This window comes from Podarcis erhardii (genome assembly GCF_964252035.2).
Source record: "Podarcis erhardii genome assembly, chromosome: 16".
Lineage (NCBI taxonomy): Eukaryota > Metazoa > Chordata > Lepidosauria > Squamata > Lacertidae > Podarcis > Podarcis erhardii.
This window is the reverse complement of record NC_138514.1, coordinates 17,795,043-17,855,990: the sequence shown is the minus strand read 5'-3', so window position 1 is coordinate 17,855,990 and position 60,948 is coordinate 17,795,043. Positions and strand designations below refer to the sequence as shown.

Sequence of the window (60,948 nt, the reverse complement as noted above, 5' to 3'; positions counted from 1 at the left end):
TCAGAGCAGCAGCGAAGGGAAAGCCAGCCCTAGAACGGTGCTTGATGAGGGAAATAATAATAATAATAATAATGATGATGATGATGATGTATTATTTATACCCCACCTATCTGGCTGGGCTTCCCCAGCCACTCTGGGCGGCTTCCAACAAAATATTAAAATACAGTAATGCATCAAACATTAGAAGCTTCCCTAATCAGGGCTGCCTTCAGATGTCTTCTAAAAGTCTGGTAGTTGTTGTTCTCTTTGACATCTGGTGGGAGGGTGTTCCACAGGGCGGGTGCCACTACCAAGAAGGCCCTCTGTCTGGTTCCCTGTAACTTGGCTTCTGGCAGTGAGGGAACCGCCAGAAGGCCCTCAGCACTGGACCTCAGTGTCCGGGTAGAACAATGGGGGTGGAGACGCTCCTTCCGATATACTGGACCGAGGCCGTTTAGGGCTTTAAAGGTCAGCACCAACACTCTGAATCTAGAAAACTTGCCCATTTTCGAAACACCCTTGGCCCCGTTCACTGCCACAAGGCAATTTCCATCCTAGCTTGAATGCGCCCTCTTGTGGCAAGAGCAGAGATTTAACAAGCTACAGGTACTGGCAATCTGGAACTCACTGCGGCTGTCTCCAGACTGCCTCTTATTTTGCAGGGGAAATTCAGTCACATAACAGAACCGTGAGGTTTCTGCAGTACAAACAGATTGAAAGCACTCTGTCGCCCCGGTGCAACGAAGTCACTTTTTTAAAAAAGGAACCAGACTTTTTTGCAGTTGAAAAGTGTGAGATAAACCATTTATTTACCGGAAAATGTAGAACCTTCCTGCAAACAAATCAGGATGAATACAGGCTGAATGCGCGATAACGACTGGACATCATCTAACCTCCACCTAAGGTGCACCTGGTGGGACGTGGGTGGCGCTGTGGGTTAAGCCACAGAGCCTAGGACTTGCCGATCAGAAGGTCAGCGGTTCGAATCCCCGCAATGGGGTGAGCTCCCGTTGCTCGGTCCCTGTTCCTGCCAACCTAGCAGTTCGAAAGCACATCAAAGTGCAAGTAGATAAATAGGTACCGCTCCAGCGGGAAGGTAAACGGCGTTTCCGTGTGCTGCTCTGGTTTGCCAGAAGCTGCTTAGTCATGCTGGCCACATGACCTGGAAGCTGTACGCCAGCTCCCTCGGCCAATAAAGCAAGATGAGCGCCGCAACCTCAGAGTCGGCCACGACTGGACCTAATGGTCAGGGGTCCCTTTATCTTTACCTTTAAGGTGCACCTGCAAACAAATCAGGATGCATGTTCCAGAAATAGGTCACCTGCAGGAGCCTGTAGATGCATGTTTACAAATCTAACCCTGTTGGCCTTGTGCTCCCCATGCCCTCTTTCTGGCCAGCACTGTTTCGGATGCAATTCAGTACAGTACGTATGTCTTTAACATGCGGCAACTGTACAAAGTGGGGCAGGATGTGGACAAGTTCCTTCTGGGGTCTTATAGGGGTATTTGAAAAGGTGACCCCTGCCCCATGGCAGCATTAGCATTAGACATGCTTTTGCAGCGGTAGCATACAAGCATAGTTTCATTCCTCCCCCCCCCCCACTTCATATCTTCTTCGCTTCCCTCCACTCTGTTCCATTTGGTTATATCCCCCCATAGAGGCAGGAACACTGTTTCCTCTTCCTGTTCAAAAGCCAGCACAAAATCCTCCCAGGAATCTTCATGAAAACTCCCCCTTCGGGAGCCAAGCTGCTCCTGGAGTAAGCATTGAATGTCCAAGAGAGAGAGAGAGAGAGAGAGAGAGAGAGAGAGAGAGAGAGAGAGAGAAGCCATGGGGAGTTTGCTTATTGCCAGCTTTGTCCCTGGTGGTTTATTCACAGGGGAGAATCCAGTGGGTAATTAATACTGCTTCTTGCGTGAAAACAAAGTACAGTACAGTGGTACCTCTGGTTACATACGCTTCAGGTTACAGACTCCATTAACCCAGAAATATTACCTCATGTTAAGAACTTTGCTTCAGGATGAGAACAGAAATAGTGCTCCAGCGGCGCGGTGGCAGCAGGAGGCCCCATTAGCTAAAGTGGTGCTTCAGGTTAAGAACATTTTCAGGTTAAGAACGGACCTCCGGAACAAATTAAGTACTTAACCCGAGGTACCACTGTAGTTCAAATGTAAGCTTTTTCCCCCCTTCACTTTCCCCATTACTCTTCCTAAGTTTAACCACAAAAACAGAGGAAGGAGGTGGGTGACTTGCTTATTTTGTTATTATTATTTATTGTTATCATTTGGAGGTACCGCTCAGCTTTGGAATCTGCGCTGCATACACCTTTACTGCACATTCGAAGCACATACTCTCCTTTGGGGAATTCTGGGCACTGTAGTTTACCCCTCACAGAGCTAAAATCCCCAGCAAGCTTGAGGAAACTACAGGGCCCAGAATTCTTTGAGGTGGGGAATGTGCTTTAAAGGTATAGCGTTGACATAGCCCCAATGTGAGGCCTGCCCTTCATGGGCAACTTTCTGGGGGATGTGCATCAATGGTGGATGAGGCCAAAGATATTTGTTTAAGCTCTCTGAATTTTTTAGTAGGGGCAGCAGATCTGGCCGCCAAGGAATGCATCCCCTGCTGCCGCCGCCACTGCCACAGTAGCAGCAAGAGTTATGGTCCACTCCTTGGAGGCTGGATCTGCCATATCTTTTCACATCCGGCCCCCAGTGGTGCCTCTACAGCTTCCTCTAGGTCTCCTCTCCCACCCTTGTTCCTTGACACCACCCTTCTGTATTCTACATAGGACAGACAGGCTGTCTCTCTCTACAGGCACAAACACACACACAGAGGTGGATTAAATGGACACAAATCTGGCATCTGAAATGGGAATTTCAAAAATCCATTGGGAGATTTCAGCTTCTCCAGATACTCTTGTCACTGACTTTACATACCCTCCAACAGATTCTTGCGTTAGGTTACTTTTTAGGGGCATTTTATTGCTGTTATTTATATTAAATTTATTTGTATCTTTATTTTTAGATCCTATTGTGATTTATGTGGCAATTATTCCATTTGGCTGTGTACTTTTTGATGCGTTTCATTTATTGTTTGTGACTACTTTTGTTATATTTGTAATTATGGTTTTTTTCATGTTGTAAGCCGCCTGGAGTGTTTTGTTAACTATGCAAAGGTGGCCTACAAATAAAATGATATACCACATTTTTCGTCCCATAGGGTGCACCGGCCCATAGGAGGCACCTAGTTTTTTGGGGGGAAATAAGGGGAAAAAAATTATTTCCCACCCAGGTGCGGGGCTGGGGCGGGAGAAGCCCGAGCTTCCCCCGACCCCAGCCCCCAGAACAGGCAGCTCTCCGCAAGCGGTGGGAGAGCTGCACGAAGCACGAAGCCTGGGGGGCGCTGAGTTCAGTGCCCCCCAGGCTTCTGGGTCCTGGCAGCTCTCCGCAAAGTGGTGGGAGAGCTGCGCGACTTTGCGCAGCTCTCCCACGGCTTGCGGATAGCTTCCTGAAACCTGGAGAGCGAGAGGGGTGGGTGCGCACCAACCCCTCTCGCTCTCCAGGCTTCAGCGAAAGCCTACATTCGCCCCATAGGACGCACACACATTTCCCCTTCATTTTTGGAGTGGGAAAAGTGTGTCCTATAGGACGAAAAATACAGTATTTATATATGTAATCAAAACCAGCTGCCTACTTTTAGGACCTGGGCAGGGGCATTGCTGGGTAAGTTTAAAAGATTCAAATCTGCATATATCAATTTCTATGGATAGATGCAAAATTTAGAATTTAAGTGTCAAAAGCCACAAGCCTACTAATTTCTCATCCAGATCATCCCAGATAAATTCTTCAGTTAATTTTCACTCCTCCTGAATCACTCCAAATCGGTTCCTCTTTGATTCATTAACCCCTAATTAATTTCCCAGTGGATCCCATTCCAAATCAATTAAATCCCCCTTCAATTACTGCCCGTTCATTAACACACACATCCCGGGCCTAAAGAAAATCTTAACATTAAATTCTTCTCCAAAATTGAAATGCTACCCAGTGGCATAGATCTCCCCACTCAATCTGATTTCTGCCAAATCCATTAGCCACCCAGAAAGACCTGGGGGGCACTTTGGGAAATGTAGAAGGATGGGCAGAGATAACCCTGGAGTGGGATAACATCAGTAACAATAGCAACAATATTTTTGTTGTAATAATAAAAAAAGGACAGTGGTACCTCGGGTTAAGAACTTAATTCGTTCCGGAGGTCCGTACTTAACCTGAAACTGTTCTTAACCTGAAGCACCACTTTAGCTAATGGGGCCTCCTGCTGCTGCCGTGCCACTGGAGCACGATTTCTGTTCTCATCCTGAAGCAAAGTTCTTAACCTGAAGCACTATTTCTGGGTTAGTGGAGTTTGTAACCTGAAGCGTATGTAACCCGAGGTACCATTGTAGTAGCATCCAGTGGAGGATTGCCAGGTTATAGGGCTGTGTTTTTTTGGCAGGGTTAAGGTCCTCCAACTTGAGGTGTCCACCTGCCCCTTAAATGCTCCACAAAATTCCTCACCCACCTAAGAGGCCCTTTGCCTTGAGGTCAGTCAGCAGCACATCCCACCAAGAAGTCTGCTTAGGCAAGGAAGACATGTCTGCAGCATTGGGGGCGAGTAGAGAGGTGAAGAGAAAATGCAGTTTGAGGAAGCTGCCTGGCTTTGCATTCTCAGCCTGTCCTTGGTGCGTCTCTCTGGGCCTCCGCTCTCTCCTGGAGGGAAGGGAACATTTGCATTGAAAACCCAGCGTTTTCCCCCTCTTTCATCCTCTGCTTTTATCCTCTCTCTCTCTCCCGGTTAACCTTGGAAGGAGGATCTTGTCCCATCCTCCCCAGATCCCTCTTGTCACCAGCCAGACTGCAGGCAGCTGGCGGCAGGGAGAAAAGGCATCATTATACAATGCAGAACACATAGAAGGAGGAGAAAGATTTTTCCACATTGCAGGATTTTGTTTTGTTTTTTCCAGGGACACTTTGAGATGCTAAAGCAAGCTGAGAAGTTTATCAAGTCTTTTTAATGAAGAAGGTGAGACCTATGCACTCAACTGCGATTAAGGCAGCTTCTCAAATTTGGGGATACTAAATTACTGTCAGAGGCTGTCAGAGGTGAATGCACAAACTTTTAAGGTAGGAAAGTCTGAGGTGCAAGGTTTGAGGAAAATACAAGGGAGAGGAAGATTGGAACGCCAAGACAATGAAGGCCTTTAGGGCAAAAAGGAACACTAATCCACCAACCTCAGTCTGTCCTCCTCCAGGAGTCCCTCCCCCTAAAAACCCATCTGCTTTCCTATTTACAACTAATCCAGGAAATGGCATTTCTGGTCAACTTTGTTGTGTGGCGAGTTCCCGCCCCCCACCAGGATAAATAAAGACACGAGAAACCATAATTTAAGGTTAAATGGGCGAATTAGGCCACAACTTTATTGAATTCAGGAATGAGAGGCATTGGCTTAGGCACTGGTCCTATCGACTATCCGGCTCCAGCCCATTTGCTGGAGACACGGGAAGGGTTAACACCATAGAGGGGGAGTCTCCTGCTGAGGCACGTCAACTAGGAGCTCCCCTGGGTCACCGCTCTGGGGCGTGCCTTTGGCCCACACCTCCATAGGCTTCGGACAGGGCCACGCCCCCCGGAGTCCTTTATCGGACCACCCTTCGTTCACTGGGGGGAGGTGATGGCGTTCCTCCCCCACACACATCCTCTTACCCCTTCTTACTAATGCCAAATCACTAATGCCAAGGAGTTGTAACGAGTTGCAACGAGGTAGGCGAAAAACCAAATGGCTGTAAATTGCCAATTGGGAAAAATTCCCACCATGCCCCTTGCGGCGACAGACCGAAGTCCATAGCAAAGTCAGAGACCTACCTAAAGCCTACCCAAAGGGAGGGAGGGTGGGAAAACATGGGGGCTAGCCGGCGAAAAGAGGGCGAGCCCCGGCCGCGCTGGCCCTAAATAGGGCAGGCCACGCCCCCCTAGCCAGCCGATTGGCTGGCTGGGGGGGGGGGGAAGACGTGCCGGGATTCCCCTGTTCTCGCGGGGGCTGAAACCAGCCCCCGCTCATGTGGGGGTGGGGATGAAGCCCGCAACCCCACCTCCTGGGCAGGCCGGAAGTGGCTTTCTCCTCAGCGTTGCCCTTGTAGAACTCTCCAGAGAGGAGGAAGATGGGGGACAAAACTAGACTTACTTAGCTACCCCAGTCAATGACTCTCTGGTTCTACCTAGTGTTGGCCTCTATGCATATCCTTCAATATGTCCCAGCAGAAAACTGGGATGCGTGTTGTTAACCCAAAAATGGAAAATGAGCGAGGTCCCAACCAAAGAAGAATGGCAACTTAGGTTGACAGAATATGTGCAGCTTGCAGACTTAACATATAGAATAAGAGAAAAAGAAGAACATACGTTTAAAGGAGATTGGAAAACGTTTATTGAATACAGTGTACCTTGGTTTGCAACCGCTTTGGATTACAACCCTATTGGATTACAACCACGACAAACCCGGAAGTGCGTATCCCTTTTTGGGGGGGGGGATTACAACCAATTTTGGGGGGAGGCCCCATTGGCGAAAGTGCGCCTTGGGTTACAACATGTTTTGGTTTACAACTGGACCTCCGGAACGGATTATGGTTGTAAACCAAGGTACATGGGTATATGGGAAATAATTGTGTGAAAACGCTGGCGGAAAACTGGGATGCGCGTTGTTAACCCAAAAATGGAAAACGAGCGAGATCTCAACCAAAGAAAAATGGCAACTTAAGTTGACAGAATATGTGCAGCTTGCAGACTTAACATATAGAACAAGAGAACAAGAAGAACATACATTTAAAGGAGATTGGAAAACGTTTATTGAATACAGTGTACCTTGGTTTGCAACCACTTTGGATTACAACCCTATTGGATTACAACCATGTCAAACCCGGAAGTGTGTGTCCCTTTTTTGGATTACAACCTATTTTTTTGGGGAGGCCCTACTGGCAAAAGCGCGTCTTGGGTTACAACCTGTTTTGGTTTACAACCGGACCTCCGGAATGGATTATGGTTGTAAACCAAGGTACATGGGTATATGGGAAATAATTGTGTGAAAACTTGTTTTTTGTTGTTGCTTGTAAGCTGCTCTGAGCCCGGCCTTGGCTGGGGAGGGCGGGGTATAAATAAAAATTATTATTATTATTATTATGCTGACAGCATTAAGATAAATTAATCAGTGTAAATAAGTTTTGATGGGTGCAATAATGGAATACTGATTGGTATAGTTTTTGGAAAATATGCAGGCATTTAAGGTATGTAAAATGAATCATGGAAAGAGAAGAAGGGAGGTCATTGATGTCTTAAGGATGTAAAATGGGTACTTGAAATTGTAAAACAGATACACACACACACACACACACACACACACACACACACACAGGGAAACATCTTCTGGGGCCAAGCTCGCATGTGCTTTTGGGTGCCGTGCTCTCTTGTGAGATTGCGGCCCTGAAAAAAAGTGCGACTTTCAGGGCTGCGCTCTTGCACATTTGGGGGCACTGTGCTCTTGCACGAGAGCACAGCCCCCCCTCCCATGGGATGTCCCATTTTAATCAGGACATTTGAGGGCTATGTCCCTGCCTTCCACTCCACCAGTCTCAAAGAACACCACTTGCCAGGTTCTCTCTCAGCACTGCTACCAGGTGGTATTGAACCGGCCTTGCCATGGATCAATTCTGGAGACTTCTGCATGTCAAGCAGGTGTCCTGCCACCAACCTGTGTGTCTTGACAACTAAGGATTCCAGTCCTCTGGGAACCTCCCCACCCTAAAAGAACATGGCTGCTTACAGGGAGAGTCAGAACGCATGCGTTCTTTGCAGCAGGTTTATTTGCACACAATTAAAAAATTTCCAGTCGCCATTCCAGAAACTGGTTAGGAAGAGGAGATGAATCCAGCGGGGATTATTTCATCATTGAGCCACATCCCTGAGAAAACAAGGGTTGCTTGAGACCTGCTGAAATCAATAGGAAAGATTCCATTGGCGTATGAAGGAAACCTTAGCTAATTAGACAACAGAACATGAATGCATTCATCAGTCATATAAATCTGCATACAAATGAATTAGTCATTTTGAATAAATAAGAGATTTTCAATGGTGCTTGTGTAGCAGGGATGGGGAATCTGGGTAAACCCGTGTCCTGATTTACAGAGGACAGCCTTTTATGTGGAGACATCCTCTGTTTCAGGAGTGGGGAACCTGTAGCCCCCAAGATATTGCTGGACTACAGCCGCCATCAACCCTAGCAAGCTGTTAGTTTCTGTTTTGCCACTGAGCAGCTGCTTAGAGTCACAAGGCTCTGTTTACATTCCAGAGACAGTCCAGGCTGTTGGAAGTCTCACGGGAGAAGGGAGACGGATGTGACGTTACTGGTTTCTTGTTCCTTTGTTCAGTTGCTCTCTGCTTTCATAGAGAGAGGATGTTTCTTTGCTGTCTGCGTAGTAAGAAATAAAGCATAGCATGTAGCCATAAATATCATCACTTCTGCGTGCTGTTTTGGATTCTCTGCTGAATGGAATGTGCCTGAGGCCTCATCAAAGGTTCAGGTCGTTAATTATTCGTCGGGAGGGCGATTCCGGAAGATGAGCTTTATCAGCTTGGCCGAACGCAGATTCCAGCACAAGCCTGGTCTATGGTGGGTGATGCTGGGAGTTGTAGTTCAGCAACCTCTGGGAGGCCACAGGTTCCCCCTACCTGATCTGTTTGAAGGGCTCTCTGGTCCAAGTTGGGGTTAAAAGACAAAGTTGGGAAATAGACCAGGCAGGGGCCCATCAATAGTTGCACTGAACAAGCACACAGGTCGCCTCACTGCAATCTCTTTCATCATAGTGGGGAAGACTGTATCTCTTACTTCAGATTATAATAACTTTTTTCAACGTTTCGATTTTTTTTTTTTTTTACATATAAATAAGCACGTACACATTTTATTTATTTCTTTGTTGCATTTATATCCCACCTTTCCCCCCATGGAACTCATAGTTCTCCCATTCCTCATTTAATCCCCACAACAACCCGTGACGCAGTTGGGCTGAGAGGTAGTGACTGGCCCAAGATCACCCAGTGAGCTTCATGGCTGAGTGGGAAGTTGAACCCTGGTCTCCCAGGTCCTAGTCCAACACCCTAACCACTGCACCACCATTGGCTCTCTATTTGACAGGGTGTGCAAGGAGCCACCATATGGGGAACCTGTGGCCCTGCAAATGTCGCTGGACTCCAGCTCCCATCATTCCCCACCATTGGTCACGCCAGTTGCAAGGCCTGATGGGAGTTTGAGTCCAACAACACAGAGAGGGCCAAGGGCATCTCACCCCTCCCCCCACCTTGCAGCAGGCACCGTCTTGGATGAGGTCTTCCCTCCTGTGTGAGGCGAATGACTTGCTAAGGCAAGTTAAATAGATTAAATAAGTTAAATAGATTAAATGTCACAGCTCTAGGTGTGAAGGGTGCCTGAAACTTACATAAAAGTCAGGTGTTGCAGAGCGCAGAACAGCCCCTCCACAGGGGGTTGGGTTTTTTATCCTGAGGAAGCTGTGGAAGAGAAGAAATTGGGTGGCAGCCTTCGGGTTCTCACCAGTACAACTACTGGGGACCCCCTGTGGTGAATACCAGGGCCCCCATCTACTCCACAAGCTCATATCAGCTTTGTACCACTTTCCCCCCAAAGGATGCTAGGAAAGCATACTTTGCTGAGGAGACTCTTCTGAGAGAGATTCCTATTGCCCTCCTAGAACTTCAGTTCCCGGGATTCCTTGGAAAGCCTGTGTGATGGTTAAGAACATCTGGGGCTAGCCCAAGATATTTGGCAGCCTGAGGTTAAAAAAAAAGGACAAGATGGCAGCCCTTGGACTCCGTGCTACAAAGCCAACTAGACTGATAGCTGAATCTTACTGCAGCACTGGTCAGTATTTTTCACCTCACCTTGAGGAAACAAGGCTGTCTTAAGGGGCACAGAACAGGCCACATACCAGAGACAGCTGTTCCCTATCCTTATCCCCCACCTGAGGGAGCTGCTTGACTCTGTCTAATGGTAAGACCAGAAACTGAGAGTATCCTAAGTAAAGGTAAAGGACCCCTGGATGGTTAAGTCCAGTCAAAGGCGACTATGGGGTTGCAGCGCTCATCTCGTGTCAGGATGAGGGAGCCGGCGTTTATCCACAGACAGCTTTCCGAGTCATGTGGCCAGCATGACTAAACCGTTTCTGGCGCAACAGAACACCGTGACAGAAGCCAGAGCGCACAGAAACGCCATTTACCTTCCCGTCACAGTGGTACCTATTTATCTACCTACACTGGCGTGCTTTCAAACTGCTAGGTTGGCAGGAGCTGGGGCAGAGCAACGGGAGCTCACTCCGTTGTGGAGATTCGAACCGTTGACCTTGGGCAAGCCCAAGAGGCTCAGTGGTTCAGACCACAGCGCCACCTGCGTTTTACCTGTAATATCCTAAGTACCCTGGCAGGATCAGAGCAAAGTTCCATCTAACACAGCATCCTGCTTTCCACACCAGCCAATCAGATGCCCTCATCCCCTCCAAAATTCCTCCAATAAAAATGGGACATCCTAAGGAAAAGCGAGACATTCTGGGATGAAATCAGAAACTGGGACGGCTTCTGTAAATCCAGGAGTGTCCCTCGAAAATAGGGGCACTCAGAGGGAGTGTACTCACCGCAGGGGACGTAGCAATCGCACTCACAAAAGTCACAGCGAGAGAACCATCGGGTCCAGCCAGATTGCTTAGTGACGCAGGAGGAGATCTTGATGCAGCCATGATTGAGAAAGGCCCCTGGGTACACCTTATGGGGACAGGTGGAGGAGCAGCTCCCATCGATGTCTCGCTCGTTTATCTCAATCCGACCCCGGAGGCAGATCCCTTCGCAGAAAGACAGAAAGCAATAAAAGCAGGCATGACGCCAGAATGACTCGTTCAAGAACATGCAGAAATGGCGAAACTTACCGGAAAAATAAGAAATCAAGATAATGACCTTTTAAATAAAAGAATGGAAATGGTTTATTGAATATTTACAAATAAACTGTAAACAGATAAGAACATCGGCAGGATTATCGTAATAACCTCCAGTATATATTTACAGTGTATATCTATTAAAAATAAATTTAAGGAACAGCAAAAAGGGGGGAAGGAAGTCAAATTTTGAAATGTTATATTGATTGTAAAACTAATGAAATATATAAACATGAAAAGTATAAATAAAAATTTTTTTAAAAAAGAAAAAGATTGGCAATGGTGCCTACCTGAGAGGTGCCAGAACTGAGCTGCAGCAAGTTCGCACTGGAAAAAAAAAGCTCTGGATACATGCATGAAAGGCACACAATTATACTTACTGAGGCAAGTAGGTTTGGGGGTCCAGCGGCCACTCGACTGGCAGGCACTAGCAGGATCCCCCACCAGCAGGTACCCAGGCCGGCAGCTGTAGCGCACCACAGACCCGACCCACCAGTCATTCCCATAGACCACCGAATTGAACTCTGTTTCTGGTCGTCCGCAGTTCACTGTGAAAGAAAAAAGACACACACAGGGACCCTCCAGGTGGTTGCTTTGTGGCAACTGTGTTCCGCAACATGCCGTTGACACAAGAATTGTGCTTTAGCAGTGGGTTTATAACGGACCATCTGCATGCCATTCTGCTCGACTGCCCATTCAGCTATGTTTCCTCCTTTCGCCTTTGAGAGGGACACTTTTGCACAGCAGTGTAATGCTGGCAGGACGGTTGGAGGATGGCGGCTAACAGATTGAGGTTGAATCCTGACAAGACAGAAGTACTGTTTTGGGGGGACAGGGGGCAGGCTGGTGTGGAGGACTCCCTGGTCCTGAATGGGGTAACTGTGCCCCTGAGGGACCAGATACACAGCCTGGGGGTCATTTTGGATTCATAGCTGTCCATGGAGGCATAGCTCAAATCCGTGTCCAGGGCAGCGGTCTATCAGCTCCATCTGGAATGCAGGCTGAGACCCTATCTGCTCACAGACTGTCTCGCCAGAGTGGTGCATGCTCTAGTTATCTCTCGCTTGGACTACTGCAATGAACTCTACATGGGGCTACCTTTGAAGGTGACCCGGAAACTACAACTAATCCAGAATGCGGCAGCTAGACTGGTGACTGGGAGCGGCTGCCGAGACCATATAACACTGGTCTTGAAAGACCTACACTGGCTCCCAGTACGTTTCCGAGCACAATTCAAAGTGTTGGTGCTGACTCTTAAAGCCCTAAACGGCCTCGGTCCAGTATACCTGAAGGAGCATCTCCACCACCATCGTTCTGCCCGGACGCTGAGGTCCAGCGCCGAGGGCCTTCTGGCGGTTCCCTTGCTGCGAGAAACCAAGTTACAGGGAACCAGGCAGTGGCACCCACCCTGTGGAATGGGCCTCCCACCAGATGTCAAAGAGAAATAGAACTACCAAACTTTTAGAAGACATCTGAAGTCAGCCCTGTTTAGGGTAGCTTTTAACGTTTAATAGGTTATTGTATTTTAGTGTTTTGTTGGAAGCCGCCCAGAGTGGCTGGGGAAACCCAGCCAGATGGGCGGGGTATAAATAATAAATTTATTATATTTATTATTATTATTATTATTATTATTATTATTATTATTCGACAAAATGAAAACAAACGCAAAACGTCTGCGGTCGAAAAAGTTGCAGGATTTAGCAGGAAGTTATGGGACATGCACTGGTTGGAAATGAGGTGGTATGCCTGCCCCAAAACTTTTGCAGGCATATCCAGTACTGAAGATTAAGTGTAACTCCCCAGATGCCATCATGAGAACAAATCATACTGCAGAAAATATGTGATTTTGCTGGTTTCTGGTGCTGAAACTCTTACACAATCCTCAGAGTCTGAATTTCAGATGGCCTCATTCCATTTTCAGTTCATGTTCCCCCCAAAGCATCCCTCCACCCCAAACATTGGGCCCTGCTTCCAATCCCAGGCCAGCATGCTGTTGAAGTATTGTCCCACTGGATCAGAGCAAAGGCCCACCTGGTCTAGCATTCTGCTCCCTACCAAGGCTAACCAGGCGTCTCTGGGAGCTTCATCCACCAGGTGGGACAAACACTTTCCCTTGAGTTTGTCCCACCTGTATATTAAGGTAGACTATCTAGTCACACGGAAGTTCTGTTTAACTAGGATGACAGCCTGCCTTATCAGCCTCTCCTCCACCGTGAACCTGAGTAATCCTTTTTAAAAAAGAGAAGTTTAATCCTCTTTAAATCCTCCACGTCGCCCCTTTCCCCTCCCAGTTACTACTATACGATTAGCTAAACGCTTTACAATCTCCATTCTGTTTTGCCCTCATTAACAACACAATCGTTTCCAAGAGCGGGAATGACATGTGATTGCAGGAGGTGCGTGTGCTAAATTATTAATGATTTTTTTCCTAAAATAAAAATCCTAAAAAACCCACAACCCCATATTCTGCATCAGCTACAAATTATATTGCTACATTTTTTATCTTGGGGTGGGGTGGGGGAGGGTTAGTTGCATCCAGTAATGCCATGGCAAATTCAGAAGTACAGGGTCCCTTCATGACCCACACGCTCTCCAAAACTATTGTATGATCTTAGAAGGTTGTATAATCTTATAATTATACAATAATCTTAGACTTATACAACAACTAGGAATGCAATGCAACAATCAGTTCAGATATCCGATGTGTTGCCTTTCAGCTAGATTTCTATGCACCTACGTGGGCAAATGAATTTGAGTTATTTCTGAGTAATATTAATGAAATAATAGATTGTGCCGGAAAGGAAATAATTGGCTTTAGCAGAAAGACTTGAAGGCATTAAGTATAAATATAAATTTAAATTCTAAACTTTAAAGTTTATGGTTTGGAAGGTAAAGATAAAGTTAAAGATAATATTCTTAAATTGAGATAGATTGTTATGATAAACTATTTTTGACAAATATGGGAAGAATTTGCTGAAATAATGATTAAATTGGAATACAAAAAGGGAGGTATGAGGAGGTCTAAGACACAAGATAATGAAATGAAGTAATTTTGAATTTATATACTTTTTTCTCTTTTTTCTTTTTTCTGCCTTTTCTCTTTTTGTTTTTGTTTTTTTTACTCTGTTGATGTTTCTAAATGTTTTTGTATTTCTGAAAATTTGAATAAATATCATTTTTTTTAAAAAAATAAAATTTTGTTTTCCATGATGTTCCATTCTCTTTTCAGCACTTGGGTGTTCCTAAATGTGTGTTCCCCCTGCCCCCACTTCCCCCCAACTTGCAGAAAATATGGAGGGCGACCCCCTAAATATTTTATCGGGGGGACAAAAAGACCAGGGCCCTATAGAGCTTTGGAACATACAGAACTCCTCCCCAGTGTTCTTCCCGAGTGCCTTCTCCAGACTGACCCTAGGAGCCAATCCTCAATGGCTGATTCACCTCCTTTCACTCTGATTGGTTCCAATCAGCATCAAGGATGAGAAGAATTATTCTCAGTGGCTAAAAACCCCCCCTCCCCTTTCAGGATAATGGCGACAGGGACCCTGCGGCAGAATTAGTAATGGCCTTTGACCTGTCATGACCCTAGACCACTACAGCGCCAGTTGCAGCTTGCCGCATAATTGGGATTTGAATCTACGTATTCTGGATTTGCACATACCCCGGCAAAATGATTTGTACCCCAACCAGCAGCAGCTTCCATTCCCACACGTGCTTTTCTTCAGTTCTTTGTGCTTTCCTTTACAGCCTCCCATGCAGATGGGGGCAGTTCCAGACCAGTAAGTGTCCGAGTTTTCTGGAAAAAGAAGACTTTTTAAAAAAAACAACAACAACAACCCAAAGTGTAATAATTTGTTATATCCTAAAAATAAATTATAGTACAGTGGACGCTTGGGTTGTGAATGTAATCCGTGCGGGATGCACGTTTGCAACCTGCAGTGGTGCGTCTGTGCACGCGTGGGTTGCGATCCAGCATTTCTGCGCATGTGCAAAGCGCGATTTAGCGCATCTGCGACCGCCGAAACCCAGAAGTAACCCGTTCCGGTACTTCCGGGTTTCGGCGGTCCGTAACCCCTCAAAATCTCAACCTGAAGCGTCTGTAACCCAAGGTATGACCCAGCGGTACCTCAGGTTATGTACACTTCAGGTTACAGACTCCGCTAACCCAGAAATATTACCTTGGGTTAAGAACTTTGCTTCAGGATGAGAACAGAAATTGTGCAGCAGCGGCGCAGCAGCAGCAGAAGACCTCATTAGCTAAAGTGGTGCTTCAGGTTAAGAACAGTTTCAGGTTAAGAACGAACCTCTGGAACGAATTAAGTACGTAACCAGAGGTACCACTGTATCCATTTATGACATGCAGAGCTCTAAGCTGTAGCCCCAACCTTGTCTATTCAGAAAGAAATCCTACTGAATGCAATGGAGCTGACCCTTAGGTAAGTGAGGTTAGGATCCTGGCCTCTTTCTGTCAGCCAGATTGGTATAACTGAATGAAAACTTTACAACATTTGGTAAACCCCAGCATTTAAGTGACAGAAATAAAACTAGGTAGTGTACATACTAAGTGTCAGTGTCTGAAGAAGTGTGCATGCACACAAAAGCTCATACCAACAACAAACTTAGAGACTTAGGTCTCTAAGGTGCTACTGGAAGGAATTTTTTTATTTAGTGTCATAACATTTCATTTATATATCTGTTTAAATGGGAGTTTGCTACTTTCCTACTTCAGAGTCTGCAAGGTGCCCCACAACAATGCTGGCAGAGGCTGATGGGAATTGTCGTCCAAAACACCTGGAGGACACTAGATTTAAAAAGGCTGCCTTGAAGTTTGGCCAAGAGGTCTTTAAAACGAAAGAAAAAATCTGTCAAGATTTAAACTTGACATCAGAAAAATTTAAAGTTTCACATTTTTCAAATTTCAAACTTGTGAACTATTTAATCTTAGTTTAAATTCCTGGAATTACACAGCACAATAAACAATGGCTTTTAGCATCAAAACATGCAGAGCAATTAAGTTATTATCTTGATAATCCTTTTTTATAGGACAAGTCTATCCCTGTCCCATTGAATTCAATGAGGCTTGCTCCCAAGTAATCAGATAAGACTGCAAACTTAGCCACTCTATAAAAGTGTCAGTATTTTGTCTCCTTTAAAAAAAATTGCTATATTGTAGGATTTTGTGTGTGTAAACTTTTATCATCATCTTTCCCTTGAACTACAATAAAAAGGTCATTTTACAGATGTGTAACTGAGGCTCAGATAGATTGTAGTTTGTCCAAGGTCAGCCAACTAGTTTCTGGCAGAGTGAAATATAAACCAGGGGCTACCTGGATCATTTAACTATGCACCATGAGTTGGAAACTTTATTTGCGCAACTGACTTGTAAGACTCGCCACTCCTTCTGCAGCTGCTGACCCAGAAATCAGTGCCTCTTAACCCAAAGAGCTACTTTAGCATGGATGAAGCTTCCAATACCAAGAAGAAGGACGCTCAGCCCTTACCTTGTACCTTGGCTCCCTGTGACTTACCTTCCAACTCCTCGCCCGAGAGGAACTCGCAGAAGGAAAGGAGGAAGAAGAGAATAATCAGCGCCATGGTGGATATAGCAGGGCTGGCACCCCGCCAGGGGACAGCTTTTCAGTGGCTTCAAAGGGAGAGGTGGAATTTGGGGAATAAGTTTTTTCACCTGCCCCCGTGGGCATGGCAAAGTTGAACTGATCGCCAGAGGGCCTTGCAGCAGCCCAGATCCATTCAAACTGCAGAGAAAATCACCCTCGCTTCTTTTTTTCCAAGATACTGTGCAGCACAGGGGGAGGTTAGGAAGCTTCCACAAATCCCTCCACAAACCCTCCCTGCCTCTCCATGCCACAGATAATCCCACAGCAGCAAGAGCGATTATTTTTTCTCTCTCTTCCAAAAACCTTATACTACAAAGTCCTGGAATCTCACACAGGAGCACCAAACATAGATGCTTTCCTAAACCAGTCATTTTCAAGTAGTTAGTGTGGGGAAGTGGGAAAGGACCACAGAGAATGGTGAGACACACTGGATAGAATTTGGGGTATGGAGAACTAGGACTGGGTGGCTTTTGAGCAAACCATGTCCTATCAGCTGCCTTAAACCTACCTTACAGGGCTGTTGCGTGTGAAAATATCACAAGACACTACAGAGAGAGAGCATTTCAAAGAAAGAAACCTGGGATAACCTCTGGAACAGAAGGCAGCTTCTTTGCAAGACAAGCTCCATAAAGGGATGGGTAAGGAGATTACAGAAGGGTCTCCTAAGGATATTGGCTGTGTGTGTCTCTCTCTGTGTAATGGACTGTTTTTAAAAGGGGGAACCCAGGAAAGCATGTAAATGCTGCCCCAGTCTGTCATTTCCAGGTGACAATCTTAAAGCGAAGGGAGGGAGTCAACTTTCCAAGTGCGAGTTATATTGTAGGAACCTTGATCCAGAGTTTCCTGGGACAAAACCTAGAATGCTAAGCTCTGGATTAAGAGCCTGTACTGGGAATGTGCAGCAAACAGAACCAGCTGTTCAAGATATATCCCAGATTAAGGCTGAGGTGGAATAGCAAGCAGATGCAAAATACATTTTACAAATTTCCAGCCCTTTCTTTACCAGGCTTCAGGTACCTAACATGAGGCTAAAGCAGAGGGACCTTTTTAGTCCACTGAACCACTTTCCCCCTTGGGAAACCTCCCAGAGGCATCAGTGGGTGGGGTCAGCACCAATGACGGGTGTGGCCTAAGGCAAAAGCAACAGATATGACTCTTGCCTTTGCGCAGCCAGCTGTGTTTCAAACACACAAGTGTCAGATTCGTGTGCACACATCTGTCATCCTCCATCCAGGCAAGCAATAGGTTTCTTCACAGGTCAGGAACATATTCCAGTCAGGCAAAAGCACAGAGGGCCAGGTCTGTTGCAGGCATGGCCTGAGCAGAGTCCCCAGGCCTGGAGCACAGTATTTGGCTCCCAAATCAGAGGTTCCCCACCTCTGCGTAGAGGATCTCTGGTGTCATCATATGGGTATCTCGGGGGAGTGGAAAATCACCTGCCAGCACTTTGGGACCCCTTTTACAAGGCAAAAGCCTGCCTCTCCCCCCTCAACAAAGAAATAATCCAGGCCACAAAGTATAGATACAATGGGCAGCAATAGGGTTGTCAGGAGTGGGTAGATCTTTGAGGCTGGCAGCTGCTTGGTCCTGCAGGAAGGGAGAGATGATCAGGAATTTGACCTCATGCTGGGTCAGAGGAGCGGAGGACAAGTCTTGCTGCTGCCAGTCCAACACCAGAGACAAGTTGCTGTTTCTCACACAATCATTCTGTGTGGAGAGGTCTGGTACCTACAACAAAAATGGTTGGCTACTGAACCCAGCCAAAATTTGTGGACCCCTGACCAGGTGACACCATGGCAGGTGTTAGCAGAGAAAATGAATCCAGATGAGGCAGGAAGTAAACCCAGCTGCACGCAGCAGAGGAAGGCAACCTCCCCATACCCCACTTTTAGAGAAGCCATCCCTACTGGAGCAGAAACTTCTTCCTGGCTGCAATATGGCCACTTGTTTTAAACTGTTTTTAATGTATTTTAAATTGATGTGGCCTGCCCCTGGGAACTTACGGTGAAGAGTAGGAAAAAATATATATTAATGGGCGGTGTTCAACAAACTTGTTATGCCAGCGCAAGGATTTATATTTGCACAGTGAAACCTTCCTCCCCCTGTACAGCCCCTAGATCTGTTCTGGGGTTTTCCCCAACCCTCCAGAGCAGATGGTGGGAGGGCACTGGGAAATGAGAGCAGGGGGAAGTTCCATTACATGAGCTGGAATGCTTGCATTAACAGAATGATCATATAGCGCTACATTTGATACCATGTAATAATAAATCACGATGCTAAACATGACAACAAAACCCATCTCCAAGTCTTCATGCATCTCCACGTCATTCATCAGTTGTGACAGCCACCCCACCCTGGCCACTGACTCAAGGATTTGGGCTCTTGAACTGCCACCTGTCTCAAATCTGACCCAATCACGTGCACCTCCAGGACAGATTACAGCAAACATCATGTCTACCAAAAGACCTGGTAGTGTTGTTGTTCTTTAATTATTATTTTTTTGTAACACAAACCTTGCAAGCCAGGAGCAGGAACCCCAATGTGGGGGAAGGACCTCAGGGCAAGAATTAGCACCCTGTTTTGTTTTGTTCTGCTCTGCCTCTCTGTGCTGTGGGAGCCACTGCAACACACTGCTTCCTGCACTGCTCAGGTAACATGAAAGCCTACAGCTTTCTACATTACCTAAGTGGCTCCCATGCTACAAAGATAATGTGAGCGGAGGTCATGCCAATGACAAAAAAGGCAGTAAGCAACTAACTGTGGAGTAGCAGCTAGGAATAACAGGGTCTCACAATCTCATACTCCAGAGCAAACAGATAGCAGTGCTGGAACTCTCTTGGAACAGTCTGGAAGGGACGGAGACTGCATCAGGTATTACTGTCTATGCTGAGCAAACAGGATAACAGAAAGCATCTCAAAAGGCAGGGATACCAACAGGTGAGAGGCAAGAGGCATACGAAAGAACCACAGAGTCCGAATGTGGGGCTCACAGTAAGGAACAAGGCTGGCCAGGATGCAGCCAAAGGAAAAGTAAACACTTCTGGCAGGGGCACTGGTAACCTTCAAGGCAAGGAGCATGAGTTGGTGTCTTGGAAAACCCACTGCTTTGACTCAGCCCTGATATTTTGCATTCCCATGATGGTCTCCACAGTACAGGGTACACCAGAGGCAGCAGCCGTCCTCGCCTTCCTAAGTAACTGACAGGTGAACCAGCCCCTGCCCTCTGTCCTGACCATCTCAGAAGCTGGCTTCCTTCTTCCTTTTGCCAGACCACCCACCAGATCCCCATGGCAGGAGAAAAGAGGAAGCATCTGTTGGGTCTGGAGCCTATGGAGTACTGCTTGAAGGGTGGGGAGAAACAAACAGTCCCCTTCTCCCTGTAGCATCATCTGGTTCTCACGATGTGCATTAGAGGAGCACAAGGAGCCAAAGCAGGGCATTCTTGACTCCAGGCCACCTACTGGGATTGGTGGAAAGCACCTGATAATCCATCCAGGAGCCTCACACAATCTGGATGCCCAGTTCCTCAGCTGTCTTCTGAAGCCTGTCCATGACATTCTCCTCCAGGTCCGTGGCAAACCCACTAGGCGCAGCTGCCCGGCTCTGAGAGGGTGCATTGGCCATGACGTAGTATACAGTCTCGCTCTCCCCACGCTCGTTGGTCCTGTTCACAACGCGAATGATGGGGCTGGATGGCGCACTTGGTTCTTGGTCTGGAGACGCATCAGCCTCTGGCTGAGCAGGCCCCTGAGGGGGTGTGGCAGCTTGCAAGTCCACGTCAGCATCTTCCTCCATTGACGGTTCCAATATGATGCCCTGCAGGCTGCCCTCAGCCCCTGCCAGGACCACACACTGGGCTGTGTCATCCAGGACCTCACCCTGCTTCTCCCGGTCCTTCAGCAGCTGCTCTGTCAGTTCTACGCTTTCATAACGCACCAGCTGCAGCCTCATGTAGCCGTCCTCGTGTTCCTTGTACCTGGGGGAGGAGTGTTGTGGATTGGTGGGGAGGAGGAATAAGCGAGGTGTAAGCCATTATGGAACGCTGCATTCTAAGCTGTTTGTGCACAGCATCTACTAGGGCTGAAATCACAACCAGACCAGGTGGAGATGGCTGATATAAGAGATGGCCAATTTCTAAAGATCCAAGGGACACGCTGGAAAGGTGTCATGCCACCTATGGGGCAAATTCACATGATAATTCTTTATACGGAAATCTCACCTCAAGGTGAGACAATGCTTTAAGGGCATAATAATCCCAGAGAAAAATATTCCATCCCACCTGGCTATTAAAGTAATGGGAAATGAGTCAAAGTTCTGTAAAAGGCAGAATATGAATGTTTTTGCAATGCAAAGGCTAATTGGTGAGTTTTGCAATGCCAACTGCCCCACCTAGTGGCTCTTGCAAAGAGCACAAGAACTGGTGATTTTATAGAGACTGCTTCAGCCTGTTTTTGCAGATCACAAGCCACTGTACTGTGGCAACCACAGCCATTGTTGTTTGTGGCCTTGGATCCAACTGGATGGCAACATGCGTAGCCTTAGGGATGTGAATTGAGGAGGAGCAATCCTGCTCTGCAATTAGTCTCCTTGCTTGTTCTGTGCAGTCTGAAGGAAAAGGCCAGCAAGGCCATGTAGGTTGGGGGAGAGAGGTTGGAAGCAAAATAAAGGTATAAACACCCACACCCAGCTTTGTTTGCCTTTTTTGGGGGGCCACATGATTTAAGAGGGGACTGGCTAGAGCTCCTTGAAGGCTGGCAGCTCTGATTAACTTTCCCCCAGAATGCCATTGGGTACAAGATGGCAGCCAACAGCCCACTGCAGTAGCAAGCTGATTTCCCCCCTCAAAATCTTGCAAATCCCGCCCCCCAAATCACTCAAGCTCTCATTGCCTGCAAATGAGGGCCACAAAAAAGAGGAGGGAAGGATGAAATCCCATCCCTAAGCCTACATACCTGAAGCGAGGATGACCCGAAGGCCACTTGAATTGGTGTTTTTTCCTGAGGTGCACAGTAAGGTTGTTCCCACGAGTGAAGCACTTGTCACAGACGTGGCACTTGTAGCGGGGCTCCGAGTCACCCTGAGCGGGTGCGGAAAAAAAGAAAACAAAGGTATGCATCTTTTGGTTTGCTGGAAAGTTCCTATACACCATCTGCATTGAGCGTGCTTTCTGGTCAGTACAGAGGTGGCGAGGCGCAAATATCTTCTACCAGCGCATCATTCAAGAGCACACGGTTTAAGTCCTGGATGAGAAATTCAGCATGCTGCAAACCTCAGCTTTCATTGTTGCTTTAAAAAGCAAGTTTCTAGATTAGGGTAGACAGAGTGGTGCCCTCTAGATGTTGTTGAGCTATTACTCTCATCATTCCTGACCACTGGCCATGCTGGATGGGAATGATGAGAGCTGTACAGTGGTGCCTCGCAAGACGAACACCTCGCAAAACGAAAAACTCGCAAGACGAAAGAGTTTTCCGTTTTTGAGTCGTTCCGCAAGACGAATTTCCCTATGGGCTTGCTTCGCAAGAAGAAAGCCCATAGGGAAATCTCCGGGGACTTCTTTTAAATGCTGGCGGTGGGGAGCAAAGCCTTCCGCCCCCTCCGGCCTTCAGAAGAGGTCCAGGAAGGCTGGCGGGGGCCGAAAGGCTTTGCTCCCCACCGCCAGCATTTTAAAAGCGGTCTGGGATAGCAGGGAAGCGCGCTGCGCTTTCCCGCTATCCCGGACCGCTTTTAAAATGCTGGCCGTCGGGAGCAAAGACTTTCACCCACCGCCGGCCTTCCTGGACCTCTTCTGAAGGCCGGCGGGGGGCAAAAGTCTTTGCTCCCCCCCGCCTGCCTTCCCGGGATAGCGGAGAAGCGCAGCGCGTTTCTCCGCTATCCCGGACGGCTTTTGAAGGCAGGCGGGGGGGAGCAAAGACTTTCGCCCACCGCCTGCCTTCAAAAGACCTCCGCTGTCCCGGGGGCTTTTAAAATGCTGGCGGTCGGCAGCAAAGCCCTCCTGTCCCCGGAGCTTGCGGGGCGGGAGGTGGGGAGAAGGGCTTTTCTTCCCACCGCCAGCCTTCAGAACAGCCTTCTGAAGGCTGGCGGTGGGAAGAAAAGCCCTTGTCCCCCCCCCCAGCCTTCAGAAGAGGTCGGGGGACAGACTGTCCCCGGACCTGGTCTGAAGGTGGTTTCCATAGGAATGCATTGATTGATTTTCAATGCATTCCTATGGGAAACCGTGCTTCACAAGACGAAAAACTCGCAAGAAGAAAAAACTTGCAGAACGAATTAATTTCGTCTTGCGAGGCACCACTGTAGTTCAACAACATCCTGCGGGCTTCACATTGGCTAACCCTCTACCCAAAAAGTCAGGCTGGTAAAATCTTTAAATAAGGGACTGAGCTGAATTTCCAGTACTGAAGGGGGAGAATCCCAGTTATTCTTCACCCCACCCCATGGCTGCAGTATTTCCAGGGAGATAATAACACAAAATTAGCTGGTGCAAATATTATTATTATTATTTATTAAATTTGTATACTGCCCTATACATGCTGGTCTCAGGGTGCTTCACAGGATAAAATCAGAATATAAAGCCTCAAAATAAAAACAAAAACAGCCCAATAACCCTTCCCCAACACATTTTAAAAGGGCATAGGATGTCAATCGACCAAAGGCCTAGTTAAAGAGGAATGTTTTTGCCTGGCGCCTAAAGGTGTATAATGAAGGTGCCATATATCCATATGCCCTTTTGCTGGAAAACTGAATTTCACTTTAGCTCTAGCCATTGGCATTGTCAAATCTCCACCATATCCTTCATGAACGCTGCAAAGATTTTTATTGTCCCCTGGGCCTTGATGCTCTTTTGAAAATCGAAGAGTAAACAGCCCCAGGCTCTGTGACTCCATCTCACCTCATGAACCTTCTTGTAGTGCAGCTTGATGGAGCAGAGGGACCGGGCGCTGAAGTTGCAGGACTCGAACTCGCAGCGGTAGGCCGGCTCTTTGCTGTGTGTATCCAAGTGCTTCCGTAGATCAATGAGATTCTTACAGCTGGAAGGAATAGGCAAAAGGAAGGATCTCAACCTCTGGCACACTAGGACCGCAGCTGACAGTCTGCAGAGGCTCCAAGCCAGAAGGTGCACATGTTGTACCTGCGCTGCTAGTGAAAACAGCTCTACTATTTTCAAGTGCAGGAGAGTTCCCAGGAAGAATGGCTTGGTTTTGCAAGAGTGAAAAATGTCAAGCAGTGACTCAATAAAAGCATGCACCAAGGCTGAGTTTTCCTGCTACTTTTGGACCCAAGTACTAGAGGGACTTCGTTCCACCAAACAACCCCCTGCTCCACATTCTACGATTATCCTCAGAAGCCACCCTCTGTTCACCCTGCTACCTGCGGATTGTGACCAGGAAGAGGGTCTTCTCAGTTGTGGTATCCCATTTATGGAATGCCCTCCCCAGGGAAGCTCATCCAGTGTCAATTCTGATGTCAATCAAGCATCAAACAAGGAAGCTTCTATTTACCCAGGCACTCCAACATTTAACATGTGCTAGTTTTCAGAAGGCTTTTCCTGCTGAACATTTTTTGTCTTGAGCGCTGCTGACCTGCCAGCTTTATGCTTGTAGTGACAGACATATATTTGTTTTTACCCCTTTAATGTATGCAGCCCTGAGAGTTTTATACTGAAGGGTGGCATAGAAATTTTAAAAATGAAAATAAATAAATACATTTCCCCCAGAGGACAGGACAATAGTGGCCTGACAGATCAATCCTTGAATCCACAGATATTTGAATATCATTTGAATTAAGTATGGTGGCTTCTTTTATTAAAGTTAACAACCCCTATGTTGGGAAGGTGGGTAGATTAGGAATTTTAGGCCACAATAGCAATAATACAATTCAGGGCCAAACAATGGGACACAGTTGTCTGTGTGTTTCCATCCCACTTACGCGATAGCTCTTTTTTGTCACAACTCAGGCCTCTGTAATTCCCAAAATCTTAAGACAGCGAAAAAGAGCCAGTTGCAAAAAATGCTGCTTCCTTCCTTAATGTCCAGCCTCCCTCTCTGCCTTGCTCTGCGATTCTGTGCCCACCCTCCCCCTGGACCAGCCTCAGTTTACCTGTGGTCACAATAATTGCACTTGAAGGGCCGCTCCTCGCTGTGCCTGAAGCGGATGTGGTTGCGCAGGGAGGAGGGCAGAGGGCAGGTCATGTCACACAGAGGGCACTTGTAGTGGTTAACTGCCGAAGAGGAAGAAGAGGAGAGGTTAGCACAGGGAGGGGAGGAGGGATGGAGGAGGGAAGAGAAGGAGAAGCTCCTACCACCACCTACCATGATTCCTCATATGATCACGCAACAACCTCTCTGTGGCGAACCTCTTGGAGCAGTGGGAGCATTGGAATCGCTGCTCTGTAAAGAGGAGGGAGCAGGTGAAGTTGAATCAGATAGGGAACAGAGAGGGGCAAGACTCAGGTGGAGAGTGTTTCTCCCTCTTGGCACCTGTTGGCAGCAACCAGCCCCCTCTAACTGCAAAACCCACAGAGGGTATCCTGCCACGGACCCTCGGAACATCCTCCCATGTGCAGTTTATGAAGTGGAAACAGTAGCAAGCTTCAAATGCTTCTTGAAGACCCATCTATCTATGCAGTCTCCCTGTCTCACAAGATTCATCACACTGCTTTGTTCTACTGATGCAGACTTCCTATTCACTGGAATTTGTTTTAACTTTGCTTATAAATGCTGTGATATGGATTTATTTTTTTTAAAGAAATGATCTCATTGTGCTTTATGTAAACCACTTAGGGATCTCACACAGTAAGAAGAATAGTTCTTTATCAAGACGGTGGAACCTAGGAATTGACAAGTTATCAAAAATGGTATATGGATATTGTAAATAAACCATCCAAGTCAGGCATCATGGAACTGCCCTGTCCGTGGGCATGTCTAACAATTTCTGTTGCTTCTGGAAAGACATCTCAGGATTTCCAGCATCAGCTTAATTGTTTCTTTAAAAGGACTGTTTTTAGACCTCATTGTGATGCCTGTCAGAGGACATTTTCACAAGGGGCACAACTAATGCACTTTCATTCCCAGTATGGTTTTACAAAACGTGTAAATGTAGCTGACCTGTTATGTGGAGTGATGAAAAGTCTTTTTTTTTTTTTGTCCAAATGATTCCATATATGAGACTATTTAAACTCATATATTGTGGACAATCTTTTTTTCTAGCTCTGGTAACTAGAAGAAGCTTTAAAGTTCCTAAAATACCACCATCAAGTGTCACTTTTGCCAGAAAGAAACTGTGTCTAGGCCCTCTGCCTGCTTGGCTGCTCAGATACTCACGTTCTAAAGCTGTCTGCCGGCGGATGTGGTCAAAGAACTTGGTGTTGTTGGAGAACATTCCGCCGCAGGTGGGACATGCCACCACCTTCTCCTGTGTGTGGCTGCGCAGGTGTTCACGCAACTTACACCGGCCTTTGAAGGCGCAGTCACAATCTAGACCCGGGAGGAAAAATGATTAGAATCGTATTTGTTCTGAGCAGGTCTAAGGATGCTAGTTAGGCATGATCCATTATGAAATCATCCAGAGGTGCCCTCTGGGTTGTCTCCTGTGTTACAGAGGCCTGACTGACCTCATCTAGAAGCTGGGCATTTAGTGTTGCCCACTCCATGCTGAGGAACAGTCTTCCAGCAGAGATTCCACAGGCACCCCCCCCCCCCCGTTTGACTTTCAGGTGTCTCTTGAAAACTTATTTATGCCAAGAGCTTAATGATTATGTTTATTGTTTTTCAATAGTGTGTTTTATTACTGCACGCTGCCCTGAGATTTTACCATATTGCAGTATAAACAAATAAACAACAAACACACTCAGCAGAATTGTGAAAAAAGATTTTCTAAATCCCACAGTATTTTAGATATTTTGTTCTGGCTCAAAGCAACAGGAAAACCTGGAGTTGCCAAGATGCTCTGAATGCCACTGTGTAGATCCACTTCACCTCAAACCCCAAAGACTCTCATGCAAGGTGAACTCCTACCTTTCCAGCCACAGAAGAACATGTGGTTCTCCTTCCCAATTGCCTTGTACTCTGTGCAGAAACTGTGATCTTCCACATGCCTGTAGAACCACTCAGGGTTTTCAAACCCTCTCTGATGAGAAGACAGGGAAAGGAAGATAATTTCCTAATGAGCTGCAAGTCGGGCAGCGGAGAAATAGTCACATCTTGTAAGCCAGCCAGAGAATACGTGGCAGACCAGCTTATCAAAATTAAAAACCAATAGGATTTATATACATGTCAATCTCAATTTCAATCCCCAGATGTTTTTGGCCTACAACTCCCATGATCCCTAGATAGAAGGACCAGTGGTCAGGGGTGATGGGAATTGTAGTCTCAAAACATCTGGAGGGCCGAGTTTGAGGAAGCCTCTTCTAGAACTTTAGGTGTGTTTACTCAGTAGTGAGAAGAATTTGTACAAATTGATAGTTTTGTTTTAGAAAAAGAAAAGTGCAGTTTAGTTACAGTTCATTAACAAACTCCATTGCCTTCCTCATTGAATCTCGCTGTTCTCCAGCTTCATACACTGAACAGTCCACCCCCACCACCCTGATGCTTCCCCTGGAAATACTTCAACACCCATCCTGTCTCTCACCTCACAGTACTCCCAGAGGCAGAGGAAGTTCTCTTGGATCTCGGGGATAATGTTGCGACTCTGGAAGTCCAGCTGACAGGGGGTTAGGTCCGACTGGCTCTGTAAGGCGTGTAGTCCCCACTGCTTTAGCTTGGTGTGGTAACAATGGAAGTAAACATGGCGGGCCAGCTCTGTAGGGCTCTCGGGAGAACAGAATCCACACTCCTGCCAAAGGCAGGAGTATTTTTCTAAAATGCAAGAATACAGGAATTCATACTTGCAGGTAGATGAGGGCCTGCAGGTCCAAGGAACTAGTATGCATGGAACCAGAAGACCTTTCAAAGGCAGTTCTCCTCCATAAGTATGGGAATGACAAGCTTTTTTCATAAAGCAAACAACAAAGAGTCTTGCTCACAGTGTATCTGATCTGTGGCAAGTGCTAGTTTTAGAGTCTTCCCTTCCCTTCTCTTTTGGGAAATACCACCCTAACTTATGTGTAGGGCTGCTAACACTACTTCATTTTTTTAAAAAATGTGAAAGTCTATGTTTCCCAGATTTCATCAAGCTGTGTTCCCTACTTTCTAAGCCTATTGGAATGCCCACATTTTCACTAGTCACATTGAAACTATACTGTGTGTTATCTGCTTGGTTCTTGCACTCCTGATCTGCCGCTCCATGCTACTTAAATTCTACACACAGAAAACTGAGGGCACAGCAGAGAAGGGCTTGCAAATTCACTTCATACAACCCTAGTGTGATCTTGACCGCACTTTTGCATATCCCAAGCATAAAGTCTTTACAGCTGTTGTTTTCCCACTACTAGTGTCCACCACCAAACCTGGATACTGCTCTTCAGTTTATCAAACCACTGAGGATCCCACCCCCATTCAATAAAATCAAGCAAGTCAATGCAATTGTTATGGCAGGGCTGGGGAAAGAGATCTGTCTTGTGGGGGACCACAGAAGTAGCAGTTTTCAGAGAGTAACACTGTAACTTACACTAAAGACTAATTCAGGGTCAGTCTCATTTTATACTGCACCCCTTACCGAGAGAATCCACTTCATCATCCTCATCTTTGTCATGGAGATGCTGCTGCAAGTGCTTTGACACATGTTCACAGAACTCCTCCATCTTTGAGGCCACAAAGCTGCAAATGTCCCACTCACACTGCAGGACCAAGGTTTGCTTGTGGCTCACCTTCCCAGGAGGCATGTTAAGAGCACTAGAGAAAGACAAAGAAGAGATTCTCTAGAGAAATACAATCGCTCTTAGATTCAGAGATAGAGACTGACAGCCTTCCTCTCATTCTCTACCACAAAACAAATTACCTCAACAAAAGCATATATATATACAGTGTGTGTGTGTGTGTGTGTGTGTGTGTATCAGATAGATAGGAGTATCATCTTCTCCCATGTGCCTCCCTTAGCTTAACATTATTTAGTGGAATTTTACTGGAAGGCTTTTGACTTTTTGTTTTAAGAAAAGTATCCAGCATCCACAATTATAAGAACCTTGGCTTTCTTATATTTCCTCGCCTGCAAAACACACACACACACACACACACACACTGCATTACACTACAATTATATTTGAACTTCTAAATGTGAACTTTTACAGGTTTTGCAGTAACCGTTTTGAGGCTGTGACTGCTATATAGAATCTCAAACTGAAGCCATTTTTAAAATTAAGATTTTCCATTTTTTAATCTGATAGTTGAATTAACTGTGTAAGGTTTAAACACCGGACAGAACAGAAATCCACACTTGGCAATTTACAGTTCAAGTGCTTTTTACATTATTGCAATTCGATGCACAGTTACCTGAGAGTAAGTTCCACTGAACTCAACAGTACTCACTTTCACATAGATATGCATATGATTACACTGCAAAGGAGGGGTTGGTCTAAAATGGGATAGTAAGCGAGAATGCAATGAACTATTTTCTAATTTAAGGTATCTATACACTGTTTTGTAGTTTAGGTTCACATAAAAAAATAAATCAGCCTGTAGAAATAAAAGTTTTAAAATAATACAGAAATCTCTACATTGCGCTTTTCAAGTACTTCAGTACCTTGGTCACCCTTGGAACCACCCTTTAAAAGGGGTAGATTTTGTTATCTGACCCACTCTGCCAATGGGCAAGGATGGCTCAGGTGTGGGGAACCTTTGGCCCTCCAGATGTCGCTGAACTACAATTCCCAACAGCGTGAGCAAGGAATGATGGGAGTTCAACATCTGGAAGGCAAAGGTTCCCCACACCTGCAGGAAAGCAGATTGCCAGAGGCTAGCTTGAAAAACTGGACCACAAACCTTTCAACTTCCCCAGTCATTTTACTTATTATTTTTAGACCACACATAAAGCCCTGACAGTCCTAAGTTTTTCGTTTAGAGTTCCTGGCAGGGAAGCTGCAGCCTCTCCCAAAGCGAAAGGACAGTTGCTGGAGCGATAGATGATAAGAGATATATTTTGTTTTTCGGCTAGAGAAGTGGAAGTTGGTTATGTTTCAAGGCGCTGCCCCTTACCTTCCTTAGATCAAGCTGTCCCCAAAGAAGGCCAAGGCAATCTCTCGATATACTGAATCTTATCTCCCCTCCTTCAATTCGAAAGCCACCCCCACGAACGTCCCATTCTCCCCCCTCCCAGGCTACTCCCCCCTGCCCGATTTTCTAGGGCTCTGAGCAAGACCAAGCAGGACAAGGCAAGGGGCTTCCCAGTCCCTCCCCACTCAGGAGCCCAATTGCCGAAGAAGCAAAAGCTCAGGGAACGAAAAAGACCTTCGGGCCTTGAACCCAGGGCTTAGAGGCCGGCACTAGGCCCCGTTTCCATAGTTACCGTCAGTTTTCCGCCCTTCCAACTTCCAGCCCGCGGTCGCCTTCCCCTCCCACCCGCGCCACCTGTGCGCCGACGAACGGCCCGGATGAACCCTCTCGGCCAATGAGACCGCCAGGAGCAGCTGAGGCAGCCAATGGCGTCGCATGAAGGGCGGGCCCCAGCCGGGCTGTCAAAACATAAAGTGGGTATCGGGCTGCGGAGTCCGGCTGGGAACAAGCGGCTCCAATGTTTTGGTTCCGGGTGGTTTGAAAGCCTCGCGGGTTTTTAAAGGGACATTTGTATGGAGAAAAACATAAACAATTCAAAGCATAGAAAAAGACGCTGCGCGCGCGTGTGTAATAACTAGTACTTAGACTTAGACGTTGTTTCCAGTTATTATGGATTGGAACTAAGACTTCACCCTTCAGCTCGATCTTGTGGGTGCTTTTATTTTTCTATGTAGTTGTGTGTTAGCCTGCTCATCAATAAACAGCCTCTTGTTTGGGGCTTCCAAAATGATTAAACTTGCCTTGTATTAAATAAGCACTGTACTATAAACGCCCAGAACCATCTCATGCCCCCACCCACAATGTAAACTTCTGGTGAAACACTCCCTTGGAGCCTCTCCCAGGGGATCTTGGGAATTGTAGGGAGCCTTCATAAAAGTTAGGGTCTGGCAGACTGCCACTCTAATTTGAGCCCTGCATATGAATTCAGTTAGCTTCTTAGCAAGACAATGCGCTGAACTGGGTGATCGCTAAGATCCCTTTCTACAATTCTGTATTCCATGGTTTCCACCAGCTGTACCAGACATTATACTGCTCCTGTTCAAAAGGAATAGAGTGTGCCTATGGCAATCTATGCCAGCATGGTGATCTCCCCATATTTTGGTTGGGCTGCCATATGCTCAACAATGTTAGTGGTTTGCTTAAAAAACAAACAAACTCAACAACTGTTATGTACTGAGTTGAATAAGATCCAAAATGCAGCAGTCTGATTGGTCCTAGAACAATAGGATTCAGAATACAGCAGGAGCCACCCAATCCAGCTCCAGGTGGAAGTGAATCCGCAACCTGATTGGCCTACAGGAGAATCCCGGCATTAGCCAATCATGTGGGGTCCATTGTGTAAATAATGTATATAAAGTAGACATTCTGGGGGAAATTCCATTCCTCCTCACCACTATGAGCTGAATAAAGAGCATGAAATCCACTCTTGACTCTGAGTATATTTCAACAACTTTCGGGGTGTCCTGGTTTTTACTTTTTGAAATATGGCAACCCTATTTTTGGGTTGGGGCTGATGGAAGTTGTAGCCCAAAACATCTGGAGATCCCCAGGTTGGTGAAGCCTGGCTTTTGGAACAGGGTGGCCCTGACTATATGGCATAGGTTATATGGCATAACCTTCTGTTCATGTCACTCCTCCGGTGGGGTGTTTAGTACCCTTTTATGGTTTGCCTCAGGCAAAAATGTATTGTGCCGTCCCTGTGTGAAACATTATATGGTACATCACTTTGAATGTTGTGTATAGTTTTTGTTGTGTATTGAGTCAAAGGATTTTATATCTGTATTATTATTGTCTGTATTTGCATTAGGGTAAAGTAACTGCCTTTTGGTTCCAGAGGGTACAGCTACTATTGGTTCATTTAAGCTGCTGTATTTGGATCCTCTGTCTTATTGGTTTCCTCCAAAAGGCAGGACTGTGATTGCCTGATATTGTTCCCTCCAAAATGTATCCTTTCTAGCTAGTTCTCTGTCCCTATAAATGTAGCTCTCCCCTCCTCAGGTCTCAGTCTTGTTGCTTTAATAAAGAAGTGTTACTAGAGAACTGTCTCCAGCATATTATGTCAAGGTAGCTGAAATCACAAACCCCACGTCACAACAGTTTTGGTTACTGCATTTTAAAAAGGGTATTGGTAGGGCTGTAAAGGTGCAGAAATGTGCATGCAAAATGGAGTCATTTCCCTTTGGGGAACAGCAGTCACGAAATTAAAAGATGCCTGCTTCTTGGGAGAAAAGCAATGGCAAACCTAGACAGCATCTTAAAAAGCAGAGACATCACCTTGCTAACAAAGGTCCGTATAGTTAAAGCTATGGTTTTCCCAGTAGTGATGTATGGAGAAGGCTGATCGCTGAAGAATTGATGCTTTTGAATTATGGTGTTGGAGGAGACTCTTGAGAGTCCCATGGACTGCAAGAAGATCAAACCTCTCCATTCTTAAGGAAACCAGCCCTGAGTGCTCACTGGAAGGACAGATCGTGAAGCTGAGGCTCCAATACTTTGGCCACCTCATGAGAAGAGAAGACTCCCTGGAAAAGACCCTGATGTTGGGAAAGATTGAGGGCACAAGGAGAAGGGGACGACAGAGGACAAGATGGTTGGACAGTGTCCTCGAAGCTACGAACACGAGTTTGACCAAACTGCGGGAGGCAGTGGAAGACAGAAATGCCTGGCATACTCTGGTCCATGGGGTCACGAAGAGTCGGACATGACTAAACTACAACAAAAAACAATGTTTGGCGCTTTTTAGTTTAGAAAAATGTCAAGTATGTGGGGGACATTATTCAGGTTTATAAAACAATGCATGATGAGCGGAAAGTGGACAGAGATATTTTTCTTCTCCCATAATGTTAGTACCCAATGGGGTCACCCAATGAAGCTGAATGGTGGGAGACTCAAGACAGTGCCAAAGTGGGGCAACAGATGCCAGGGACATCAACAGAAGGTGAACATTGTAAGATTCAGGATGGACAGAAGGGAGTCTTTGTTCACACAGCAGCACAAAGTTAAACTATGGAATTTGCTTCTGCAAGTTGCAGTGATGGCCACAAACTTGGATGGCTTTACAGAAGTTGAGACAATTTTGTGTAGGATAAGTCTGTCCCTGGCAACTAGCCACAATGACTATGTTTTGCCTCCACTGTTGGAGTCAGCATGCCTCTGAACACCAGTTGCTGGGAATTCCAAGAAGTATCTTGTTGGCCATGGTGGAAAACTGGATGGGTAGGTTTTTGTCTGATCCACCCAGGCTTAATCCAGGGATTAAGAACAGTCAAGAGTTAGGCAATCGATCTAAGAACAGGAGGTGGGAACAAGAATTAACCAACTGGGCATGGAGATACACAGCCAAATAGACCTATCCCATAATCAGCCATTACTGTGAAATATTTATACCTAGCCAGGATAATCAAGGGCAAATCAGTACCGAATGGTGGCAGCAAGCAGTGGAGGAAGATGGAACAAAGGTTATGTACACAGCATTATATTTAAAGCACACTTCTTCCCCTAAAGAATCCTGGGTGTTTTCCCCTCATGGAGCTACAATTTCAAGCACCTTAAACTACAGTTCTCAATATTCTTTGGGGGAAAGTAATGTGTTTTATACATGCATGGTGTGCACACAGCCAAAGACACCTGCAGGCTCATAGAGGGGCATCTTCGTGGCAATGGCATCCTAGCCCTCTGAATGTCAGGGTCTAGGTTTTGAGAAGCAGCACCTCTCACACTTCCTGCATTCAGAGAAAATAAATTGGGTATTATTCAACAACAATGGTTAAGCCTCATGTTCATATTCATCACATCCCCGATTACTAAACTCTGATCTTGCAAAGCTTATCTTGGGTTACTGATTGCTAAGAATTCTGGTTTGATCAAGCAGCTAAGCTTTGTGAAGCTTCAGATGCTCACTGTTCATGCAGCTGGTTATCATGAGCTTTAGGGATTTCAGATACAGCAGAATCCATGTTGCTTTTCCACTGAAATTTGACAAAGTGTTAACAAAACAAAAAGCTATTTCCTGCAACATGATATGCCATGTGTTGTGCTGCATTCGATCAGAACATGAAAAAGACGCTGGACTTGTGTAAACAACTTGCTCTTTACACCACCATCCCATAATATAATCCAGCTCCTGACAGCTGCAGTTCGCTACCAAAGCAGAGTAAACATGAACCATTTGACTATTCATCAAGTAGATGGTTTCAGCTGAAAGATAATGTTATTGAGCACAAATTGACAAATACCCCCCTTTACTTATAGATCTGAAATTCTGCATAGGTGAATTTGAATTCTGAGATGCTGTCAAATTTTGAAGTGTACATTTCATTTCAGCTTTTTTTTTTAGAGAGAGAGAGAATAAGGTAAGGAGCAAGAGTCTTCCCCCACCTTCCTATGCAAAATTTATTAAGATTTAAAAATATATATAACAATAAATTATACTAGAAATGAAAGAGAAGAAACCTAACTAAAATTAGAACAAAAATTAAAAGTTTTGAAAAACTCCCTTTGGAAGAGGCTTCTAAAAATTGAATGATGTTGTTAATTGTTAAAGGTAAGGACTCAGGTAACCAGGCTTCTATGCTATAGTGTACTTAGCAGAATGGTTCAACTAGCCCTTACAGGGGGGTCTCTTGGCTAGCCAATCCTCTGTGTAACATTTAGTTCAAAAAGGGTCTCTTTAAGCAATTGAGTTACAAATGCTGAATAGAAATTCTAAGAATAATCTAAGCAAACAGTTTTGAACAGGTCCCATCATCTTTAAGCAGTCAAGCACTTGAGGAATTTTATGTTAAAACACTCTACTGCAAAAGCATTTAATTTTTTATCAGTAAAAGAACACCCCATTTATTTTATTTTTATTTTGCCCTCCCCTGCTTCTTTCTTCTGAAGTATCCTTTTGGTCCAGTGAAAGAGCCTTTTCATGGTGTTCCTCGCCGGCCATGCAAATTGCATCTAAACAGACATCAAAGGATTTGCATGTACGCAAATCCCAGGCAAGCCATTTCAGAGGCATTGCCCCAAATTGTGGAGAAGGCCATTTCCGTCTGGCTCAGAATCAAGCTTGACCAGGAACAGCCCTTTGCAGTGGCTTCATTTGCAGATCGGAGCTCATGAAGGTTGATCATCCCACCGTAAAGTCCTGTCGAATACAGAGGTGGAAGTGATCACTCTTCGCCATGGAAACGGGTAGGTGTCATCGACGGCACACTCTCTTGATGAAAGTCGTGTGATGATTGTTACACAAAAGATCAGTTATTGACAATTGAAAACATACATATTTATGTACTTATTCCTATAGACACAAGACAGAAAATGGGGCCCCAGACTGGGGTGATGCCTTTGAAGGATAGGTCCATGGTGAAGTTAAGAGCCTGATCATTTCATTCTTAATAGGGTAGCCTCAGGCAAGAAACTAGCCCTCAGGCTTAGTCCTATAAGAGCAGTATGGTAATGATGTCACTCTTTCGAACAGGGTTGTTATAGGGATTACTAAGATAATGGTACATTTTGGACAAATGTACAGTGGCTTAATAAGCTGAGATTTCCACTTTTGCCTATGCATGTAGCCCTTTTCTTCTGCCTCTGCAGCCTGAACCAAACGTGGACATCTTCAATTAAACATAGTTTCCTCTTTTGTCCAAACTAGGAAACTGTGATTACCAACTTCAAGATTTTAAACCATGGTTTGAGATCCCGTCTTGTCCTAACCATAGTTTCTTTATCTGGACAAAATGAGAAACTGTGGTTAGCTGTAAATTTCTGCAGTTCATTCAGGTACAACACACAGAGAAGAGGGGCGAGGTCATGTATGTAAGCAAAAGGTTCCTGTCTGCACATTTCAGCCTATTAATCCAATGTATGGTTGTTGAAATGCAGCCAATGTATTGTGTGAAGCATTTGAAAATGTGTTATGTAAATTCTACCTAGTATTTATTTATTTAGCAAAATTTATATGTTGCTTTATTGTAACACAACCTCTAAGTGATTTAGAAGAATAAAACATTATCATTATCAAGAAAAAGCAATCACTGAACATTTGGCAGACTGGAACCCACTAACTACGTACACAGGTTTATGACAAAATCTGACACATTAATCTTCTGTTTCGGGGGGAGGAGATGGAAATGGGGGAAACTTAATGTTTTGTTCATATTTTGTTGAAAATCAATAAAAAATCAATAAAAATCTTTTCTAAGGAAAAATTAAAAGACAATCAAAACCAGGTATTAAAATTTTTCAAAAGATAATTAAAATCAACACCAATATAAAGATAGATAAAAGCATATGTGATATTTTCTACATGTCTCTGGATAGGTTGCCTAAACAAAAATGTTTTAAGCAGGTGCCAAAAAGAAGGAAGCGAAGGTGCCTGATTTCAACAGGCAGGGAGTTTCAGAGTGTAGCTGTTGCCTCACTAAAAGATCAATTTCTTACAAGTGTGGAACAAATATTATTTGGCACCAGTAACAGTCCCAGTTCAGCGGATCAAAGTGGTTGAGTGGGCATATATGGGGTAAGGCAATCCTGCAAATAAATGGTCATCTTCTTGATAGCTCAATTGGTTAGAGCATGGTGCTGATAACACCAAGGTCACAGGTTCGATCCCCATATGGGAGAGCTGAATATTCTTGCTGTGAACTAGATGATCCTTGGGGGTCCCTTCCAATTCTACAGTTCTGTGGTCTTTTGTGCCAACTAGGAGTGGGTGGTGGCGATTACCTGGCCTCCTATTACCAACAATGCCATGGCTTATCAGGAGGGGAAGGGATGAGTTTGCAGTGGTCCTAATGCACCTACAGAGGCACTGGATTGACTCTGCTGTGTGTTTGCACTGTGCCAATTTCGGTAAACTCAGCTCCGCCACTGACTGCTACTGGTACTGACCTTGTACATATTACAAGAATCTTATTAGATTACTCTGGGCTCTCACTGGGCACTCAACACAACAACAAGGTGCTTCCGGGTGCGTGTTTATTGTGAGATTGGCACTCTTCGTGCACGCAAGTTTTTTGCAATGATGTAATTGGCATCAAAACACCAGTCAATTAAAAATAAATAAAATCCTTATGTAATCCTGATTTACTCTTTCTGGGAGATATCCAAGAATTAAAAAAAACAAAAAACACTCTGTTGCCAAAAACCTGACTGAAACATTTCAGTGACTCATTTACAAATCAAACCCTCATCTGGAAGCATCCTTTGACTCCAGTTATTAGCTTAGGGTGGCAGCAGCGTTGACCAAGTCTGCAGAGGTTCAGGGCATTTGATGTCTACAAATATATGCTTGCCTTTCCTAGGTATTGGTGCCAGAAGCTACCTGTGCTATAAATATAACCCAGTTTTTAAATATAACCAGGGCTTTTTCTTCAGCTGGAGCTCAGCTCTGGCACCTCCTTTTCTAGAAAAATAGCACTGAATATAACATATAATAAAGAAAAAAGCAGAGCAATTCAAACATACCTTTTTCAAATCCATAAGCCTGCCTTTGCCAACTTGGGATCTTGAGATATTTTGGACTATGACTCCCATCAGCCCCAGGCAGCATGGTCATTCTAGCTACGGCTGATGGGAATTGTAGTTCAAGATGGCTGAAGAGTACCATGTTGAGGAAGGCTGCTTTAGCTTAAAGAACAAACCATTTAAATCTCTGAATAGTATTGGTGGTAGTAGGGTAGATGAACCTTGTGCCTAAGGCTGTGTGCAGTGCACAGACTGCTATTATTATTATTATTATTATTATTATTATTATTATTATTATTCCCCTTTCAACATATATAAACACATAATGGAACATTAAACATTAAAAAAACCTCTCAATGCAGGGCTGCCTTCAGACATCTTATAAAGGTTTTGTAGTTACTTATCTCCTTGGCTCAGGGGTCACAGTACTCCATAGCCTCCCAACATTTCTCTGGTGAAAATAGGGATGTCATAAGTAAAAGCGGGACATTCCAGGACCAAATCAGAAACCAGGACAGCTTCTGTAAATCCGGGACTGTTCCTGGAAAAGAGGGACACTTGAAAGGTTTGACAGCCTAAGCGGGAAATTGGAGAATGCTAGAAACAAGATGGTCAGCTACTTTTTTTCTTGTAGATGATCTCGGGGCTCGTCCAGACCTCCGCCTAATGTGAGCTTTGAACCCTTGGTACCTCCTTTAATTTACCCTCATCTGTGCGATGTTCTCCTCTAAATACTTCTGTCCCACACTTTGTCCTGCTTAAAGTTGTAGACTCCCTATATGCAATCCACATAGCTCTCCTGTTTGGATTTTCAAAGTATGGGGAGACTCTGGATTTAAGGAGGAGAAAGAGCAGGGCAAAAGTAGTTGGAGGAGACTGCCACATGGATGATGAAGAGGAATTAAACGAGGCCCAAGGGGTTCACAATCCACATTCAGCCAAGGTATTTTATAGGCCCCCATTCTTGGGGGGTGGGGTGGGGTGGAGGAGCTTCTGTTGAAGCTCCATCCCTTCCTAGCAAAACTAATCTGGCTGCCGCAATCCAGGTGAAACAAAAGCTCCAAATGCAAACCCACAAAAGGTCCGAATTTTGGAACAGCAAACCAGCACTGGAAAAGATCAAACAATTCCCCCGTAGGGCATGAATGTTTGTTTTAGCTCAGGAAATGCTCATCTTTGTTGTTTTCTAAAGGATTAAGCAGAGCACCACGCTCCCACCTGTAACATTTGACTAAAAGCTCTCCCCAGCCTGATGCAGGCTTCCATCACAGGTGCAGGTTCTTTCCATGGGCAGATCCCAATGGGGCAAATGGAAGAAAAGAGATCCTGCCTCATTATCCTGGGCTGGCTGGCACAGGGATGGGCACTCTCAAAAAGGTCAAAAACATACAAACAAATAGCCGGTTTAAAGGCACGACTCAAGAGACATAATGAAGTGAACAATGGGCATTTTTGCGAGTGCGAAACGAAATCCTTTGTTGCAAAGGTCTGGCACATGGTTCTCTGCACAAGGGGCAGTTGTTTGTAGGAAGAGGCTTCACCACTTAGCCAAGCTGAATGTTTTATTCATAGCACTAGAAATCACGGACATCCAATGAAGCCGAATGTTAGAGGATTTAGAACAGACAAAAGAAAACCCTTCTTCACACAGTGGAACTCACTCCCACAAGAGGGTACCAACAGCCACCAGACTGGAGGGCTTTATTTATTTTAATTTTCCCCCATTTTTTTTATTAGTTTTCTAAATTTATAACAAACAAAAAACATCAAAAACAAACATACAAACACTTATCCTAGCTATAACAGTTCCACTTTTGTTAACATTGTTGGGTGACTTCCTCGAATCCCCCTGGCTGAGTTTCCATATAAATCCTTGTAGCAGTTTTCCAAAACTATTTTCACAAAAAAATTACTTAGTCAATTAACATCCATCTTTCTTTTCATTTCAGCTTTTAACATAGTATTCTACACCACCACATATTTAAATCCTAGGCCTATCTGGTACTCGCAAGTAATTCTATTTAAGTTATCTTAAAATATTTAGCCAAGTAATCTTTGAATTTCTTCCATTCCTCTTGGTACTCCTCCTCCTTCTGGTCACGGACTCTTCCAGTCAGGTCGGCTAACTGGAGGGCTTTAAAAGAGTGTTAGACGAATTCAATGGCTACTAGACAAAATCACCAGAGGTGGCTGGAAACTGCAGGAGGGGTGTATGCCCTTGTGCTCAGGGATGCTTAAGGGTTTCCCATGGGTGACAAGAACCTTATGTACAAACAACCATTTTCCCACACATGGGCATCTGGTTGGCCACTGTGAGAACACGATGCTGAACTAAAAGAGCTCTAGCCTGCTCCAGTGGGCTCTTTTGTTATTATTACTATTGTTGTTGTTTAGTCGTTTAGTCGTGTCTGACTCTTCGTGACCCCATGGACCAGAGCACGCCAGGCACTCCTGGCTTCCACTGCCTCCCACAGTTTGGTCAAACTCATGCTGGTAGCTTCAACAACACTGTCCAACCATCTCGTCTTCTGTCGTCCCGTTCTCCTTGTGCCCTCCATCTTTCCCAGCATCAGGGTCTTTTCCAGGGAGTCTTCTCTTCTCATGAGATGGCCAAAGTATTGGAGCCTCAGCTTCACGATCTGTCCTTCCAGTGAGCACTCAGGGCTGATTTCCTTCAGAATGGATAGGTTTGATATTCTTGCAGTCCATGGGACTCTCAAGAGTCTCCTCCAGCACCATAATTCAAAAGCATCAATTCTTCGGCCTTCAGCCTTCTTTATGGTCCAGCTCTCACTTCCATACATCACTACTGGGAAAACCATTATTACTATTATTACTATTAGTATTTTTATTAAATTTGTATACTGCCCTATAACCGTCAGTCTAAGGGTGGTTCACAACACAATTGTTACAGTATACAAAGCACAAAATACATAAGACAAATAATCAAAACACAAAATACATAAGAAAAATAATCAAAACTAAAAGGCAGGCTCTTATCATGTTCATATTAGTTTCTGACTCCCACAGTTTTAACAATAGCTACAAGAAAAGGCACCCCATCTAAATTAGATTGCTGAAGCAAAGAAAGTTTGTGGGGAAACCAGAACTGAATTTGTGTGTGAAAGGACCATGAGATGAGTTCTGGTCCTGAAAGCAAATTGCTGGGCTAAGTATGTGCACAGAGTATGGATGGGGGAGAAATCCAATATTGTTTGCATTTTAAAGAGACCCTACTAATTTAATCTCAGATCAATACATGAACCGAAACACAGCTATCCTCTGAAATTTGCAGTTGTCCAACCATTGTGTGCAAAAATGCATATAGGAAGGGAACCGTATGCATAAAAATATGTGCATTTGTGAAAACAATGTACCGAAGTACATTATATTAGGGGAAATAGTTGTAAAATGTGTATATTAGCCAAAATCGCACACAGGATGTTTATTGGAGAAAATTCACACTAAAATGCTGACAAATTTTCAGGAGGACTTTTAAAAAACAAAAATGCAAATTGCTGCAGAAATGTAAAGAACCAAATTTAAGAATGCAAAAAAGAGAAACCCAAACTAATGGACTCCTCCATCCCTACATGTGCTTTCTTTGGGGAAAAGGCTGTGCTTGCTGCAGCTTTTGGAAGCTGTAGTGCAAAACATCTGTAGGGCATCAGTTTGTTGGAGGCTGCATTGATCTCTGCCCTTCAGTCCACCAAAATCCATCAGGCTTCACCCCCTATGTTACCAAAACCGCCCAGGCTTTGTCCCTGTCCCTGCCCATTGATCAGGGAGTGGCGTCAATAGCATTGCCTTGTTTTATCCTCACAACGACCCTGCAAAGTAGACTGGACTACCTAGTGAATAACCTGGCTGAGTGGAGAACGTGTGGGCCTCCTCAATGATTAAGCATTGGGCTCAGAATGAAGTCCCTTTTGGGTGTCCTCCTCCCCGCTCATGGTTCTTTCTTTGGTTCAGTCCCTGCAGACTACGGCAAGCGGGTTTACCAAGGAGTCCGGGTCAAGCACACGGTGAAGGACCTGCTGGCTGAAAAGCGTTCAAGGCAGACCAGCAGCTCACGGCTGAACGTAAGTGCATGTTGAAGAGTGCAGTGTGATCTGGAGCAAGGATGCTGAACTGTAGGCTTGGGAGCCAAATGCGGCCTCTCTATCCGGCCCTCAGGACTCTCCCCAGGCTTCTAGACCATGCCCCACACTGGCCCTGTGCCCTTCTTGAGTGCATTTGCTTGGATGAAGGATGGGGAGATGGAGGTGTGCATGTCTTGCATGGTTGCAGAAACCTCTGGCTTGCGTGTGGCTGGAATGTAACCAGCCATTGCACAGAGGTAAAAGTCACATCCATTGCTGCGACTCTGGCCTCACCCATGTCAAGGCTCTTTCCAGACAAAGGAATGCATGCACACAGCAGACAGTTAAGTATTTATTGTCAAATATAACACTTCTGCAGCTCTGCAGACCTACGTACACCAATCTAACAGCTAGGCAGCTATTTCCAGGTCCATGCTCCATGGAGCGGTTGCATCAACAGGAGACCCTTAACCAGTTTATGTATCTTCCCCTGATGGGCTGCACATATGCAAGCAGAGACTGTGCCTGCATGGAAACTTCCTCTGCTCATTCCATTTCATCCCCCTGCTGGTTCTGGGAGACAGAGATGCAGGAGAGGGTGGGGAAGCTCCTGGCTTTTCATTTGCCTGACCTGCCTCTTCCTCCGACCCATCCCGTGCTTCACCCTCCAGCTCTGAAGCTTTCCCTGCCTCTGATTCTTGCCTCCTGGCTAGTACAGGTCCCCACAAACCATTGCATCCCTCTTTTGAGTCTAGGCTCCAGCTAGCCCTGTCCTTGGTGTGCACTCATCAGTGTCTTGCTGGTCCCTGATATCTTTGGAAGTCTGAAAGAGGTACATACTGAAAGCAGATCTCAAAAAGCGCACTAATGCCAAAAGCTGGGTAATGATCAGTGCTGGTCTGCCTGCAAACCAGCAAAGCCACAGAACAAAGCTGAAACCTCTTTGGCTCTTTAGAATTGCCCTTTGCAGACTCTGGATCACAAGTGTTCCCCAGATGTTCTCCAAATGCTCAGAGATTCCCCAAATATCTGAAATCTGTATTTGATGTTCAATGGTATTTGATGTCAGCATTTGACAGTTGAAGTACGGCAGCATTTGACAGCTGACATGCGGTGGCGTTTCATACTTTACATTGATGCATGTCTCATACTTGATGTTGATGTTTCATACTTGATACTGATGGCACAAACAGCATTTAGTCATCTGGCATCATGCAATGACATACAGAATGTGACAGGGTGTGATAGCTAACATGCAGCGGCATTTAGTATATGACCACTTCTTAGGCGATTTCATATTTGAGGGCTGACAAAACAATGATGAGTTGCCAGCAAAGCCACATGTCTTTCAAGTCTTGGGTAAAAATTCACCTTCAAAAATGTGAAGAGGATTTAAAGATATACAGATCCAAAATCTGAATGACAAAATCAAGCTTAGAAGTTAGAACTATCCTGCAAGGTAGGTCTCCACATTTTGCAGATGTGGAGCTGAGGTTAGGAATGTCAGAGAATTTGGAAGAAAATGGGAGTATACCTGTATACATTGTTCAGCCTGGCCTCTGAGGTCCAGCTCCGAGGGCCTTCTGGCAGTTCCCTCACTGTGAGAAGTGAGGTTACAAGGAAACCAGGCAGAGGGCCTTCTCGGTAGTAGTGCCTGCCCTGTGGAACACCCTCTCATCAGATGTTGAGGAAATAAACAACTCTCTGACATCTGAAGGCAGCCCTGTATAGGGAAGTTTTTAAACGTATGATGTTTTACTGTGTTTGATTTTTTAATTTGCTGGAAGCTGCCCAGAGTGGCTGGGGCAACCCAGTCAGATGGGCAGCATATAAATAATAAATTATTATTATTATTATTATTATTATTATTATTAATAGAGGAAATTGCCAAAGTTTGCTTATTTGGCGCATATTTGGAGCAGAAATAAATCCATAGTTATGAGTATTATTGTTGCTGTTTGTTTCACTTTGATAAAATACCTAATTGATTACATACCCCATTTGCATTATGCTTCCTTTGCATAGGAATGAACGGGGTGGAATAATGTTAATGGAAACATAATTTACGCAGTTAATCATCTCAGTTATGTATATTCGCCACAGGGGGCAGTGAGGTGAATAGGGTGGTTCTTGGTGGCAGGTGAACTGTGGCTGAAGGGAAACAGTGCTGTATATAATGGATACAGGGCAAGACAGAAAACACTGTCTTCTTGCATCCCTAGCTGAGGCTGAGAGAATAACAGCTCGCCTAAGGATGCTGAGTGGGTGGCTGTAGGGCATCAGCAAACAGCAAAGCAAAGACCTCTTGGTTCACAGCCAGATCTGCCTCTCAGAGTCAATACACTCCGGCAGCTATCAATGGGCCCATTCAACCCAATCCAAAAGCTACAGTGTGGGAACAAACTTCCTTGTTTGCACAGAGCCCAGGCGGCACTCTGGTCAGTCTCGCAACAGTGTTGTCACAGTTGTCGCAAAACAGATACTATAACCCTGAAAGCAAACAGCAGGTGAGTGGGGGTGATTTGGCCAGCTGATGAGGAAGGAGCTTGCCTTTCCTTGGAACTGATATTTAGTGCACCCAAAACTCTGATTTGCCAAAGCAAAACAAAAAAGCAAAAACAAAACTTTTTATGGGCAGATGATTCTAGGACCTGTCTGTGGAGAAAGAGGGTGGGGCTCAGCAGATGGCCTCTTGTCTAAATGAACCATCAACACTGTTGGGATTTTGAAGTCCTGGCTCTTACCTGACAATCACGAGAGGCACAATTTGCATGGTGATGATATATGCGCTGTTTGCATTTTTTATTTCCCAGGAGGGTAGACTTGGGCTTCATGTGTGCCGTGGATCAACAGGGGTTAGCCAGGGGCAGTGGCGTAGCGTGTGTTGCCAGCACCCGGGGCAAGGCAAGTATCCTTGGCTCCACCTGCCAATAGGTTGCAACAGATGGGCAATGGCTCGGCAACCTACCTGAGTGGCAGCCGCAGCACCCTATGAGTGTTGAGTATGGCAGAGAGCGGGATGGGAGATTGGTTGGGAGTGGGTATCTTTCTAAAGCACCATAGTAACCAACCTTTTCCCAGATCCTCTCCTCAGTCTGCTGGGAGATTTTCTGTGTGATGGGGAGGGTACGCTATTTTTTAAATTTGTCATCCCTTCTTTCTTCTGAAATTTTGCGCTCCTAATAATTTTGTGCCCAGGGCAACTGCCCCCGTGGCCTCACCCATGGTATGCCAGTGGACAGGGGATTCATTTAGGAAAAGCAGTCCCTTACAAAACGCCACTCACATTTCAGGCCACACATTCTCCTCCTCCTCCTCCATATCTGGCCCGTTCTGCACATCTCTGGCTCTGTGCATCATTTTCTTTTGGAAATGGGACTTGATAGTATAAAACTATCAACTAAAAAGGGTTTCCCCACTGTAAATCCTTCAGGACAGGCATCTGTTGCCCCTTCATAGTTTGTAAAGTACCATGTGCTGCTATATAAAGCAGCTGCAACAACAATATCCTATCGTCTCCTTCCAACTGTAAACTCAGCGGGTTTACAGCGGGTTTAACTGCCCTATAGTTAGGGATGGGTGAACCTGTCAAATTCAGTTTTTCATTTTTCCAAATTTAAGTTTTGTTTTCCACATCTTGTTACTTTGAGAATCATTTTACAAAGTCTTCATGAAAATTCATCAGCGTTTCAGTCCAAAAATTCTCCTAATACGCACACAAACACCCCCCTCTTTGTATGCAGTTTTGCCGAATACACACATTTTTGCAAAGTGGTGTCCCCAAATATACAGCATTTTTGTATGTTACCTGCACCAGCATATGTAGTTTTTGGCACCCCCCCTCCCCAATAGAGACATTACTAGGCTGGAGAACTGCATTGCAACATTTGGAGAATTGTGAATTCTCAAGGGTGGCTGCGTTTCTGTTCACCTATTGATTTAGGAAGTGCAAATTTGGAGGATTTGCCTCAAAATGCAAACTTGATTGAATTTCCCATCTTTCTCCACTTGTAGCCAAAACAGGGAAAAGCAAGAGGAGTGTACCAGCATGTTCAGGAGAACCCAGAAATTTGCAGTTCTAAAAATAAAAGAAGGGGAAACCTAAAGGTCAAACAAACAAACAATCCCTAAAAAGAGAGGGCATGGCCAGTGACCACAGAATGCTGTCTGTCTGTTTGGGGAATGAAGGAGAAAAATGGGGGATGGAATGAAGCTTCCTGAAAGGGGATATGGTTTCCCAGCTGGAATCCTGAACAGCAGCATTCAATTCATGCGGCTCAATGTGGTGCCTTCCATAGTTCCAGTTACAGATAGGTAGCCGTGTTGGTCTGCCATAGTCAAAACAAAATAAAAAAATTCCTTCCAGTAGCACCTTAAAGACCAACTAGTGTGCATGCACACGAAAGCTCATACTAAGAACTAACTTAGTTGGTCTTTAAGGTGCTACTGGAAGGAATTTTTTTGTTTTGTTTTGACTATGGCAGACCAACACGGCTACCTATCTGTAAGCAGCATTCAAGTCAGTAACATTCTGTTGCAGACCTCTACCTATTGATTCTTTTATAATTTTACATTCTTATGATGTTTTAAGATTTTAACTGTACATTGCCATTATATTTTTCTTATGGGTAGGGCTTTTTTGCCCAGCCAGAACTCACTGGAACTGAGTTCTGTCACCTCTTTGGTGCCTTCTGGCACCTTTGTAGCATTGTGGTGGCAGGAGAAGAAAAGCTTTTTTAAAAAAAGGTCCTCTCTCTAAAAGCTCAACCACTTGGGTTGGCCGTACCCCATTCCACCTCTTTTTCTAGGAAAAAAGCCCTGCTTATAAATTACCATTTTGTAAATATTCTTATAAAATAAACAACACTTACTGTGCAGTCATTTGTGCTAGAATATCCCAGACATCACTAAATGCAAACCAGAGAGAATAATAACTATTTCTAGAATTTGCAAATGCTCCTTTTTAAACACTCAGGGCAATTCCAGACTCTCAATATTTTCAAATGGGATTGAATCACATACCAGCATATTGAGGTTGTGCAGTTTTAAATTATTATTATTATTATTATTATTATTATTATTATTATTATTATTATTATTACCCTGCTCATCTGGTTGGGTTTCCCCAGCCACTCTGGGCAGCTTCCAACAGAACACTAAAACACTACCTTATAGGGAGGTTTTGTGCAACAAACCCACTTCCCCAAAAGATCGGACTTGTTCTGCATATGATCTTTAAGAATTCTTGGAGAACAGGTGGGGTCCCTGCAGGCTGCAGGTGGGCAAATGTTGTCCACATCTTCAAAAGTGGGGAGGGGGGAGACCCAGGTAACTACCAACTGGTGAGCTTGGCATTGATACTGAGAAAGGTTCTAGAACAGATCATTCAACGGTCGGTCTGTGAGCACTTAGAAAAGGATGCTGTGGTTACCAAGATGCAGAATGGGCTTCTCAAAAACAAGTCGTGCCAGATGAATTTCATTTTTTAAAAATGGAGTTACAAGCTTGGTGGATCAGAGGAATACTGTGATTGTAGTGTATCTTGGTATTAAAGCATCTTGATTTCAGTAAGGCTTTTGACAAAGTCTCCCTTGGTATTCTTGCAGAGAAGCTGGTAAAATGTGGACTGGATGAGATAACTGTTAGGTGGATTTGTAGCTGGTTGAATGACTGGACCCACCAGGTGGCTCCACACACTGCCAGTGATTTTGAGGAGTCGTTGGCTCCAGACATCCCTGCCCCAGTACTGAAGGTCCCTATCTTAGGGAGCTTGCATTGCTGGAGAGCTCCTGTCAGCCAGAGCCAATAATACTCAGCTAGGTGAACCAATGTTTTGAGTCAGTGGTAGGCAGCTTGGTAGGTAACCTAATGAGCCCCCCAGAGTGATGACGTGAATCGGTTTTTCCAAAACAATCCCTGGGATGGTGTCAGTTTCGAGTTGCTGATGGAATATTGCATCGCTTCCCCCCTGCCCTGTGGTTTGTAACTATGGCAAGATCCAATGAGCTCATTTCCATGGAAGAGCACATGGCCAGGTGGGAAGCTGAGCGTTGTTAACCCGAAGGAAGTCTTGACACTGGCAAATTTTAATTCAAATCCAAACCTCTAAATTTGGTTGCTTGCCATGTCAGGAACTTCCTATTTGCACTATGCAAACTGGAAGGAGGTTCAAAGCCAATGGGAACACTTCCTACTCACTGCAATAATCTTGTTTTTAGTGGAGGATGGAGGTTTGGGCGAGAATGAAGTGGCCCAGTTTGTACTGAGAGAAGGGAGCTCTCTCACACATCAGCCTTTGCAAACCTAGTAGTGACTTCCAGATGTTTTTGGACTGCAACTCCCACCAGCTCCAGCTACCTGGGGACCAGGTTGGCATAGTTTGTCCTGCATCACTGCCTTGTCACTACGTTTATGCTAGCACTTCAAGCTTGCGTCACCGGCCCCAGAATTTCACTGGGATTCCCAAGGTATTACCCAGTCAAACACCTTGCTCTTTTTCCTTTCAGGGAAGTCTTGCCACAACACAGTCGTCATTTGTCCCACTGGCAGGTGAGTATATTCCTTCCTCCAAAGAGCCCATGGGGACATAGATGGGTTGTGCTGGTTTGTCTTTCTTGAAACAACTCAGTGAGCATGAGATGCCATAGACGTGTGTGTGTGTGTGTGTGTGTGAGAGAGAGAGAGAGAGAGAGAGAGAGAGAGAGAGAGAGACTGAGTGACTGAGAGATGGTTAAACATCTCCAAAAAAAATCTCCTGGTCACGATTAGTGGGAGAGAAATAATTTTAAAGGGAATGCTAAAGAAGGGAAAGAGAAGGGTTAAAGTGATAGAGTTGATTTCTAAAGAAGCAAGATGGACCGTAGAGAAGTCTGTGGCTTGCGCAATTTAGGAACTGACTAGGGTATTCAACTAAGTTTTACTTAGGTAAAGGTAAAGGTACCCCTGACCATTAGGTCCAGTGATGGACGACTCTGGGATTGCGGTGCTCATCTTGCTCTATAGGCCGAGGGAGCCGGCGTTTGTCCACAGACAGCTTCCGGGTCATGTGGCCAGCATGACTAAGCCGCTTCTGGCAAACCAGAGCAGCGCACGGAAACACCGTTTACCTTTCTGCCGGAGTGGTACCTATTTCTCTACTTGCACTTTGACCTGCTTTCGAACTGCTAGGTGGACAGGAGCAGGGACTGAGCAACGGGAGCTCACCCCGTCATGGGGATTCGAACCACCAACCTTCCGATTGGCAAGCACTAGGCTCAGTGGTTTAGACCACAGCACCACCCGTGTCCCCTTTACTCAGAGTAGATCTATTTAAATTAATGGACCGAACTTACTCATGCTCATTAATGGCAGCTCTGAGTAAAACATAGCTGAATGCTGCTCAGAGCAATACAGGCAAGAATTGGCCACAACAGCTGTGCAATAGGCCATTGACTGGTGGATAATTGTATGGCTATTCACCTGAGTTTAGGGGGTCTAAACATAGCTGTCAACGTTTTCCTTTTTTAAGGGAAATTCACTTATTCCGAATAGGATTCCTCACAAGAAAAGGGAAAAGTTGACAGTTATGGGTCTACAACAACCTGGAAATTCTGAACTATGGGCAGGGTGGGAAACCATTAAAGCTGAAAGCATTAGATGGGGGATGTTTTGAGCAGACGCCCTGTGAAAAATGAGTGAACAAAGTGTGGCTAATTCATAATAAATGTGCAGCATGGAAGCAGCCAGAGTGTTTCTTCATTCACAACGACTGTTTTTACCTCTATGCAAATGCAATCAGTTGTTCATCTCAACCTTAATACAATTAATCAGCTGTGATTACTTTAATGGGATGGCAGCTCAAACGTTAGTGTGTGTATTGATATGCTGTGTCTATCCCCACGTCAATTCACTTCTGGTGCTATGGTAACTGATTTCTCCACTGCCAATAGGTTCTTCTGCTATGTCTGGTTACTATGGCATCCGAAGATCCCTAATGGCAGATGTGGATTTACAAAACAATAAGCAGATCTCAAGTGACACTTCCTTCCTCATAGCAAAGCCATTTGCGTATGAATCACCGGCAGTTCAGGGATATCCTTCGCTTCTAGACACCCATTTCATTGACCAATATACCGACCACCGAACTGCATCTGTCACCTCTGGAGCCTCATCCCTCTTTAGTGCCTCGTCGCCACTGACGTCGGTCATGCCATCCTTCCCAAGTGACTCGGCACATTTTTTAAGTGTAAGTACATAAGATAGAACACACTAGGCCCATTAAACTGGATCAAGCCCAAAGGCCTATCTAGTCCAGCCTCCTGTTCTCACAGTGGTCAACATGGAACCAGTGTGGTGTAGTGTAGTGGTTAAGAGCGGTAGACCCATAATCTGGTGAACCGGGTCCGCTTCCCCGCTCCTCCACATGCAGCTGCTGGGTGACCTTGGGCTAGTCACACTTCTCTGAAGTCTCTCAGCCTCACTCACCTCACAGAGTGTTTGTTGTGGGGGAGGAAGGGAAAGGAGAATGTTAGCCGCTTTGAGACTCCTTAGGGTAGTGATAAAGCGGGATATCAAATCCAAACTCCTCTTCTTCTTCTTCTTCTTCTTCTTCTTCTTCTTCTTCTTCTTCTTCTTCCTCTGGGGAACCCCCAAGCAGGACTTGAGTGCAACAGTTTGCTCCCCACTTGAGATTCCCAGCAATTGGTCTCCAGAGGCATACTGCCTCAGACAGTGCAGGTAGAAAAGAACCATCATAGCTAGTAGCCATTTACCTACCTAGCAGATTCTTCTATCCAAGAGCTTAAGAAGAATCCTGGTGGATCAGGCCAAAAGCCAATCAATCAATCAACCAATCAATCAATCAAATTTATACCCTGCCCATCTGGCTGATCCTCCCCAGCCATTCTGGGCGGTCCCCAACAGAATATTAAAAACGCGATAAAACATCAAACATTATAAACTTCCCTAAACAGGGCTGCCTTCAGATGTCTTCAAAAAGTCAGGTACTTGTTTATTTCCTTGACATCTGATGGTAGGGCACTTATACTGAGAAGGCCCTTTGCCTGGTTCCCTGTAACCTTACTTCTCACAGTGAGGGAACTGCCAGAAGGCCCTCGGAGATAGACCTCAGTGTCCGAACTGAACAATGGGGATGGAGACGCTCCTTCAGGTATACTGGACTAAGGCCGTGTGGGGCTTTAAAGGTCACACTAACAGATTGAATTTTGTGCTCGGAAACGTACTGGGGGCCAGTGTAGGTCTTTCAGGACCGGTGTTATATGGTCTCGGCAGCCACTCCCAGTCACCAGTCTAGTTTCCGCATTCTGGATTAGTTGTAGTTTCTGGGTCACCTTCAAAGGTAGCCCCACATACAATGCATTGCAGTAGTCTATCTAGTCACCATTCTGTTCTCACGGGGCCAACCAGATTCCCGTTATGGGAAGCCCTTGTGCAGGACCCTGATGTGTCCCTGCAACAGTTAACTCTCTCACGTATGCACACACAAAGAAATAAACGGAGGCTATCTAGGGAAGGCCTTATCATGCCTCCCTGCCCAAGCTGCTACCTGTAACTCTTTAGGGAGGTTTGCTTCTTGACCCCCTTTCTAAGCTGTGGGTCGTTTTCTTCCTTGCAGAGAGACTCCTGGGAACAGGCCATGCCTGACAGCCTTGGCCAATCGGATGTGTGTCCTCCCGACTCCCTTCAAGCACCTTCCATCTCTGCTGGCTGCCTCTCCTCTCATGAGCCGGGAGTTTCCTCCCAGTACAGAAATCCCAGCTGGAATTCGCCCATCTCTGGGACTCAGTCCTACTCTTTCCATGCTCTGGACGATGTCCACTACACAGCCAGCTACTCTGCTGCATCTCCCTACCCATTCTCATCTTTTATGTCCAGTGTGGCCAGTGACCTGACTCCCAAGATGCTCCAGACCTCTTCAGAGGAGTCTTCAGACACAGCCCCTCTCCCTGACAACAGCTCCCTCTGGCCAAAGGAAGATGGGAGCCCCCTTTGGGGGTCGTACGAATGTCGAAGGACTTACTAAACCAAAGAGACTCGCGACAGAGGGGCAAACATAAGCCCCTCTGGTTTTATTTAAAGAACTGCTTCTTGAGAGAGCCTGTGTGGTGTAGTGGTTGGAGTGTTGGCCTATGAACTGAGAGGTTCAACCCCACTCAGCCATGTGGGGTGAAGCTTATGGGGTGACCTTTGGCTCGTCACAATCTCTCAGCCCAACCTACCTCACAGGGTTGTTGTGAGGATAAAATGGAAGAGAACCATGCATGTCACATTGAGTACCTTGGAGGAAAGGTAGGATATATATGTAATCAATCTAAGATGTGGGTGGACTTTAGGCTTACGGGATCTGTTTTGGTTTTTGCTGCCAGTTTGCCAACTGGGGCTCAGTGCAAAATTGTGGCTCAGCTGAGTGAGTATTCTTGAATAAATAAAAAAATCCAGTAGCACCTTAGAGACTAAGGTTGTTATTGGTATGAGCTTTCGTGTGCATGCACACTTCTTCCGATACTGAAAGCTCATACGAATAACAAACTTAGTTGGTCTCTAAGGTGCTACTGGAAGGATTTTTAAAAAATTTTGTTTTGACTACGGCAGACCAACACGGCTACCTACCTGTAACTATTCTTGAATAATTGAGGAACATGGTGGCCCTGGGCACACGCTGAAGCCAAGAATGCGTGATCAGAACTAGAGCCAAGCCTGCACAAAAATCCACTCCTTGTTTCCCCCCAAGCATTCTTTTCAGCAACCTGGGGACATTTTAAAAATGTTGCTGCTCTTAAGACAGCTGGCCATCAGAAGGCCTTGCCAATCTACTGCCGATTTCCCAGAGATCTACCTTCTGCTCATCCCTAGACTAAAGCTGCACACACAGAAAAACTCCACACTTATCAACAACCAGCCAGTATCATCCAGATTGTAAGGCCCCATCTGCACTACACATTTACAGCAGTATCATAACCATTTTAAACAAGCTTTTGTTTAAGAATCTTGGGAAGTGTACAGTAGTTTGTTAAGGGCGCCAAAAGCAATTTGGAGACCTATGTTCCCCTCAGAGAGCTCCAATTCCTAGAGTTCCCTGGAAAGTGGGATTAGTTGTTGCAGCACAATTCTATGAAGGCTAGCAAACTAAGATATTCAGGAGAGCTCACCCATTCATGCCAGTCTCCCCTTGATGGTGCAAGAGTCTCTGTTCATCACAGGCTTGTTAGCTAGGGTTGTGCAGAAGCAAAAATAAAAAAATAGAAATCCAAGAAACTGGAATTATTCTCCACACCTGCCTTCTCCAACCTATTCTGCCCACCACACCTGTTTGGGATCTGTTTAGTATGATGCTGATATGGAGCAGGCATGACTGAGATCATGCAGGAGATCATCTCTGGATGGTTTTGGGTCTGCATGAAGAGAAAGAAAGGGGAAATGCAAGATAACTTTGAAACATACACAAGCACCACACCAAGGGATTCAGTCATATGCTGACAGATTCAGGTTGCACGGTAATAGTTCGTTGAGAGGTCTTCTGCAAACATACCCACGTCTGCCCAGAAACAGACCTTTCGCAATCAGGAAAGTGGTGGGGGAAAGCACGGCAAAGTGTGGGGTGGCACTTCCTTGATGCTATCCGAAAACAAAGCAGAATAATGTTCAATAAATAGCTGGTGTGGTCCAGCCTTCTCTACCTGCACACAAATCAGGGCAAATACTCAAGGAGCGATGCTGCAGGAGAAACTGTGGAGTTCTTCTGAAAATATTTCCTAGCCGCCAGGGGGTGCTGTGCAAACACCATGAAACCTCTGCCTGCAGTTTGCCATCATTCAAAGCATGAAAAGAGCACCAGCCATGCATTGCAGCACTAGTGTAATGACAGCTGCTTTGCTCTGCTCTGTTCTGCTATAAAAAAATCATTTGTATGCCAAAAATCATTTTCTCCTTTTGGGTCATAGAACTCGGAGACAACCAACAGGTCGCCTCCTGGTCCAGTTCCCTGGGTTTCAGGCCACACTCATAATACGAATCCCACCCCCCCAACTTGAACCCTTTGAATGGATGAATTTTTAAATTTTGGTTTCTCATTTTCCAGTTTTAAGTTCAGACCTTCATGTTCCTTAATCAGTTTGTGAGTCGTTTTGTTTTTTTAAGTCCTCATTAAAACCCACCAACATTTTAGTGCAATTTTCTCCTAATACGCCATTTTTCCTGACATGCACATTTTTGCAAACAATTTCCCACAATGTAAAGCTTTTAAATGTTATTTTCACTAATATATAGCCATTTTAATGTACATATCTCCCTAGTAGATGCACTTTTGTATACATTACAGTGGTACCTCGGGTTAAGTACTTAATTCGTTCTGGAGGTCTGTTCTTAACCTGAAACTGTTCTTAACCTGAAGCACAACTTTAGCTAATGGGTCCTCCTGCTGCTGCCGCGCCGCCGCTGCACAATTTCTGTTCTCATCCTGAAGCAAAGTTCTTAACCCGAGGTAATATTTCTGGGTTAACGGAGTCTGTAACCTTAAGTGTATGTAACCTGAAGTATACGTAACCCGAGGTACCACTGTACTGGGTTGGATAACTGTTTTACAAAATTCAGAGAAGGATAGCTGTGTTTCAGTTTGCAAATGGTTTCAGAAAATGCTAATTAAGGAGGGTCACATTAATTCAGAGCCAAACCAAATTTCTTCCCTTTTTTCACCCAATAATTATTAATTAATTAAATTATTGCTTTCATTCTTAGATTTGTTAATCGCTTGCTACCAGAAGTTCTCCAAGTGACTTATAATACTGTTGAAAATACAAATATATTGATAATACCAGAAAACAAAGTGTGTGTGTGTGTGTGGGGGGGGGGAACAAACTCCAGAATCATCACAACAAGTTTTGGCAGCACAGAATAACAAGCAGTATCATCCTAAGTCTATCAAAAGCCTGGAGGAAAAAAATGCAAGAATTTACCAGGCGCTGATAGAATGTAATTGAAGTCAGGCAGACCTCACTGGGGAGAGCATTCCACAAATGAGGAGCCAACACTGAAAAGGCCTCATCAACAGCCTCTGATTCTCCCTCGGACGTGGGACCTGGAGAAGGGCATGAGATGATGATCTAAGAGCCTGCGTGGGTTCATATCAGGAGAGATATTCTAGAAAATATTGGTGTCCCACGCAATGAGTAGCTTTAAATCTCAAAACAAACACTTTGAATTGGCCTCAGAAGAAGCAGCCAGTATAGCTGGAACAGAGAATTGATGTTATATTATCTGTTCATCTGAAACCTGTCAACAGGCAACCACATTCTGCATGAACTGAAGCTTCCAAGCTTGTTTTTCTATCACATTCACATTCTGTCCCATTGACCAACCAAATGCATGGCATTCCCAAATATGATCACCAGGTGGTGGTGTTTGCGCATATACACACCCACCCACCCACCTACCCACCCCTGGCTTTCCCTGGAAACTTGTCGATGATGGTGAGGCTCTCAATATATAAGCACCCCACATGAACGATGCATTCTGGGATATATCCCAGAATCCTCTGCTGTTGCAAATGCAAGAGACTGCTCCTCAGTGGATAAAGCCAATGTGAGAATATTTCTCTGAGGATAGAAAGTGTCTAAAACTAACAGTATAGCATGTTAATTCAGAAATTTAAACTCACACAATAGGCATTTTTTAATCTATTTTTCATAGCCCAGCTGTAAAATCCTAAATACATACTTTATATTATATATTTTTATATATGAAAATAACTCTTTTCTGCTGTCAAACATCCACACACTGTCACAAGGGAGGCTCAAAAGCAGGAGAAATGTTTCCTTTTACCAAAATATCAACTAAGAGAGAGAGATTGTCATAAGGCAGAGAAACCATTGAGTTTAGAGCCAGCCTGACTTCCGGGCTGGTTGGTCAATGGTTCCTGACTCGCAAGATTCCTGCTGCATTCTTTGGAGATTGAAAATGCTTCGGATCACTCGCTCTGCTATCTCCATCAAGCTGATCTACCCATGATACAAACTGAGGTGGTAGAATTCTGAACTGTACTGTTTTAGATTACACAGCTTGGAATACTCTTCCCATTTACCAACAGCGGCAATTCTGCCATGCAGAATCACCAGAGTTCACCAGAGAGAAGGTTTGAGCAAAGTATTTTGTACTACTTTGCTTCACACAGGGGACTTGTGGTGGATCACACACACACAAACACACACTCCTACAGTCTCAAGTGTAATTGGAATTCCTGTGTACAGTTCTGGTTGCTTCACCTCTTAAATAATATTTCAAAGTTGTAAAAGGTTCAGAAAAGAGCAATCCAAATGATTAAGAACAGACATAGGCAACCTTTGGCCCTCCAGATGTTTTGGCCTACAACTCCCATGATCCCTAGCTAACAGGACCAGTGGTCAGGGATGATGGAAACTGTAGTCCAAAACACTTGGAGGGCCGAAGGTTGCCTATGCCTGATCAAGAGGATGAAACAGCTCCCTATGAGGAATGGTTGCAGCATTTGGGCCTTTTTAGAGGAAAAGCGAGTTAGAGGGGACATGATAAGAGGTGTATAAAATAGAGAAAAGTTATTTTCCCCCTTTCATAGCACTAGAACCCAATGAGATAATCCAGTGAAGCTGAATGTTGGAAGATTCAGGCCAGACAAAAGAAAAGACATCTATGGAACTCACTTCCACAGGAGGCAGTTATGGCCACTGACTTTGGATGGCTTTAAAATACGATTAGGCAAAGACACAGAGGACAAGGTTATTGGTGGCTGTTGGTGCCATGATAGCTATACTCTGCCTCCATGGATGGAGGCAATAAATGCTTCTGGAAACCAGTTCCTGGAAACTGTAGGAGGGTGCTGCTGCATTAAGTTCTGCTTGTGGACTTCCAAAAATGGGCACCTGGGTGGCTGCTGTTAGAGCATGATGCTGGACAAGGTAGGCCACTGGCCTGAACCAGGTGGCACAGCCCAGAATTATTAGGCCTTATTCCTGCTGGTGAAGAAGACATCTGAAGGGGGTCCCACAGGTTTATGAGAGAAGGGTCGTATGGTTTGAGGAAGAAGGTGGCTGAATTTATTATGGGAAACGGGTTCTCTTTTTGCATTGTGGTGTAGTGGTCAAGGGTGGTGGACTCGTAATCTGGTGAACCAGGTTCGCTTCCCCACTCCTCCACTTGCAGCTGTTGTGTGACCTTGGCTAGTCACACTTCTCTGAAGTCTCTCAGCCCCACTCACCTCACAGAGTGTTTGTTGTGGGGGAGGAAGGGAATGGAGAATGTTAGCGGCTTTGAGTCTCCTTCGGGTAGTGATAAAGCGGGATATCAAATCCAAACTCTTCTTCTTCATTGCTTTCAGTTTTTAAAATTGGGACCAATTTTAAAAACAAGGAGAATATTGTGTTGCCATTGTTTTGAACATATGGTGCCTATAGTTTTAAGGAATTTAGGAGCTTTTTTTTGCAAAGGGAGGAAACCCCATTTGTTTTTCTTGTATAAGACTAGGCGTTTTCACCTTCCTCAAAGATAGCTTTCAACAGCCACGGTGCTCTCCAGATGAGCACCAGGCTAGGCCTGATTATCTCTACCTGACCTTGAAGCTCACTGGCTGACCTTGCATCACTCACCGTCTCTCAGCCTGTAACCTACCTCACAGGGTTGCTGTGAGGAGGAAGAGAATTGTGCATGCCACGTTGAGCTCCTTGGAGGAAAAGGTGGGATATAAATACGGTCAATTAATTAATGGGACATGTAGCCCAAGACCTCTGGAGGACCTCTGGAGATATCTGCCTTAAGATATCTGAGCAAATAACAGAAAGCCTGATTCCTTGGACTTGTTGGGTGCCGAAGTTTGGAGCTTTGGATCCCAGCACCTGTCAGTTGCTCAACATTTCATTCCATTTTGGAATTCCTGGTCGTTTTTCTTCTCTTTCTCAAAACCCTGTTTCGACTTGTTAGGATGGAAACCCAATCGCTGCAGGCTATGTGCACAGCTGACCCAACCTCCTCAGGGTTATTTTGGGCTGTTGCCACATCGCTTAGGAGGCTTGAACCAAGCAAGACCCAGAGAGGAAAATTACACTATTATACACATGTGTATATATTCAAGCAATCCTGGACTTTGCCCCCAAGACAAAGCAGGATGTTGAGGAAGGCAGGTGCCACGCGACAGCTATGGCCCAGACTTGTGAGATGCAGATTATAGCCCGGTAAACGAAAAGGGCCTCTCATTTCCAGACCTTGCTTGCAACATGCAGTTCAAGGGCGAACTCTGCAGCATAGCTAGAGGCTGGGTTCAGCCTGCTGTTAAGAAAACAAGAGGAGGAGCCCTTTTGGATCGAATCAAAGATAGTTCGGCATTCTGCTTCCAGTTGTAGAAACCAGACTTCCCTCCCCACTTTTAATTCTTCTTAATTAGCTGTGTTTATATTCTGCCCTTCCTGAAATATGCCCTCAGACCTGGTGCAGAGAGAGCACCTTAGAGCATGTACAGAGTGCATCTCTCATCACCCCCAGAACAGCAACCTTTTAAGGAACTGAATCCTGGAAGTTTGCTCATTCATTTGTGATCCTGAAAAAACAACACATTTTGGATGCTATGATGCAGTTCTGTCTAGTATCTGTTGTTGGGGTTTTTGGTGGGTAACCTCTGGTACTTGCTTTGAAACTCCCCCATTTGGAGGTGGATAAAGAAGTACCTTGAACATATACAGAGTGCACATTTCTGTCATGCTGCATGAGAGGGATACTCAGAAGAAACAGGGCTGGCTCTTAGGAGCCCCACTCTGGTCGTGAGGCCTGACAGGCTTACCTGGTAGGAGAAGGGCTCTGCTCCAAGTGTCCTAAATAGTGGAAGGCTGGGCTAAGCACCATTAAATTTCCCACAGTCCCTTGGTGGAAGCTAAGGGACCACACCCTGTGCATCTTTCTTTGCTCTTCGGCATTCCAGGCAGGGATGATTTGGATTTAATTCCAACCAAGGAAGATGTAAGGGTGGGGTAGTCTGCTGATTTCAAACTCTCATTATTCAAGACTTCAGATCATCTCTCCACATTTCCACATCAGTTCGCCATTAAGTCATCGTGAAAATTCACTGGCATTCCCCCCCCCAATTTTTTATTAAGTTTCGCAAAATTATACACAAACAAAACACACAAACAAACAAACATAAATCATAACCTTATTAAAATTACACTTATTAACATTGTTAAGTGACTTCCTCGCTTCCCCTTGGTTGAATTTCCATGCATATCCTTATAACGGCTTTCCAAATCATAATTCTTATAAACTTAACTTAGTCCATTAACATCCTTATATCTTTTCAATTTGAAATTGTACATGTTAAACATCACTTAACTTATATAAATTCCTAAGCCAATCTGTTGCTTGCAAGCTATTTCCAATTAGTTTAACTTAACAGAAAATTCACTGGCATTTTAGTGCGAATTTCTCCAAATAGAAAACCTTTTTGCAGCAGTTTCCCCTAACGTAATGCACGGCTGCATGTTATTTTCACCAACACATGCATTTCTCAGGCCTCACTTTACCCTAGCAAATGCATTTTTGTATATGTTACTTGGCTGGGGAACTACCTTGCAAAATTCTGAGAAGTGCAGTTTTGTTTTGGTTTGCATCTTGTTTGTTTTGGAAAGGGAGAATTAGCATAAACTGAATTGAATATATCTCCCATCCCTAGTGAGAAGATTTTTTTTGAAAAAAACACATACACAACTGAATTCCAGATAACATTTCTTTTAGGAAAAAGAGTCTACATTCAGGTTGCCTCCAGACTGTCTGTATTTTATGGGACAGATTCAGCTGCATGTTAGAACTTTGTGCAATTAAAGCACAGTTTAAAAGGACGTTTCGCGGTTAGGAACATGAAGAAGAAATGCATTCGGAGTGTGGAATAAATGACTGACTAACAGCAAGACACGTATCCTCCACACAAGCAAATACAAATGAATGTTCAGTAAAGACCACAAATGAATGTTCAGTAAAGACATAATCTAGCCTCTGTATAAACTTTGTGCAAACAAATCAGAATGAATATACAGGTTATCTGGAGAAGCCCTCTGTCCTTTTTCAATGGTCAACTGAAAGCTGAGATGTGGCAGCTGGGCCCTGGGGCAAATTTTACTGGGGGTGGGGTGCACAAAGCCAGCCCCAGAAGCTTCTCCCAAATCTCAAATGCCTTCACAATTCCTATAATCTGCCTCCTGATTTTAACAGATTCCAAAACACGTGGGCTTGCCCATTGCTCCAACATGGTCTATGATGGAGAGAAGGAAGCTCTTCTGACATGCTAGCCACCATTGGCCCCTCCCTCAATGGTTGCCTAGCAACAACCATTCCATCAGGCTACCCGAATGGTTTCCATTTCAGGGGATCCTTGTCAGAACTGCGGGCTGTACCAATTAGCGCCCTTATGGGGAGCACAAGGACCTTTGATCTGGTGGAGCTATCTGCTAGCAGAAGGGGATCCCTCTCCCCCTGACAGTGCCCAGCACCCCCCTCCCAAACTGCTCTGGACAGTTGGGGGATCCCCTCCAAGTACAGTGTGAGACAGCATGACCATGAAAGGGGTGCTTCCCCTCTTTTACCAGAGGTCTCTGCTGCAGAAAAAAACACAAGAAGTTCCAATTGGATTTCCACCCTTCCAACTTTAAAAAAATGGTGCCTGAGCTTGTATTTTTCCTCTTCCCTCCCTCTACCCTTTTCCATGCGTGCCACGTCTTTTACATTGTAATCCTGATGGCAGCGATGATCTTACCACCTATCTTGTAAGCTGCCCCAGAAGCCTTCCTGGCTAAAGAGTGCTTTAAATGTTCCTTTTAAATTGTGCAACTTCTGATGGACTCAACAATATCTCGGGCTGGGCTGGGCGGGTATTGACAATGGTGTCTTCCTGGACTAGCTCTGTGGAATGGGAATTGGGAGGCCCTGTGCTAGAGTCTCACACACAGACATTGTTTCAGTAGTTTTTCCAGCCTGGCAGTGGTGTTTTTCTGAGCAGGAGCTGCTGGAACTTCACCCCAACGGCAGCTGCCTTGTATCAACTCCCTTCTCTCCAGTGGTCTCCTTGAGAGAAGAGGATTTCTCCCCAAGACTTTTGCTCCAGAGGAGTCCTTGTCTATAGTCAGGCACTTCTCTAGATAGAGCTTGGTTACCATCTGTTTTAGGACTCATCCTCATTGCAGAATTCTGGCTCCTTCCCCAAGATGGAGCCTGAGCCATGGAGCGCTGTAAGGCCAGGGCGTTCTAGGCCTCCTCTGATGAGGACTCCCCTGGCTGGGAAACAACACCTACAATCTTCCAGTGACAAAACAGCCCCCAAAAACTTTCATCAGCTAATAAAGGATGCATTTCGTTAGGAGTGTGGTGTTATCAATCTTCTCAAGGATGCTCGTTCAACCGGATGGGATTAAGCAAGACTAATGAGTTGAGGTGGTCTTTCAGCTGGTATCCCATCTTCTGACAGACATTTACACTGTTGTTTAATTGTTTTGGTATTGATGCATATGTTCTTCAGCTCAATCACAGTACCATTTTCATATTTTGCATCTTGTTGTTTATGTACTGCTCCCCTGATCTTTCAAGGCTAAACAAACA

The 60,948-nt window shown here is 45.1% G+C and overlaps 3 protein-coding genes across 6 annotated transcripts; 1 reads left to right on the top strand and 2 right to left on the bottom strand.

Annotated features, from left to right (window-relative positions):
* Nucleotides 1-7,851: 7,851 nt before the first annotated feature.
* LOC309331144 (inactive serine protease PAMR1-like) lies at nt 7,852-18,188 on the bottom strand. The gene is made up of 6 exons (XM_081843225.1): nt 16,527-18,188; nt 14,660-14,794; nt 11,379-11,546; nt 10,705-10,908; nt 9,499-9,568; nt 7,852-7,993 (listed from the first exon to the last, which is right to left on the bottom strand). The coding sequence occupies exons 1-5, from the start codon at nt 16,591-16,593 to the stop codon at nt 9,555-9,557; spliced, it is 588 nt and encodes a 195-aa protein (XP_081699351.1). The 5' UTR covers nt 16,594-18,188; the 3' UTR covers nt 7,852-7,993; nt 9,499-9,554.
* An 898-nt stretch (nt 18,189-19,086) lies between these two features.
* Nucleotides 19,087-30,148, bottom strand: HINFP (histone H4 transcription factor). Of its 3 annotated transcripts, none has more exons than XM_081843141.1 (10): nt 30,051-30,148; nt 28,266-28,441; nt 27,240-27,466; nt 26,627-26,738; nt 25,934-26,086; nt 24,923-25,000; nt 24,711-24,831; nt 23,503-23,641; nt 21,569-21,693; nt 19,087-20,592 (listed from the first exon to the last, which is right to left on the bottom strand). In XM_081843141.1, exons 2-10 carry the CDS (start codon nt 28,429-28,431, stop codon nt 20,118-20,120), a joined length of 1,596 nt encoding a protein of 531 aa, XP_081699267.1. In that variant the 5' UTR covers nt 28,432-28,441; nt 30,051-30,148; the 3' UTR covers nt 19,087-20,117. The 3 variants fall into 3 exon arrangements, with proteins under 3 accessions (XP_081699267.1, XP_081699268.1, XP_081699266.1); XM_081843142.1 differs by having other exon boundaries at nt 29,993-30,085; XM_081843140.1 differs by lacking the exon at nt 30,051-30,148 and adding an exon at nt 29,741-30,044.
* Nucleotides 30,149-34,376: 4,228 nt separating this feature from the next.
* Nucleotides 34,377-51,415, top strand: POU2AF2 (POU class 2 homeobox associating factor 2). Of its 2 annotated transcripts, XM_081843185.1 has the most exons (5): nt 34,377-34,996; nt 41,243-41,352; nt 47,859-47,901; nt 49,281-49,576; nt 50,966-51,415. In XM_081843185.1, the coding sequence occupies exons 1-5, from the start codon at nt 34,987-34,989 to the stop codon at nt 51,371-51,373; spliced, it is 867 nt and encodes a 288-aa protein (XP_081699311.1). In that variant the 5' UTR covers nt 34,377-34,986; the 3' UTR covers nt 51,374-51,415. The 2 variants fall into 2 exon arrangements, with proteins under 2 accessions (XP_081699311.1, XP_081699312.1); XM_081843186.1 differs by lacking the exon at nt 34,377-34,996 and having other exon boundaries at nt 40,737-41,352; nt 49,386-49,576.
* Nucleotides 51,416-60,948: the final 9,533 nt, after the last annotated feature.

Excerpts from the sequence above, each read along its gene's own strand:
- LOC309331144 (XM_081843225.1), bottom strand. The coding sequence starts at position 16,593 with ATGGCGCTGATTATTCTCTTCTTCCTCCTTTCCTTCTGCGAGTTCCTC. Across the intron at positions 11,547-14,659 it reads GTACAAATCATTTTGCCGGG|TGAACTGCGGACGACCAGAA; the intron begins GTATGTGCAAAT and ends TTTCTTTCACAG. Across the intron at positions 10,909-11,378 it reads CCCCAAACCTACTTGCCTCA|GGATCTGCCTCCGGGGTCGG; the intron begins GTAAGTATAATT and ends CTTTCTGCGAAG.
- HINFP (XM_081843141.1), bottom strand. The coding sequence starts at position 28,431 with ATGCCTCCTGGGAAGGTGAGCCACAAGCAAACCTTGGTCCTGCAGTGT. Across the intron at positions 26,087-26,626 it reads GTTCTTCTGTGGCTGGAAAG|ATTGTGACTGCGCCTTCAAA; the intron begins GTAGGAGTTCAC and ends TCCCGGGTCTAG. Across the intron at positions 24,832-24,922 it reads TGATCATATGAGGAATCATG|TTAACCACTACAAGTGCCCT; the intron begins GTAGGTGGTGGT and ends CCTCTTCGGCAG.
- POU2AF2 (XM_081843185.1), top strand. Across the intron at positions 41,353-47,858 it reads CCAGCAGCTCACGGCTGAAC|GGAAGTCTTGCCACAACACA; the intron begins GTAAGTGCATGT and ends TTTTCCTTTCAG. Across the intron at positions 49,577-50,965 it reads ACTCGGCACATTTTTTAAGT|AGAGACTCCTGGGAACAGGC; the intron begins GTAAGTACATAA and ends TCTTCCTTGCAG.